The sequence below is a fragment of the Oryza sativa genome, chromosome 8 (genome assembly GCF_034140825.1).
Source record: "Oryza sativa Japonica Group chromosome 8, ASM3414082v1".
Classification (NCBI taxonomy): Eukaryota; Viridiplantae; Streptophyta; class Magnoliopsida; order Poales; family Poaceae; genus Oryza; species Oryza sativa.
This window is the reverse complement of record NC_089042.1, coordinates 25794841-25856340: the sequence shown is the minus strand read 5'-3', so window position 1 is coordinate 25856340 and position 61500 is coordinate 25794841. Positions and strand designations below refer to the sequence as shown.

At 44.0% G+C, this 61500-nt stretch overlaps 9 protein-coding genes across 22 annotated transcripts; 7 read left to right on the top strand and 2 right to left on the bottom strand.

The window, feature by feature from the left end:
* Positions 1-5721: 5721 nt before the first annotated feature.
* On the top strand, positions 5722-7470 carry LOC4346044 (small ribosomal subunit protein bS16m/bS16c). Its single transcript, XM_015793068.3, has 3 exons — positions 5722-5963; positions 6192-6237; positions 6989-7470. Exons 1-3 carry the CDS (start codon positions 5831-5833, stop codon positions 7221-7223), a joined length of 414 nt encoding a protein of 137 aa, XP_015648554.1. The 5' UTR covers positions 5722-5830; the 3' UTR covers positions 7224-7470.
* An 866-nt stretch (positions 7471-8336) lies between these two features.
* On the top strand, positions 8337-10129 carry LOC107278327 (pathogenesis-related thaumatin-like protein 3.5). The gene is made up of 3 exons (XM_015793067.3): positions 8337-9028; positions 9095-9365; positions 9625-10129. Exons 1-3 carry the CDS (start codon positions 8464-8466, stop codon positions 9938-9940), a joined length of 1152 nt encoding a protein of 383 aa, XP_015648553.1. The 5' UTR covers positions 8337-8463; the 3' UTR covers positions 9941-10129.
* Positions 10130-10505: 376 nt separating this feature from the next.
* On the bottom strand, positions 10506-15092 carry LOC4346042 (oxysterol-binding protein-related protein 4B). 2 transcript variants are annotated; one of them, XM_015792873.3, is made up of 6 exons: positions 14797-15092; positions 13179-13446; positions 11958-12203; positions 11717-11813; positions 11215-11612; positions 10506-10832 (listed from the first exon to the last, which is right to left on the bottom strand). In XM_015792873.3, the coding sequence occupies exons 2-6, from the start codon at positions 13356-13358 to the stop codon at positions 10578-10580; spliced, it is 1176 nt and encodes a 391-aa protein (XP_015648359.1). In that variant the 5' UTR covers positions 13359-13446; positions 14797-15092; the 3' UTR covers positions 10506-10577. The 2 variants fall into 2 exon arrangements, with proteins under 2 accessions (XP_015648359.1, XP_015648360.1); XM_015792874.3 differs by having other exon boundaries at positions 13179-13346.
* A 4364-nt stretch (positions 15093-19456) lies between these two features.
* Positions 19457-22363, top strand: LOC4346041 (uncharacterized). 6 transcript variants are annotated; one of them, XR_003243779.2, is made up of 9 exons: positions 19457-19744; positions 20956-21069; positions 21167-21235; positions 21334-21353; positions 21435-21487; positions 21565-21595; positions 21682-21760; positions 21956-22082; positions 22168-22363. XR_003243779.2 is itself a non-coding variant. In XM_026027462.2 (9 exons), exons 1-8 carry the CDS (start codon positions 19552-19554, stop codon positions 21988-21990), a joined length of 594 nt encoding a protein of 197 aa, XP_025883247.1. In that variant the 5' UTR covers positions 19457-19551; the 3' UTR covers positions 21991-22028; positions 22168-22363. The 6 variants fall into 6 exon arrangements, 5 of the variants coding, with proteins under 5 accessions (XP_025883247.1, XP_015650641.1, XP_015650640.1 ...); XM_026027462.2 differs by having other exon boundaries at positions 21956-22028; XM_015795155.3 differs by having other exon boundaries at positions 21952-22028.
* Positions 22364-23557: 1194 nt separating this feature from the next.
* LOC4346040 (uncharacterized) lies at positions 23558-26637 on the top strand. Its single transcript, XM_015795152.2, has 9 exons — positions 23558-23857; positions 24356-24571; positions 24664-24766; positions 24856-24935; positions 25017-25094; positions 25460-25551; positions 25711-25822; positions 25994-26119; positions 26221-26637. The coding sequence occupies exons 1-9, from the start codon at positions 23651-23653 to the stop codon at positions 26320-26322; spliced, it is 1116 nt and encodes a 371-aa protein (XP_015650638.1). The 5' UTR covers positions 23558-23650; the 3' UTR covers positions 26323-26637.
* Positions 26638-27735: 1098 nt separating this feature from the next.
* LOC4346039 (serrate RNA effector molecule) lies at positions 27736-33280 on the top strand. 2 transcript variants are annotated; one of them, XR_003243778.2, is made up of 13 exons: positions 27736-28086; positions 28829-28914; positions 29177-29231; positions 29533-29607; positions 29718-29792; positions 29891-29938; positions 30081-30149; positions 30233-31012; positions 31096-31144; positions 31234-31445; positions 31518-31721; positions 32693-33052; positions 33128-33280. XR_003243778.2 is itself a non-coding variant. In XM_015794314.3 (12 exons), exons 1-12 carry the CDS (start codon positions 27857-27859, stop codon positions 32751-32753), a joined length of 1944 nt encoding a protein of 647 aa, XP_015649800.1. In that variant the 5' UTR covers positions 27736-27856; the 3' UTR covers positions 32754-33280. The 2 variants fall into 2 exon arrangements, 1 of the variants encoding a protein (XP_015649800.1); XM_015794314.3 differs by having other exon boundaries at positions 32693-33280.
* Positions 33281-33869: 589 nt separating this feature from the next.
* Positions 33870-43363, top strand: LOC136351633 (uncharacterized). 5 transcript variants are annotated; one of them, XR_010734784.1, is made up of 7 exons: positions 33870-33967; positions 34088-34315; positions 35414-35525; positions 35630-35672; positions 41904-41967; positions 42183-42302; positions 42970-43363. XR_010734784.1 is itself a non-coding variant. In XM_066303852.1 (6 exons), the coding sequence occupies exons 2-6, from the start codon at positions 34139-34141 to the stop codon at positions 42998-43000; spliced, it is 504 nt and encodes a 167-aa protein (XP_066159949.1). In that variant the 5' UTR covers positions 33870-33967; positions 34088-34138; the 3' UTR covers positions 43001-43363. The 5 variants fall into 5 exon arrangements, 3 of the variants coding, with proteins under 3 accessions (XP_066159949.1, XP_066159948.1, XP_066159947.1); XM_066303852.1 differs by lacking the exon at positions 35630-35672; XM_066303851.1 differs by lacking the exon at positions 35630-35672 and having other exon boundaries at positions 34065-34315.
* A 2974-nt stretch (positions 43364-46337) lies between these two features.
* LOC9267724 (calcium-transporting ATPase 5, plasma membrane-type-like) lies at positions 46338-57220 on the top strand. 2 transcript variants are annotated; one of them, XM_015794313.3, is made up of 35 exons: positions 46338-46547; positions 46713-46948; positions 47660-47776; positions 47857-47899; positions 48028-48143; positions 48214-48345; positions 48442-48531; positions 48681-48750; positions 48883-48953; positions 49045-49128; positions 49211-49288; positions 49391-49462; positions 49635-49718; positions 49819-49901; positions 49965-50073; positions 50169-50224; positions 50335-50377; positions 50459-50542; positions 50851-50988; positions 51314-51379; positions 51530-51625; positions 52099-52209; positions 52286-52450; positions 52831-52890; positions 53235-53399; positions 53650-53766; positions 53882-53980; positions 54757-54894; positions 55093-55193; positions 55357-55402; positions 55499-55633; positions 55952-56059; positions 56145-56236; positions 56609-56706; positions 56791-57220. In XM_015794313.3, exons 2-35 carry the CDS (start codon positions 46799-46801, stop codon positions 56814-56816), a joined length of 3243 nt encoding a protein of 1080 aa, XP_015649799.1. In that variant the 5' UTR covers positions 46338-46547; positions 46713-46798; the 3' UTR covers positions 56817-57220. The 2 variants fall into 2 exon arrangements, with proteins under 2 accessions (XP_015649799.1, XP_066159944.1); XM_066303847.1 differs by having other exon boundaries at positions 46356-46547; positions 48068-48143.
* On the bottom strand, positions 57183-61267 carry LOC4346037 (LOB domain-containing protein 24). 2 transcript variants are annotated; one of them, XM_066303849.1, is made up of 3 exons: positions 61058-61267; positions 58629-58925; positions 57183-57769 (listed from the first exon to the last, which is right to left on the bottom strand). In XM_066303849.1, the coding sequence occupies exons 2-3, from the start codon at positions 58905-58907 to the stop codon at positions 57449-57451; spliced, it is 600 nt and encodes a 199-aa protein (XP_066159946.1). In that variant the 5' UTR covers positions 58908-58925; positions 61058-61267; the 3' UTR covers positions 57183-57448. The 2 variants fall into 2 exon arrangements, with proteins under 2 accessions (XP_066159946.1, XP_066159945.1); XM_066303848.1 differs by lacking the exon at positions 61058-61267 and having other exon boundaries at positions 58629-59582.
* Between the last annotated feature and the right edge of the window lie 233 nt (positions 61268-61500).

The following is a 61500-nucleotide window of genomic DNA, read 5'->3' as shown; positions in this document are numbered from 1 at the left end:
GGGCTGAACATTTGGCTCCATGTTGAGCTTTCTCCGAAAATGCCAGTGGCATTCAGTTTCAGCAAGGACAGATACAGACGCAGTACGTAGTTTTCTAAGCTCCAATTATTGATCGACTGAAAAATATGTCACATAAAAAGTGCAACTCCTTTTTCATATACTGACACCAACTCTTGTGAATTTCAGTGTTAAGAAGCATGATTAGAAACATTTTCCAAAATATTAGTTAATATCTTTTGCAACTTAATTTATGTATGGTACTATGGTTGATGGCTTGTGGATCAATGGTCCTTAGATAAATCGATCTGACCAAATTGTGGTGTAAGTACATCTGTCAAACAGTCAATAGGCATGGAATGTTTTTTCAGACAGTAGGAGTACTCTTTAGCACTCGTTTCACAGCAAGTAGTACTACTACTAGTCATGTGCACTGCACTACTATTTCTAGTGCAATTATTTGTTTATCTTATTGTGTTTGCATAGTTAGATCCAACACTCCAATATATAATTCTCGTCTTGTTGAATTATTTCCTCGTGATCCTCTCAATCAGAAAAAGAATTTGTGCCAGGTGCATATACTCCAAACTAAGTGGCATATCCTTAACCATATATGCATGTGCAACTCTCTCCAAATTGTTTCTTTAAACCCAAAAAACCACCATATATCTATTTTACAAAAAAAATTCGAAGTTGCACAATCTGTTACAAATCAATCCATCTCCCATTCACTGGTACAAAAGAGACATTTTTCGGCAATTTGGAGGTACTAGAGATACATCATCGCTATTTCTATGTAGCGACTAAATAAAGTATTTTTTTCCCGTTTGGCGGGGTTAAATTAACTATACGGCCGACTACATTATTTCACTCGACAAGTTTGGTTACTGATTAATCCATCTCCAATGATTGCTACAGAAGAGACATTTTTTTCGGCGATTGGAAGGTACTAGAGATACATCCATAATATATTTTATAATGAAATATGTATAAATCTTTTGCGTATTCCCTAACTGATGAAGTATAAAATTTAATATATTTTATGCTTGATTACCTAGCGGTCGGTGGTGGTTTATGCCCTGACGACAAGCTAGGCGGCCAAGCAAGCAGACAGGTTTGGTCAGAGTCCATTTTTGCTTGTGTTTCAAGCCAATGGCAGCCTCACATCACACCGGCACTTAGGACTTTTTAATCAGCGAGTGATGGTGCCAATAATTATTAGCAGCTTAGCTCCAAATACAGGCACAGTTTCATGGTCTCCAGTTTTGTCACTGGTCGCTTTCTGCTACCGACTAAGCAATGCTGTGTTGTGGCTAAATGAAAACCATGATGAATTAATTTGTGGTTAATTTTGGGTTTTCTGATCTGCTGGTAACACAGCTACAAAAAGGCAAAGCAAAGTTATATTGAGTGATGTAACTATCAGAACTTCTTGCCACGGCAAGTTAATTTGCAGCTTAGATTTCAGAAGATTTGGTGATGCAGAGACAGGCATGATTTCAGGTTTGCTTGCTTCAGTTGTATATATGGGCATTATGAGTAGTAGGTGTTACATTATGAGCAGGGAGAAAATGTAAAGAAGCCGACCAAAGTAGAAGAAATTGTCCCAATGTCACCAAGTTATGGCCATATTTCATTTTCGTTAAACGATAAAACAAAATTAAGCCAAATGTGGAACAAATTGAGTGGACCATTGCACTGTCCGTTCAATTCGAGAAAATTAACATTATGCCATCATTAAAAGTGGGTTTTGCCCAAATACCACCCTACAAAATGGATTCGATAAAATACCACTGTCAATACACGGTTACACGCTAAAATATTACCTCGGACCAAATCGCCCTCTTCTCCTCTTCTTCCTCCCTCCATCACTATCAGCTCTCGCCGGCGGCCACATTGCACCGTTGACGGCACAATCGATTGCGCAGGACAAGCAGATGGTATCGTGGGGGTGGGGGAGAGGCGGGGGATGTCACCTGGCCTTGGCAGCGGGTGGGGAGCGGCTCCGTGAAGGGGACGACGACGACGAGAAGGAGTAGGAGTGGGAGCGCAATCGGGACGAGCCGGAGCCCGAGGAGACGAAGCGGGACTGCGAGCGAGAGGAGGATCCCGAGGAGGAGCGCGAGGCGGAGCGGCCGCGGCGCGGCTACGACATCGTCTCCGGCTGCTACTGCCCGTGGCGCTCGCACTCCCGCTCGCGCCGTCGAGGTGGAGGCTGGCGTGGAGCCTGCCGGCGGCCGAGGCGCGAGAGGAGGCCTCGCGAATGTGGATATGGGGCTCGGGCTCGGGCCCAGGCGTGGGGTTTTGGCGCCGAACGCCGCGGCGGAGGAGGCAGAGGCAGATGTGGCCGTTGCCATCCTGCCCACGCCGCTGCCGATGGTGGCATTGTTGCCGCCGGCGAGAGCTAATGATGTTGGAGGGAGGAAGAAGAGGAGAGGAGGGTAATTTGGTCCTAGATAGTATTTTAGCGTGTAACCATGTGTTGATAGTGGCATTTGGGCGAAAACCACTTTTGACGATGGCACAATGTCAATTTTCTCGTTCAATTCACTATAGAGCTCCAGCCTAACAATTTCACAAAAATGGCTAGATATTTGCTCCACGCTTCGAAAAACCATTTTCCTTATATTTTCTTATTATATTGCTTAGACCACTTATTTTAAATCAATGGCAATAATATGTTTAATAATCTAAATCAAAACCGGGCCTTAAATTAAACAAAGCCAAAATGAAGTAACCTCATGGAATGGAGCCTCATCATTCAGAACAGAAAATTGCAGTAACTAATCACTAGTAACTTTGAAGCATCAAGGGTGACTGAAGATTTTTCTTACATTCACATAATCTGAATTTGGAAGATATAAAAAGGTGTGGCGGGAGTGCATGAAAGCAACAAGAATAAAATTCTCTGCAGGCAGAATTGCAAAAAATTGAAAGGATAAGCAAGAAGCATCCATCCACAGCAAGCAAGAAGCAACCATGCAGATGCTTACGTACCTCAACATTCATATCAGACTAATCACTTCTTTATCAGCTGAAACCTCACAAACTGACATAAATTTACAACCATAAAATCGCCTTCTTACAGCTTGCATTTTGAAATGGACATCGTCATCAAGAGAAGGAGACAACAATTAATCTCATTGTACTACTAGTAAAACTAGTTAGCAATTAAAGATGTAATTAGCGACAAATCAGCTTGGACGTCATCACATAAATACGTGTAAAGAATTATGCAACAGAAAAAGGAGTTTAATTAATTTGTGTACACAATGCAAAGGGAGGGAAACGTGTCACATGCATGAACATCAGTCTTAATGTATGTAGTAGTAGTATACATTATTGTATTTTGATGGCATATCATAATTATTCCAAACGACAAGATTTTTTTTTCTCTTTTCCTTTAAAAAACTAATAAAAGACAAGATTAAAGTGCCAGATTAAATGGATGTGGTGTAGGAGAACTAGTGATCTACTACTCCTAGGTCCAACTAACTAATATTCGAACATATCTATTTGAGATATTTAACCATTTGGCACATTTAGATGTGTCAATTAACTTTTTGCCACTGGACCCACATATTATAGACACATATGGACTCACATGTTATAAAGATAGGGGTGGCAAATAGTTATTTGCTAAATCTAAAAGTGGCAAATAGTTAAAAGCCCCTATCTATTTAGGCAGGCTTGAATATATTGCTCCATTAATTGGTACAACTCTACTGCATTTTTGTATGGCTCATATTATTTGTCTCTAAGTTGCAGTAGCAGATATAAATCTCGAATTATTCCCTGCCATGTGGGGGCATGTACCTAGCATCGTGCAGCTGAACAGCAGACACCAATTGGTGGATTATCTATTTAGTTATTCCTTAATTGCGACCTGCTACTCATTCCAAAAAAAAAAATGAATTGCTACTCAATAATACTACTAGCTGCATCTTGTTTTTTTGTATCTTGGTCTAGTGAGCAGCTGATAGAAGCAAAATTTTCAGAGGAAACAATGTGATCTCTCTCTCATGTAAATCGTAGAAATCAAATTCTGACAGACTGAAATTAGAGTGAACCAGGAAACTATACAAGAATCATCCATCTGCTGGCACTCCATGCTAACTATGCTAGGCTGTCTTTATATCCAAAGTTTGGATCCAAACTTCAGTTCTTTTCCATCACATCCACCTGTCATATACATACAACTTTTCAGTCACATCATCTCCAATTTCAACCAAAATTTAAACTTTGGATCCAACTAAACACAGCCCTAGTAGTAAAATAATCAGTTAATTTGAGCAGAGATTCTGTTGAGTTGTTTCTTGGCATCGATAATCTCTAAAATAGTAAATGTAAAATTAGCTGCAAATTATTCAGTGACACTGTCGCTGTGACATAAAGCTCCCGCGTTAACTGTTCAGTGCATGGTCGGTGGTGTGTGGCGTCAGGCGTGAGCAACAGTATGCAAACAGGGAGGGAGATGAGACAGATCATCAAATCTCTGATCGATCTCTGACGATGAGTGATTGAACTTCCAGAAGCAGCTCCCAGGATGGTCCATGGTGAAGTCAGGCCAAACCGCAAAAGCCAGAAAGGAAGCCAGCATGAGAATATGCGTATCAGCTTATTAGCCATCGTCGAAATTTAAATTTTGAAATTTAATTTGAAGCTGATTTTAGGGTCTTTTGTTGTAATTTATTTTTTGGTATTAGCTTCTAAATCATTAAGAACATATCAATAAAAAAATTACCCACAAATTACTTTTAAGTCGCTCATAAGCCATTTACTGCTTATACCAGCCCTAGCTTAAGGAAATTGCTAGGATATTAGAAGCACTCCAATATTTGGGATCCCCTAATATTTATATTAGAGCCAGTTAATTTTGTTCGCTTTTCTATCAAAATTTAGTAGGGCCAATATTTTAGTAAGAGGTTAATCCAAATACCCCGTGTAAACCAATACCAAAACTTGTACGCATGCATTTCTCTCGTATTCTAGTGACAAGTTTGGCAGCAAACACAACACCTACCATACCAAAGACATCCATACATAAAACAAGACATGGGGAAAAAAATAAAGCAGGAACTGCAACTGTAAAAAAAAAAGGAAAATAAAAAGAAAATGAAGAACAAAGTAGATGAACAAGTCCAACAATGAAAAGAGAACTGAATAAAAACCAGAGTATAAAGAGGTACTAGAAGGAAAAATAGGACTTGATCGGCAGGGATTGCTGTTGTAGCAATTGAACTGCTTCAGCCAGCATAGAGAATTTCTTCCATCCTCTTCTCTCTCACTCTTCTTCTCTCTGGGGCTCCGGGCAGGACGGCGCCGCCGGCCGATGGGTGGGGAGGAAGCCGGTGACGGGGAAGCAAGGCAACCTCCTCTCTGTGCTCGCCGACGAGGAGGAGCGGCGGGCGACCGCGGCGGCGGAGCTGGAGCCACACGCGCGGCAGGCGGAGGTCAGTGAGCTCCTTCCAAGTCCAAATACGGCGATGAGGCGGGAGGAACGCGGCGAGAATAGCTGGAGTGAGACCAACGAGGCCCATCTCTCTAAAAAAGCCCATTACGGCCCACACAACAAAAGTAACAAGCCCATTACCGACCATCTCGCTAAAAAGCCCAACAAGCCCTATCTTGCTAAGAGGCCCACCTCTCTAAAATCATGGACCAACTTGCTAAAAAAAGCCCAAAAAAGGCCCATATACCTGCCCTTTCGTCTACCTCCAGTTCCTCTCTCTCTCTCTCCTCTCCTAAAACCCTCGCCTTTTTCTGAGACTCAGAGCGGCGGCGAGCGCCGGCCGGTCGCCGGCGGAGGAGTTGGTGTGGAGAGGGCGGGGAGATGGTTGTCCGGATCAGGCTGGCGCGGTTCGGCTGCCGGAACAGGCCCTTCTACCGGCTCATGGCCGCCGACAGCCGCTCCCCGCGCGACGGCAAGCACCTCGAGGTCCTCGGCTACTACGACCCGCTCCCCGGTACGGCACCCTCTCCTCCTTTGGCCTTGATTCTCCTCTTGCCGTGATCTTCTCTTCCGGAATCCTCATCCAGCGTCGTGTCTTCTTGGGGGGGAGAGCCACCTGCCTTGGAAATGTTGGGATGTTTGTAGTTCAATAATTGATGGTGTCTTGGGATGAATAGGGAGTTTGAAGGGTGTAATGTTAATTTGATGATAAGTGTGGTGATTCTATTTGGCTGTTTTGCAGGGAAGGATGGTGGCAAGAGAATGGGGTTAAAATTCGACCGGGTGAAGTGAGTATACTTTCAGTGTTTATCCTTGTTACAGTAACCGATCATAAACGAACACCATGGTTCATAGTCATGTCAGAACAATCTGAAATTGGGTTATTGTCAGCTCGTAATTTTCTTTTTTGTTGGTTTTCAATGAAGCAACTATCCAGCTAGTCATCGGTGTTAATGCCTGTAATTTTGTTGACAGCTTGAAGCATAGAAAGATCAAAGTGCAACTAATTTACTCATCCTTTGTTGCTACTAAAAATCTCAAATCAAGATCTACCTAAATATTGCCTTAGCCCTTTAGGATGAACGCATAATCTTCAATATCTAGAGTATTACTAGCAATAATTATTTTGACATAATGTAATTACAGTAGTTTCTACCAGTCTAAAAAAAATTCCAGTAGTTTCTGGTAAATAACAGACAGTTTTTTTTTATGCATGTCTTGTTGATTCTAAAAAATGGGGGTTTCATTCTCTATTTAGATTTTCTCATAGATTTATGCAGAAAGAAGCTGTTTTGTTACTTTTGTATGATGCAATTCCTTATATTTGCAAATTAAGCAACTTGGCATTAGTCATAGCAATGAGTGTGAAGTTTTTATTATCATTTTTATCCTATTGATGTCTGATAGCCATAGGGCCTGAATTCGATCTTTTGTGTTGTCTAATTGCTTAATTGACGCATTACCATTCGAGTGCATCCTTCAGCATTCTTCATTGACACTGTCCAAAGTTCATCATCTGCCACTATTGCCCTGGATCAGGTATTGGCTATCAGTTGGAGCACAGCCATCGGATCCTGTGGAGCGCATCCTCTACCGTGCTGGAATTCTACCTCCACCTCCAATGCTAGCTATGGCCCACAAGGGTGGGCCTCGCGACAGACGTCCTATTGATCCCATGACTGGGCGCCCCTTAGACCTTGAGGGTGTCACAGTTGTTGATGATTCTCATACTCCCAAGAGTGGTGATGGAGCACCTAACGAGGAGACAGCATAGATGAGGCATGATGATATATCTGTTTTAGCATATTGTGTGGTTTTGCAAGATTAAAAAGTACTGTTTGTGGCCTTTCTGATGGGTGTTTGAGCCTGTGACTAGTATGTTGTGACCTTTCTTGCTGACCGGCTTTATTGATCTATGCTCCTGTCATCTATTCTCAGGAACACGAACCTGGAAACATGAGTTGTTCTTTTTGATAAAATTTGTATGTTGTGTTCCAATGAATTTTACAAACTTGCATGCATTATATTTCTCTCGGTCTTTATTCACTTGTTGGCTTCTTCAAGGGACAAGGGTAGAGTAAGGCACAGGAAGAAGTTAGCAAGGGTTGTGCTGGGTATGTGCTAATATCTTAGGAGATCATTTTGTGTGTGATAGATCCTATAGTAGCAGAGTAGTTGCACGTATTTTCTCTGAAGCATAAAGTTCATTGTCCCTGGATGGTTATTCTTTATTTGTGATACCCAACTGGAAGCTATCCTTTATCCAATCTGTTAGGAAAGATGGTATGTTTATTTTCTGGATCTACAGCGGTAGAATTAGGCATATTTTTTGGATACCTAGTCTGTAGTTTTATACTGATGAATTTTTTTAGATTTGTATGCAGTATAATTAGATGTGAGAAATTGATACCTTTCTTGTAGTTCTTGCTTCTTACTAATGCATAGCCAAAATTGTCCCCTTGGAAGCACTGTTCAGGGATAATCATAGGATATTCTCACAAATAGGAGTGTGAGACTGGTACATAAATATTAAATTGCACTAGTTGATCTAATTTGAATGCCCTAACTTATTTCACACTGCATTGTATCATTTATCATTTATGTATACTTCACATAAAACATAGTATTTTAGGCTGTATAAATGGTATTTATATGGACAATGAGAATTGGTTAAGGCTGATGAAACAAAGCATATGTAGTCAACAGCTGAAGGTATACACACTCACCAAGTACAATAAAACTGTTAGTCATCTCCTAATTTCATTTTCACCTTTATCCCTTCCATTGTTACATAAGGTATATCTTCTCAATGAGGCCACCTCATACATGCAAAATGCAAAATGCTAAATCAATCTCACCAAGAAACCCTTTCTTTCACATCTCAAACAAACTCCAATCAGTTTAAAGTCTCCATCCATGTCTCAAATCTCTCAAATCATTTCCCTCCAAAACCAAGAACAGTGGCAAGTCTCTCTCATCTAGAGACTTTAGCTTAGCTAGCTAGGCTACACGCCATGGAAGCACCAAGAAGTTGGAGAGCTCCAGCGTGTGTGATCTTTGTGCTCGCACTAGTGGCGCAGTGGTGGAGCTCGTCAATGGCGGCGAGCTGTAGCTTCACGATATCCAACCACTGCGCCCAGACGATATGGCCGGCGACGCTGGCCGGCGCCGGCACGCCGCAGCTGGCCACGACGGGGTTCAGGCTCGACCCGGGGCAGAGCGTGCAGGTCCCGGCGCCGGCGGGGTGGTCCGGCCGGATATGGGCGCGCACCGGGTGCGACTTCTCCGGCGCCGGCGGCGCCGCCGCCGCCGCTGCCGCTGGCGCCGCCGCGTGCCAGACCGGCGACTGCGGCGGCCGCTTGGAGTGCGGCGGCACGGGCGCCACGCCGCCGGCGACGCTGTTCGAGGTCACGCTGGGGAAGGTCGGCGGCGGCGCCGGCGCCGGTGACCTGGACTACTACGACGTGAGCCTCGTCGACGGCTACAACCTCCCCGTCGTCGCCGTCCCGCAGGCCGGCGGCGCCACCGGCGGCGGCGGCGGCTGCGCCACCACCGGCTGCACGGCCGACCTCAACCGCTGTACGTGTCGCGCATCCATGCACGCGTGTCGTACGTGTTTGCGCTGACGTGAGCATATATCTGCAGCGTGTCCGAAGGAGTTGCAGGTGGACGGCGTCGACGGCGGCGGCGGCAGCGGGACGGTGGCGTGCCGGAGCGCGTGCGAGGCGTTCGGGGAGGAGGAGTACTGCTGCAGCGGCGCGTACGCGACGCCGGCGACGTGCCGGCCGACGGCGTACTCGGCCATCTTCAAGACGGCGTGCCCGCGCGCCTACAGCTACGCCTACGACGACGGCACGAGCACCTTCACCTGCAGCGCCGCCGCCTACACCATCGCCTTCTGCCTCCCTCCCACCGGGTAACCAACCCCAATTCATCAACCATTTATTTCTCTCTTTTCAACTACTTCCTCCGTTTCATATTATGAGACTTTATATGATTGCCCACATTCATGATTCATATATATGTTAATGAATCTAGACATATATATGTATCTAGATTTATTAACATTTATATGAATATGGACAATTCGAAAAAGTCTTATAATATAAAACGAAGGGAGTAGCTCGCATCTCAACACTCACATTCCGACGATCTTTTGCCCATGGTCTGCACAGGTCGAACACCTCCGGTGTCACTCCGCTGATTAGCTCGCCGTCGCCGGCCAATGGCCAGAACGGCGCCGGAGGCAGCACACCTCCTCCGGCTGGCAACAATGGCGCCGGGATAATCAGCTACCAGCCGCCTCCGACGGAGGACATCAATGGTGCCGGGAGCGCCGATCAGCCGGCGTGGATGACGATGCCGTCGTCGGCGAGCAAGCGGATGATGCCGTCATCGTCGGCGGCGAGCACGCGGCACAACCAGCTGTGGTCTCTGCTGCTGCTGCTACCTGCATTGCTCTTGTTCCATTTCAAGCAAGAGTTATTGTAGGATTTTCTGACACTGACAATAGTAATCAGAAGTTCAGAACTCCTCGTGTATGTATAGCAGTTGTAAAACTTGCTTACAAATTACTCCTAGATGTTTCTCCCACTGCTAACTTAATTAACAAGTGGGGAAGAAATTATGTAGATAGATTACAAGAAATGAAAAATATAGCACATATTTGTGAAAAAAAAATTGCTCCCTAACTGTTTCAGCGGAGATCGATGATTTGCCACTGTGTATGCTCTCATCGTCGCAGCTAATTTTTTTTATTTTTTAAACTTGTTTTTAAAGCTGATCTTGTGATTTTTCATCATAGTCTATTTTCCGAATTTAGTGTAATCTACCATTGTATTTTAGACCGTTCATAATATAAATATAAAAGTTTTCCCTATAAATTACTATGATCGTTTTTTTCATATTTCTACCGCTTACCGGTTGTAGCTCAACCAATCTTAGGCTATGTCATGCGGCCCGATCTTATGAGTAGCTACTGTTTGAGATAATTCTGTTATTGAAGAAAACTATAAAAACGCAAAGAATCGGCCATACTTCACTTGACAAGTTAAAAAAAATCAAATCATCAGCTATGTTATAGATTTATATAGTATATATAGGATCATCTGTTACATGTAATCTACAGTCATGAGGGGACAATGATCGGAGCTGGAGGCACAGATTTCTCCAGCGGCGAGCATTCCCAGCTGCCGTTCTTGTCCTGAGACAGCGAGAAATGCTTGGGAATCCAGACCTCTCCCTTGTCGTTCCTCTCTCTGTCTAGCCTCCTCGCCGTGTCCTCCACTCGTCGCTTCGCCTGACTAGATCTCTCCCAGTCTTTCTTCAGGATGGCATCGCTCACCTCGCCCCAAACCACCACAGATTCTGAAGGTGACACGCCCTGAAACACAATCATGACAAATTCAGTATTGGTCACTGATTTTCTGCTTAGTTTGTAGGTTAAAGTTTTGTTGAACGACTGAAAATGAAATCAGTTAGACTGAATTTTATCTACATGGCCAAAGTTCAGAGTTCTTGTGAACATAATTGGTAGGGTAACAATGGTCAGTGAGGTTTTCATAAGTTAGTACATCTTTGGTTCCTAATTCAGTGATATTTTTTTCTTTTTTCCTGCTTAGTTTGTACGTTGCAGTTGTTGAATTGAATCATATGTGGACTTAGTCTGAATTTTATCTCTGGGATACTGCCATCTGAACTTGCAGCATGAAAAAATGCACAAAGTTCAGATTTCTTGTGAGCACAAATTGTCAGAAAGAAGTTACCTCTTGGTTTCTGACCACAGGTGTCTTGAGGTCAGCAATGGCGGATTCAGCATCGTACAGAACCGACACCTTCCCGGTCTTCGCATCCTTCGCCGACACGATCCGATCCCAATGTCCATCAATCTCGCAGATGATCTCTCCTGATCTTGAGCTGAATATCTTACCCTTAACACATCTTGGATCGCCACCTAGTCCCAGGAAAGCGTTGCTCCTGTAGTAGATCAACTCTGCTTCGAGCTCGGACTCCTTGCAGACGATCCTGACTGTCCCAGACCACTCCGCTGATGGAGCAGGCAGCAACCTGATGAGCAGGTTTGGGCAGTCGATCTCGTAATTCTCGCTGAATTTCAGAAGCTTGACGTGCCTCATGCCTTTCACTGTCGCTTCCACGCTTGTGCCTTCAGAAATGAGCAGGAAATGGAGTAGAATTTCAGACTCTGAAACTTGGAAATTGATGGGCAGGAAATGGAGTAGAATTTCATTCTGAATCTGGCCTACGTACCGTGGAATTTCGGGATTGGGTTTTGGCACCAGACGAGCTCGATCTCACCGTCATCGTCAGTGGCATGCAGTGCAGAGACCGGAGGACGATGAGACACCTGAAAAAGACCACAATTTTCTGTCAGAGATTCAGAAACAAATCATCTGTAAATTTCACAAAACTACAGATACATGGCTACATATTTTAACACCAAATTTATCGCGAAACTACAAATTTAACGCATGACATTGTGATGAATCACCTGCTCGAGAAGAACATGGAGTGATCCGCTGGAGACATGGTGGGTCTCTCCAAGAACGGGGTTGTACGGCGCGAAGCCGAAGATGGGAGGCCTCGTCGTCGAGATGCTCCAGCCGACGACCGCCGCGAACCGCTCGACGGCGTCGCTCCCCTTCGCGCACCGCCGCAGGTAGTCTTTTCCGACGCAGTACACTCCCTCGCCGTATAACTGGAGCTGCGACTTCGGCAGGTTGAACGTAGCAGGCAGCTGATGATGACAAAAATTCAGACAAATTCAGATGAAAAAATTCAGTCAAATTAACGTCATTTTGACTGCGAAATTACTGCTAGACAGTGACTGATTAGATGATAGTAATTGATTAGGCTAGGTGCCAGGAAACTGAAAGTGTTGACCACATTAGTTAACATTTATCCCCTACTGAGAAACCGAAAGCTGTCAAACTAAGCAATCACGAATCCACATCCGAAATTTGAGTTCCTTTTGTTGAAAAACAGGCGTGCCCCCATGGACTATGCCGTTCATCATGCTTACATATGCAACTACGCAAGTAGCAATACTATTCAACTCTTGAAGCTTGTGTTGATTTTATTTTTTGAAAAGTCAGCTTGTTTTTTTGTTCGCTCAACACCTACTACTCCTCATTTCCCACAAACAAAGACTAATCCACATGATTAATTAGTAGAGCAGTATTATGTGAAAGCTCCTGATTTGAAATACAAATATATAGGCACAACTTTTATGCACCAAATATAGTTGTATTATTACTAACCGTCGTTAGCCAAAATATTCAAAGTTCATTTGACTTTCTCGAAATCAAAATACTCCTTATAAAAGTGAGCAAGGAAGTGTTGTTCAACTATTGAAGCTTGTTTTGTTTTCTCTTAAAAGTATTGAAGCTTGTTCTCTTGGTTTACTCAACACCTACTACTACTCCTCATATCCCACAAGCAAAAACTAATCCTCATGATTAATTAGTGGAGTAGAGTACACTACTCCACTAGCTAGTCACTCCCTCCCCAAAATCATTGCTGATTTCAGGGTGATATAATGCTCCTGACCTGAAGTGATTAGATTAACTAGTAGTAAATCCAAATTTAAACACTCTCGAGATTGGAGTTTCAAATGCATGCACACAATTAATCACACAATGCTATGCCTAGCTAGGATCAAGAATGGCTAGCAGCTGAGCTGGGGATCAGTTTCAGTTTGATGATTTGGTACCTGAAAGTGAGAGAGATCGGAGCCGGGTCGGACGTTGCGGAAGAGGCTGAGCACGCGCTGCACGAGGTTCGCCGGCCGGAGCTCCGCCGCGAGGCCGCCCTCCAGGGACAGCGGCGCCGTCAGCACCGCCGCCGCCGTCGCCGCCGCCGCCTCGCTCCCCGACTCAACCTGCATCAGCATCGATTGGCGAGAGCTGGACGGTGAGGTTTTTGTTCGTCTCGTCGTCAGTCACGGGCTCAGAAAATGACCAAGCAACCCCAGTTGCATGCTTCGATGCAAAATATGATATTAATACAAAAGAGTAATTAATCTACAGTAGTAATTTTGTCAGACAGAGACGAGTAAAACTATGGGAGAGTTTCAGATCGATCGAAGCAAACAGAGGAAAACGAAAGGCTGGCACAAGAGAACAACAGCAACAGAGAACCAGAAAAATGCAAGGAGACGAATTAAATCACACAAGTGAAAAAAAAATATGCTGCTACTACTACCTTAATTATTATTGTACGTAGTGTCGCAGTCAGATAACCAATTAAGAACAAGAACAAGCGATGCTGCGTGTGAAACTTCCAATTTCCAAATCGGCAACGCGAAGAAATGAGCTAAATTACAACGAACGGGAGGTAGTGGGAGGGGAGAAAAGGACGCGAAACGTCTGACCAACTGACCAAGATCGAATTTTTCTGTACAACACGACGTAGTATAATATTCCCATTATTATTAGCAGTAGGTGACAGAATATGTTTATCTGAACTTTTTAATTGTTTTTTTTCTTTCGGTACTATATATGTAGACGTGTGATTTTAGAAAACGATGAGAGGAAAGGAATCTAAGAGGTAGCTGAAGGTGTCGCCGGCCAATTGGCGAGAACGACGACTCGATTATAAATCAAATTATCAACAAGGGTGGAGAAGAGGTCAGCGATGCAATGGCCGGCCAATCGGGCCAAGAAAAACAAGGAGGGGAAAAAGAAATATATTCCGTTTTGGAGTGTGGATCGAGGCCGACATGTATGTATGCGTAGTTGCGTACGCCTGGTTTCTTTTCTGCAACGAAAAGCAAATTAACCGATGCCTCTTTTTTCTTCTTCTTCTTTCAGAATGGATATATTCGTGTAAGCTTTCGATCTGTAGCCGTCATGTGCTATCTTGTGTGGTTGACGGTGAGAAAAATGGAGAGCTTGCAGTAAGAGAGGTCGGTCGATTCGAATGCAATTTTTTAACGTGGGTCGCTGACATATGGACCTGATGAGTTATGAAGTTTGAGAATATGTTTTTTTTCAATGCATTTGCATGTCAAGAGATTTGAAAGTAACGAAGGCCAAAAGCGAGAACGGAAAGGGAGACGGAAGAGAGAGGGCATGCAAATTGCAAAAAGCAGGGAGAAAGAAAAGAAAGAATCGATAGATGGAGCTAGCTAGTGCCAAGTGGCGTGGCAGGCATATGCATGTCGATCGGCGTCGCCGTCGTCGAAAGAACCATCGATCGGAATCTCATCGAAGGCCGCCGCCGCGCGACCACGGCGGCGCGTGGCCGGACGGCGGCGAATTCATCGCCGAAAGATAGATAGAGCATATATATATATATATATATATGCGCATTTGGATGAACACACGTACCATTGGATATGTCGGATCGGCGACGCCGATCGATCGATCTCTCGCCGGCAGGGCTATCGGCGGTCGCCTCCGACTCCGACCAGCTCGGCGGCGGCCGGAACAGCGCGCGCGGGAGCTAGCGGGCGGAAGGGTCTCGCCGGGATGAAATAATTCCCGGCAGCTAATCTGGTTGGTTTAGCGGCGAGGAGGGCAACGTAATCCTCCTCCTCCCCCTTCCTTAATTAATTTTGGCTGATTGCTAAACTGCTATATTTTGTCGCGCGCGTGTCGTCGCTCGCCTCCGCTCCTTTCCTTTCCTTCCGTCTCGGGGTGGTGCCTCATTTTTATACGCGCGTACGCCCGCTTTCCCTGCCACGCCGACGCCCATGCCCGCGTCACGCCTAGTGGATCTTGCTGCTGCGGGCTGCTTTGCCAATTGCCCACACGCCCCGCGCGTTTCGTGTGCGCCGCGCGCCGCCGCGCGTGAGCGCCTGTACACACACCACCACCGCGTGCATAGGATTCAGGAGGGCTATAATCTTTCGTCCTCTATCTCGATCAGAGCAGGTTTAGGCCTTTGTCCGGAATACGTGATTGGAAAAATGAAGGAATGAGAAAAACAAAGGAATTTGATAGGAACGCGTAGATAAAACAGAGGATCTGATGATATAGGAATTTTGTGGGACGGTCTTGGCAGTTGCGGGAGGAGCGAAACGCTAGGGTTTTCGACTCTGAGCTCTCTTCTATCTCAGTGGTTCTGGAGTTGATCCACTCGGAGGTCTGTCTATGATCGTTAGCTGGCGTTGCCGCTTTTGGGGACTTGTTGGGAGTATAGCGTGGCTCAGTCCCTTCCCGATGTTTAGAGTTTTGTTTTAGCCGCCATAGTTTTTTCTAAGCTTCAGTTTTTTTTTCTTTTTTTTTGCTTTTCCTCCTTTCCCCTGGCATAGGCCGGTCTTGTTGATTACGTGGTGTAACTATAACTCTTTTCTTTTAATATATTGACGTGCAATTCTTTTGCGCATTCGAAAAAAAATTGTGGGATGGGCGTTTGGATGGTTGAAAAAACATAAGAATGGTTTTTGAAGGAATGCAACATAAATAACCGACAAACAAATTTAAAACCAGCTGACAACTGGGCCCTAGCACTGTCACATGGTCAGTGAGCAAAGAAAGAAGATTGATCTCGTCGGTGGTGTGGTGCATAGAATTTTTCACATGAGATTTGGGCAGATTTTTTTTCCCTTGGTTGTCCTCCAGGGACAGTGAGTCAGTGACAAATGAAATATTCCTTCATTTTTTTTAGATAATGCCCAAAACTTCCTTCATTTATCTTATGACCGTTTTGAGCCACCAAATGGGAGGAAAGGAAAAGTTTTCTGTCAACAGTCTCTCATGAGAATCCTTTCAAAACCCCTCAATCTGAATGAGCCCTTAATAGTGGAGCTAACTCCTAACTAGGAATTTTTTAAAGTACACATGTGAATGTTAGCCGTTCATAAGATAGGATAATAAGGAGGAGATTGATTTCTACTAAGGGGGTAACGAGTGTACTAGGTGTAGTAGAGGGGCAACTCTGAAAAAAAAAAGGAATTCATGATACTATTGTAATTTTACAGTTAACAGAGGGTGTAATCCACAATTTATTCATTCCGGGGGCAATAACCCTAGCAGCCTAGCCCAAACGGTTCAAGGCGGCTGTAGAGGTTTATGTCGATGCGTCACCGAGATGTGGAGGCAGAGATCACTCCCTGTCCCTGGTCGTTACCGCCCTCTTCATCGAGCAGAGCCCAAGACATAGAAATTAATCACTGTTTTTCAATCCACAGCGCTGCCTGCCCCTGCCTTTGTCCAGCCTAGCTCGCTCGTCTCCTCCCCACCACCAAAAAAATTCCAGCAAAATTATAGGCCTGTCTCCAACACAGACGCGACGTCTACGAGTTTGTGGGCGGCGCTATGGCTGCATCAACAAAGCTGGTCGTGTAGAACTATTGGGGAGGGGCACAGGCACAACGGACGTCATCCGGAACCGCAACACCCTACCCCAGGAGCAAAAATGTATGGTTAAATAATTTTGGAACAATTTGATTTGGTTGTATTAAAAGGTTGAAGAGTTTGTCGTAGAGCTGCCGACTGTGGTGGTGTATCGAGAAGAGATTAAAATTTGAGTTGATTGCATGTTGCACTTTTTTCTTCTCATGTGTGTCATGAAAATAGTAGAATTAGCTATAAGATTAGAGCAAGTTTAATAGTATAGCCCACTACTAGCTCCAATTCATTTATAGCTAATTCATATAATAGTTACTTACTATACGATCCCACCTGTCATACACACATTGCGTCTTGGAGTCCGCGCTGCAGCTGGCTACAGATCTGTAGTCCGCTGCTCTTCTCTCTCTTCCTTTATCTCTTTAAAATATGTTTATAGCTGGCTTATAGTATACTATTGTACCTGCTCTTATTGTCTGTGATTTTCTTTTCCTCTTTCTTTCTCTCATGTAATTAATGCATGTATCTATCTAGTAGCATGTGTAGAGCATATAATTTTTCAATCACTCAAAGTCTCCCTCTGAGATCAATGCCAGGGATCGACAAAATTCCACAAGATCGCGTCTCTTTGATATTGCCCATCCCTTTTTGACTGTCCTTGCTAATCTAAAGCTTAGATTAGATAGACACCTAAATTTTGTGCTACGCCACAAGAGATCAGCCCAAGTTGGATTAAATTAAGCATACTACTACCTTACACCATATGCTTTTATTATTCGTTGAATTAAGTACACGCTCTTGGACTCATTCGGCACGAGCCACACGACGCTGATCACAAAAAAGTGTCCATTTGATTTTAGGCTGGATTTAATATATTCCATTGTCCAACTATTTTTGCTAGATATTTATCAATAAATTTTCTTCTAAAATTGAACAGATATAAAATACAGTACAATGACAATGTAATTATATTATGACTCATATGCAACTGCAGTGTAATTTATATATTATTACTACAATGTAATTTTGAGCCGTTCGCTTTGCTTTAAAATATACCGCTATAAGTGTAATTTGATTTGGAGAGTGTTGTTCATGGTTCAGCTCAATCGCATTGCCAAATTTGCGTGCTCTCTCTTTTCAGCGTCAGCGTGTACGTGTTGTACAGATCCCCTGCAAAAGGCGCGTCTTTTGTCCTGTCACTGCTAGAGCTAAAGCTAGCTGCTGCGTAATTGCCGGCGTTAATTGTCGCCGGCGACGGAAGCGAAACATATCCTCCAGTTTTGCAATGCACGGCACGTCGCCTCCGTTGGAAGCAACGGTTGCTCACCACTCACCTGGGATGATGCGAGGACGCCAAGGAGAAGAAGCAAAGCACCAAATTTGAGAGTTTGGCCCTTCAAAAAAAAACTTATTTAAATAATAGGCCAATGCCTAAACTTAAAATGAAAAACTACCCACAGCCTCACCCCTGATAGTGCTAATATCCAATATCTCAACGCCGGGTGTTTTGGCGCCGACCTACCACCGCCGTGACGCTATATGCAGGCTTTTTTAAACTAATCAGGTAGAAAAAGTACAAATTATATATGTCAATAAGAAAAAGTAAAAACCAAGATAGTTATGAGAAAAAATGAGAACACCTAGCTTCTTCACGAGGAAAACTCACCAAACACCTCAAACAATAACCAAACTTACAGCATTAGCTCGCGGGGATCCGATGCCGCGCTGAAAGAAGGGGATAGAGAGAGAAAATAGATAAGAGAGTTAACATATGGGTCTAAGGGCATTTCTGACATTTCACGTGGTTTATCTCTTCTTCAACCAGAAATTGTTATTTTAATGGGTGAGGTGTCCAGCAGTAAATATCCAACTTTGAGAGTGTATTCCCTTAAAAGTCACTTAGTACAGTGTCCTATAACTAAAACGCAAAGTCACAATACCCTGCAGCAAAATTTGTCTTACTGTAAATCTATAATTTGTGATACAATATTTTAAATCTATAGTTTCGTAATAAATTTTGCACTAAATATGTAGTTTTATGATACACATTCTTAAATATGTAGTTTTCTGATAGTTTGGTAAAAGTAGTGAAATTTACCTTTTTTTTATAGAGGAAAACTAGTTGTTTCCATTAACCCATAGTTTCAACAGAATCGCCGATAACCAAGACCTCCACACCCGGAGGTGAACCGTCCCAACTGAGAACAGAGTTTTGGGGACTGTTACAGCCAAACGATGCTATAGCATCTGCCAATTTATTATATTCACGGGGACAAATAGCTAACTCGAAAAGAAATAAAAGTCGAAGCTATAATCTTCTTCGCTCCCAGGACAAGACCCCCATCGCTGCAAATTGTAGATTACCTTCCTTCAGAGCTTGAACCAGCATCAGTGAGTCGGACTCCAGCTAGATGTGCACCATACGCCTGTGAGCTGCCGCTTCTACTCCCTTCAACGCGGCCAAAACTTCAGCGTGCAAGTTTACGTTTTATTTCAAAATAAGTTGGGAACAAGTTTTTTTTTTTTTCAAAAAAGAGATGATCGTCAAAATTTGGGAAGCCGAAAGTCCATGGCGGCCCACCTCGAACCACTCCGGAGCTGGGCCCAAACCCCCGGCGTCCTCCGGCCCATCTCAGCCTCTCGCCGCCCCCCGGCGAGGCGATCCTTATCCACCACCGTTTCGCGTCGCGTCGGCACCAGCGAAGAAGGGGACACGCGACGCGACCCCGCGGCCACCGATCCGGCGGAGGCGGGGCATTCCCGGCGGCCAGATCCGCGGCGGCGCCGAGGATGACGGGAGGGGGAGGGGGTGGAGGAGGCACGGCGGCGCAGGCGTACGGGGAGGCGTGGTACTGGGACGAGCGGTACAGGAAGGAGGCCGGCCCGTTCGACTGGTACCAGAAGTACCCCGCCCTCGCGCCGCTGCTCGCCGTCTACGTCCGCCGCCACCACCGCCTCCTCCTCGCCGGCTGCGGCAACTCCGGTTAGTGCACTGCCACACTACTCCCCTGAGCCCCTCTGATTATATCATACATCCCCCTCCCCTCCGCCGCTACTAGATCGAGGGCTCTTTGATTGGTGTCTCGTCCATTTCCTGGGATTTCCGCGCGGGATTGCTGGTGGGATGAAATCAGACTCAGGTTTCGTGTGATTTCGACATGGGTTGGGATTCCTGAAAGGATTACTGTTTGGATCAGGCCCGGGCGAAAATTGTTGTTTGAATCAGCGCCATAGTGCAACGCAGGCCGCCGTTTTCTTGTTTGGATCAGCGCGGAGTGTAATGCAGCTAGACATTTTCTATGGATCCTTGGAATTTCTTGGTTTGTTCAATGCTGCTCCTAGAAATTAAGGCTATGATTAAACTGCATCCGTTCGACATTAGGGTTCATATGCTTGAAGAAATGCATTACAATCGAAGAACTTGCCATTTTGGCACATCGTGACAACATGGGTGCGATCGATGGGTTTAGAGTGGCATGGCCTGTCAATTTGTCGAAATACCTGCTGAATTTGATCGGTCTGTCTAGAACCATGTGCGGAATGCGGTGCATTATGGTCCCCTGTCCTTTGTCAACATTGCATTGTCCAGCTAAAAATGCACATAGCACAAAATGATGGACAGCACTGTGTATAGGCTCTGGTTAGTGCCACAGCATATGAAAATGCACTTGCAGCAAGACAGGTCCACCTTGTACTATAAAGTGACAAAGAAAGCTAGCAATTTGAATCAACAAACCTTCATTACTGTCAATATGGAAAACTTTTTTGAGTGGCAATAGGGAAATTCATGTACTACATTCCTTCATAAGCAAAACTGTGATAGTATTTTGATCATAATATTGGTCTTTTATACAGAAAAGACCCCCTGTTTGATTTATACTATTATCTGACTTAAATAACATATGACAATGGTTTGAGGTGGAGTTTAAATAACAGATGAAAATCGAGGAATGCCATCGATGATCTTCAACATCTTGAACTACATGACCATCTAAATTCTCTATTTTAAGTTATTAATTGTATTGCTGATAGTTGGGGACTGAGATATTTCTCAATTTCAGTCATTAATCTCAAAAAACAATTATGTATAGAACTCCAAAGTTCTGTATATTACTCTGCATTCCTGCCTAGTGGATTTTTCTATTTTAAGTTGGCATTTCTTGTTTAAATAATCTGCCTTTAAACACTGAACAGTTTTTGGTGAAAACATGGTTGATGATGGTTATCAAGACATCGTCAACATAGATATATCATCAGTGGTGATTGATCAAATGAAGAAGAAATATCGTGACAAGCCTCACCTTAAATGTATACTCTTCGTCCCCAGCCTTTTTTTGCTGAATCCCTTAGTGAGTGTAATAGTTTATCTTGTCATGTGGTACTATTTATTTCCTACCTTACACAGACATGAAGATGGATGTAAGGAACATGGCTGAATTCGAGTCAGGTTCATTCGATGCTGTTATTGACAAAGGTACCATAGTAAATATAGTGGTTACAGTCTTACCAGGAGCATTTGCTATGTGCATATGCAACATGTCATTGGGTTCTAACCCCATCTGTTGTTTGCAGGAACGCTAGATTCTATAATGGTGAGCCCATTTTTGCCAGTGTACAACATACTCAAATTTTCTTCCTTCATGGTACTCAGATTTGCATTTCTTGTATTGCAGTGTGGCCAAAATTCACAAGAGAATGCGTCTCAGATGCTAGAGGAGGTCAATAGGTAAATCACGCACTTTATTTGTTTGTGAAATCTCCGTTTAACTTACTATAGCTTCTATTTCTTTCTTCTATCTACAGAATTCTCAAGGACAAGGGAGTTTATATTCTGGTAAAGGAACTATATTATTTGTTTACACAAGCATGCTGTTCTTTTATAGTGTCTAGAACTTAACTTTGGATCCCACAATGTTGCAGATCACTTATGGCGACCCAAGTTATCGATTGCGTCTCCTTAAAGACCTGCAGCTTTGGACAGTAAAGCTTCATGTCATAGGTTAGTAAGTTTTTTTCCGTGAGATCAGCTAAACCATTTGTCCATTCATTGGTACTTCAAAATTGTCAAGCTATAAAGGGCAATTGGTATCGCCATTAGTGTGCGGAGTAAACATTTTACCTGCCACTCATTATAGTTGTGCTAAAACACATTTAATTTACACTCTTGAATTGACACTCTCGACATCCCAGATAGATGGGAAAGGAGTCGGGAGCCTTCATGGGAACTGACGAAGCCACTGCCTTTAGATGGTGATAGCACATCAATTGTTAGTCTTCTTGGCCCAAAACCTGATGTTCACTATATTTATGTCTGTATAAAGGTTAGCCATCTACTTTCTTACCAGAATCATCTCAACTTCTTTGTTGAACTCTTCTTTATTCCGTTTAATGGACGAATCATTGCAGGGCAGCGACGACGGGAAGTCGCATTTGGATTCGAGGGCTGAAGTCAATGGAGAAGCATAGTGATTTCACCTCATAACCCTTTTGGATCATCTTGTATAACCAGTGTAGGAATAATGTAGTGCAGATACTGTATAATTATGCTGTTGCTTGATGAATCACTTGGTTTTATTGGCAGTAGTTAATTTGATTTTTCACATATGCCTTATCATGTTTCATGTGCTCCCTAGTAGAAAATGCGACATATTGAGTCCATACAGCTGATCCCATCAAAATTATGGTTTGAAACTGATTTTGTTTGAATTTGCCTTTGCCTTTTGGATTAGCGGGACAGAAACCTTTTGAGGAAAATAGTAGAGATATAGACAAGGTTGTGGTCTCTGGCACGGAAAACAAGGTAAGTCATCCGCGCATGATTAATTACCTCCGTTCTAAAATATAAGAGATTTTGGATGAATGATATACATTATAGTTCTAAGAATGTACACAAAAGTCTACCTAGTTTCTTAGTACTAGGATGTATCCTATCTATCTATAATCGCTTATATTTTGAGATGAAGGGAGTGATAGCTTAAAAACTTAAAAATGGACAAATATGATTTTTTTAAAGCAATTTTTGTATAGTTTTTTTTTTTTGCAAAATATACATCGTCGAGTATTTCAGGGGTGAGCGCACGAAAAATAAGGTAGTAGAAGTTGGGAAAACATAGTGTCGAATTTTAGTCTATGGAAGCTTCATATTCTGAGAATAAGCTAGGTAGCTAGGCCCCGTTCTTTTCTCACGAAGATAAAGATTTTATCTTGGTTTCCATTAGCACGCTTTTCAAAGTACAAAATGACGTGTTTTGTGTAAAACCTTTCTATATGAAAGTTGTTTTAAAATATCAAATATATTCAATTTTCTAGTTTGTACAATAATTAAAACTTAATTAATTGGCTTTCTCGTTTTGTGTGCCCCGCTTTTAATATTCATCTTCAAAAGATTCGAACGGGGCCTAGTGGCCGTTTGGGGAGAATCAACTTCTAGCTACTGGATTCTGCGGTAAAAATTCTCACATTCTCAAATTCTGTGGTAAAACTTCTCAGGTTCTCAAGATTTTAGCAGAAACGGTAGCTGGGTGAGATCTCCAAACATGGCTCAAATCACCCGTAAACGACAACCTTAATTACTTCTCAAATTTTATCATGTTAATAGCAAGAAGAAGAGAAAAAAAGAAACGAACAAATGACCTAAACAGCCACCTTTTCCACCCCCAAGTAATAGTAACAAGAAGAAAGCATGATACCCATCCAGATCAAATCCGACGGCCCAGGATACGCCACGTCACCCCCGGGCCCACCCCCCGCACACACCCTCGCACAAAAATCCTAGACCAAAGCCCCTTTCTCCTCCACCCTCCGTAGCCGCCTTCCGCCGCGACTTTCTCTCTCCTCCTCCTCACCGTCGTCCGGCGGCGCCGCCTCTCCTCTCCGCCCCTCCCGTCCAATGGAGGCTCTCGCCGGCACCGCCGCCGCCTCCCTGCCGGCCTTGCCTTCCCACCAGCCGCGGTCCCGCCTGGCCCCGCGGTCACTCGCCCTTCCCGGCGGCCGCTCGTGCTGCGGGCCCCTCCGCGCCGCCGCAGCCGGTGGCGGAGGCGGCGCCAAGGACGACGCGCAGGCTGGCGTCACGCCCAACGGGTCTCCCGTTATCAAGGTAACGCCGGCCGCCTCGCGTGCGGTGGAGCGAGGAGAGATAAAGGCGAAGGGTTTTATGGTTGGGTATTAGTGTGCTGTGTGAGACTGTGAGTTGATGGGGGTGGTAATACGGATTGGTTGAATCCGGAAAGAGGTTGGCTGTATTAATTGTGTGTAGGGAGTTCAGTTCGATGCTGGATTGGATGCGAGGTGTGTGTGTGGGCGTGCTTGGATAGTTCTATGTTGTCCTTACCGAGGTGTAAATTTCGGTGCTTGATGCGTTTGAAATAGGCTGAGCTGGTTTACCAGATGGTGTGAAAAGATGATTCTTTTGTAGCAAGCATTTTGGAAGCTACCAAATGATAAAGTTAGTTAGGAATCGTGTGTCTGGGTTAGTGTTGATAGTATTTATCGTCATGTTGTTAAGAGAACAAAACTGATGGAGTTAACTCATTTTAGTTACACAAATCTGCATTGTGATCTGATATTTACATGACTGATTCCTACTACGCAACAGCCGAAGAGTGACTCGGCTCTTTCGAGTCAGAATGGAGTTCTTGGATCAACCAAAACTGACAAGCCACACACGACCTTATCAACGCATACTACCACTGACTCGAGTGGATCCAGAGCTGGCTTGTTTAGAACACCTATATCTGGTGGTGTGCAGAGTGCGACTTTTGCCCATGGTCTACCTCCGCCGGCATTGGCTGTTCGCAACTTGATGGAACAGGTAGCTCCTGTTAGTTAGCCCCTTGAGATTCTTTTGAGTCTACTGAATGTGGTCTCCAATTCTCGCCTCATTTGTATGACTGTACTTGGCAGGCGCGGTTTGCTCATCTGTGCACTGTCATGTCTGGCATGCATCATCGGCGTACTGGATACCCATTTGGTTCGCTTGTTGATTTTTCTAATGACTCGATGGGCCGTAAGTTAGCTAATTGATTATTTTTTGGACAAAAGCAATGCAGTCCATTAGGTCCCCATAAGTAATTATTTGGTTGATGCATTGTACAGATCCAATATTTTCACTATCACCGTTAGCAATACACACAAGGAACTTGCTCTCTGACCCAAGATGCACACTTGTTGTCCAGGTATGGAGCTACCTGATATGTTTTACTGGGGCAGCATAGAGGTTCCTTATTGTTATAATAGCATGTGATCCTTCTCCACAGGTACCTGGATGGAGTGGACTGTCAAATGCACGTGTCACAATATTTGGTGATGTATATCCTTTGCCAGAAGATCAACAGGTTTATATAGAGCTGCCCTTTGTTGTTTATATTACAGTCAGCTAGGAAATTACTTTTCTGTTTGTCACTGCCCAATTAGAATTAAAGCGCTAGGTCGTACGGTGATGCTACTATTGTGTGAAAGCCATATGTGTACTGAGATATCACGATAAAATTTTCCAAGCTAACAACTTTTCTGAAGTTAGCCTGCACTACTGTCATGGCATGGGCTTAAATAAAATAGTTTCTTTCTCATTGCTGTTACAGAAAAAAAAATTGGAATGTATGGCCTGTCTTTAATAGTGAATTCAGAGAAAAAAAACTTATTCTTTTTTTAGTGATTTTAAATATTTCATAAACTGACCTGAATTACATGCATTCCTCAGGAGTGGGCACATAAGCAGTATGTTGCAAAACATCAACAATGGGCATCTCAACAGTGGGGAAATTTTTACTATTACAGGATGCAGAACATAAGGTCTGGACTTATTAATCTTGTATTTCATTTTGCCTAATCTATTTACGATTTGAAATTTTACCCTTGAACATCTACAATTTTTTTGCTGGAAAGCATTATTGCTTGACATAGATGCCTGTGAAATTATGATTTGTGACAATCTATCTTCAATAAGTACAGCGACATATACTTCATTGGAGGCTTTGGCACTGTTGCATGGGTAGATGTCAAGGAGTATGAAGCTATTCAACCCGACAAGATAGCAGTTGATGGTGGTGAACAAAGCTTAAAGGTTTAGATATTCAATCTGGCAACCATATGCATTATAAATATCCTGTTTATGTATGATATTATCAGCAGATCAACAAGGTCGTTAGGTTATGTGCAAATGCGTACAGATGCGTGATTCAGTAATGCCTTAAAATCTAGCTGCTTCTGATTGTGATTAATGCTCTACATATAGGAGCTGAATGCAATTTTCTCGAAGCCACTTAGAGAGTTCTTGTCATCAGAAGGGGAGGTTGATGATGCTGCACTTATATCAGTAGACAGCAAAGGGATAGATATAAGGGTTCGCCAGGGTGCACAGGTAAAATACAAAAAGTCTACAGTCACTATCAAGGCTATTTTCTTTGAGGCAGGAAATTTCTTTTTCTAGATCCTCCATTTACAATTTTTTTTTCTCTGCAGTTCAACATTCAGAGGCTGGCATTTGATGTACCTCACAAGGTGGAGACACTAGAGGAAGCCAAGAGAGCACTCCACAAGATAATCAAGACAACCAGCAAATAAAGTCTTCAAAAGAAAAGTGAGATTGCAAATGCTGGCAATTTCCACTCTCCTGCAACTGTTTTGTGACCCGATAAAAAGTATTTTAAGCATCATGTAATGTAGCAATAAGTGATGTTTATCAGTTTAATAATGACTTACTTGAGAATTAACATCCTGTGGTTAGAATTCTAGGTGTTTGCAAGAATGTGTATGCTCTCATGCTGCTAGAGCAGCAATGGCCTTGAGGCTTTTTTGTGGAAGCTAGATGCTTTGTATCGGTGGACCTAATGGTTGATGCCCTCATATTGGGATGCAATTTTGACCGTTAAGCATCAACATGGCTCATTTTTCTGTATCCATGCTGTTACATAACAGTGTTGATTCATTGACATGTGGGCCCACTTTTAATATGGCTCATAAGTCAGTTGGACAACTGTAAACAGCACAAAGTTAAGAGTCTCATCCCAGGGGGGCATGATTGAGATGAGAAGAATCCATTACTTGTGTGTGAATCAAACCACACGAATGAAGTAGCCACATGCTGTGTGATAGTACAATACAACCCTATCATTCAGCTATGCACCCAACTTAACATGCCACACAGTAGGCATCGTACATCTCTTTTGGTCATGTGTTTGGTACTGCTTGTCGCACTTTCTTAACACCTTGTCTATATGTCGCAGAGTTAATCGGTTTCTCAACTTGAATACTTGAGAAAATACTACAATTTGTTGGCCACAAAAAATATGGCAAGTCACCAAACAATCCCACATTCTCAGCCCTTTAAAGAAATATTTCTAATTATTTTAGCATCAAAATTGTATAGTTAGATTTATAATCAGAAGTAGGGCTGAATGTCAAGCTCAGCTCGGTTTGTTAGGATAACAGCTAGCTCGGTTCAGCTCGCTTGCCGACTCGAGTTGTCTCATTAAACTCGTGAGAGAAACCAACATTAGTTTAAGTTTATGAATGGTGTATACAGTCTAAGTATCAAACATATAGGCAAATCAATAAGGAAATCATTTTCATACTTACATATAACTAAATAAAATGTAAAAATACCACTGGAGTGTCGAGACAGCTGCCTGCACGCCACTGGTAGGATGATACATGAACTATGGCTGGTGTTTTAGGCTAGGGATGTCCTTTTCGCTTACCCGTTGCTTGCCTTTGGCTTGTGAGTCGAGCTGAGCGAGTTAGCGAGTCATGACCTTTTTTTTTTCCCTCCAGCCCTAATCAGAAATAGTTACCACTATCTTGCATTTAAATTCACAGCGAAAACAAAAGAAAAAGAATATATCACTTCTATTCGGTTTGAAGTTATTTTTAAATCAAAATCTTAAAAAGGTCGAACACCGGCATGTGGGTCCCACCGACCAGCCTCCGAGGAGCCACACGACGAGTCAAAAACACAGGGCCCTTCCCCTTCTCGCCGTCTCTCCTCTTCGCATCGTCTTCCTCCGCCTTCCCCGAATCCCCCGCTCCCCGACACCACACCGCGAGATCCTCCTCTTCCAGATCAAGCACCCACCCTACCTAGGGTTTCCACCCCGCCATGGCCGAGGTCGCCCGCGCCTCGGCTTCCCCACCTCCCGCCTCCGCCTCCACCGGCGGCGACCGCAAGCGTGGCCGCTCCTCCCCGTCGCTCCCGCCGCCGCCGCCCGGGCCCCCTCCGCAGGTCCCGCATGGGAGCAAGAGGCACCGCAGGGACGAGGGGGGCGGGGGCGGGTTCGATCGGCGCCGCCTCGGGCCGGGAGTAGGGTACGACAACCCGGACGATAGGAGGTGAGAGGGTTTGTGATGCTTTGGTGGTGTGGAGTTGGGAGGGTTTGAGTTGAGTTTGATAGCTGGAGAGAAATAGAAGCTTCCGACTCATTTTTTTTTTGTTTGGACTGTTAGTTTATATGGTCGATTGATGTGCGAAAACCGTGGTCGTTAGATTGGTTTAGCCATGAAAAAAAATGTTGAGTGCGCAATGAGCAGTTCGAATGCGTCCCATTTTTTTCATTCGGAAACAGTAGGTTTTGGACTAGGAAATTAATGACTGAAGAGATTTATGTTTGTTGCAGTTTTCCACAATTTAGGATTTTGGCCAGAAGACGTTTTTCATCTGCCACATGGGTAGTCTGTGAATGTCTTGTAGTAGCTCGATGTTTAGCTCCTGGTTGAATCCCAGTAAGACCATAAGAGCCTGAGCTATTGAAGGCACTGGCTGTGCTTATTAGTCAACTGAAAGTGTTAGTAATTTGGGTAGGATACCAAAAAGGATCCTGAATTTGACTCTTATATATGAAGTAAACATATATGGTGAAGTGCTACATCTCATTTTCTTGTGGATTTATGGTACCTCTTCGCCTTTTCGTATGGTATTTATGTGCTATTTTGAGTTGGGAGCTGCTCTATGTGTTATAACATTTAGCAGGAATTAAGGAAATTAATGGTTCTGGTTCCTTGTGATATTTCTTTCTGTGATTATACACTATTTTGAGCATCACTGCAGCTTTTAATTTGTTTGGTTATCTCCTAGGTATGGAAATGATCATGGTGGTGCAGGAGGAAGAGGTGGATATGGGGATGAGAGAGGTCAGGGTAGAAACTTCAATCGTGCACCAGGTACACATTAGTTTATGCAAGATGTCTTGTATCCACTAGTTGTCTGGTTTAAGTCCTACATGAGTTGGAATATTTTAGATTTAGTTCATTTTCCTTGCTTATATAATACTATCGTTCCTGTCTTTATTCGGAGTATAAATTATGTCCTGTCCACTTGAAATATGTAGATAAAATCATAACATACTGTGTACAAAAAATATTTCATGTCTACTTGAGTTACTTGTAGATTGAAGTGTCTGTCAATGACATATATTTTGTGTAGATTGGACTGATTCTGGACGTGGTGGATGGAATGATGGCCCGGCTAACTCTCGTAGGTATGTATGCAATTCTGGATTGCCTTAATCCTGTATTTTGATTTTTTTTCTAATTTTTTCAATCACGAATTGTACCTACTGAGATGAGACATTTATGAGACTGGCACATGCTGCGATGCCTATACTATAAAAATTACAAAACTTCTAGTTGGTGCACTGTCAAATTTATGAGTAACTGAACTAGTCATACATTCAAGTGGTGTTCTTTGAGTATACGCATACATTGGATTCTTGTGTAAGCATCACAATGCAAAATTTTTGCATGTGGAAAGCAAGCAAAATGACTACTGGTACTCTACAGGGAAGGCCTCATGTCTTACAAGCAGTTCATGCAGGAGCTTGAAGATGATGTTTCGCCTGATGAAGCTCAACACAGGTATGCTATGTTTGAGATGATGAATTTTATTCCGTCCTACAGTGTACCTTCAAATATGGTGGCTCACACAATATGTAATTGCCATTGCTGCTGTTTGTGCTAATCATTAGATATGAGGAGTACAAGTCAGAGTACATAACAACTCAGAAGAAAGCGTACTTTGACCTTCATAAGAACGACGACTGGTAATACCTTTTTCTTTTACATCCTTTCCATGAATAATCTAATGACTGATTTTTTTTTCACCAAGTTTTACTCTTTGCACTTCTTGCTTTTGTTGCAGGCTGAAAAACAAGTACCATCCGACTAACCTTGAAATTGTCATGGAAAGGTTAGCTGTTTATTTAGTATTTAGTGAATTTTCAAGATTATGGTGGACTATCTTCTCATATTCATTGTGTCTCCAATGTCCATATCATCTCCACTTTCTTGTACGTTTATATGATAACTACATTATCTTTTGTTTGAAGCAGAAGGAATGAACTTGCACGAACTGCTGCAAATCAATTCCTCCAAGATTTGCAGAATGGGAGTTTAGACATGTGAGATGCTCCTCCCCCCCCTCTCCTTCTCTCTCTCTATCTCCCTCTCTATTTTACTTAATTTTATTGGCCACTCTGTGCAGTGGTCCAGGATTAACAAGTTCTGCAACAAACAAATCTGGGAATAGCGTAGATGATACGGATGCTAATGGAAAAAAGGGGAAACTTGGAAAGAGCCAAGATGATTTATATTATGCTGCTCCTAAGGCTCATCCAGTTAGCTCTGAGCCCCGTCGAATTAGAATTGACGTTGAGCTAGCTCAAGCTCTCATTTGTAAACTTGATTCAGAGAAGGGTATTGAGAATAATGTTCTGTCAGGTAGTGATCATGACAGAGCAGAGAAAGATAAGTCACATGGTTCAATGGGACCAATCGTAATAATACGGGGTTCATCTGCTGTAAAGGGTCTTGAGGGTGCTGAGTTGCTGGACACTCTTGTTACCTATTTGTGGCGTATCCATGGTGTGGATTACTATGGGATGTCTGAGACAAATGAGCCCAAAGGTCTAAGGCATGTGAAAGCAGATTCAAGGACGTTTAATGGGGCTAGCTCAAATGCAGCTGAATGGGAGAAGAAACTTGATTCCTTCTGGCAAGATAGGATTCAAGGCCAGGATCCAATGGAAATATTGAAAGCAAAGGATAAGATTGATGCAGCTGCTAGTGAAGTGCTGGATCCACATGTGAGAAAAATAAGGGATGAAAAGTATGGATGGAAATATGGCTGTGGAGCTAAGGGCTGCACAAAACTTTTCCATGCCCCTGAGTTTGTCCAGAAGCATCTCAAACTCAAACATGCGGATTTGGTTAGGGAACTGACTTCGAAAGTGAGAGAAAATATTTATTTTGATAACTATATGAGGTATGTTTTCTTCATTGTCATTCTTTTGGCTGAACTAATTTTTAACATTCCAAAGAAGATTATGCTGTACATATTGCATGCAGTGATCCCAAGGCACCTGGTGGGATGCCTATCATGCAGCAACCTGCTCCAGTAAGCCTCACTACCTAGTTTTTAGTCAGTTGCAAATTGGTGACTGTTTAAGTTCCTTACTGTCTTGTTTGTATTGGCCAATTTTTCAGAGGGAGAAAGTCAGACAGCGGCCACCAATAGAGAGTCGGCTGAGAGATGAGCGTGGCAATCGTAGGTTTGATAGAAATGATTCACCAACCCATGATGGATCCAGTGACAACCCTGATGATGCATATGATTCTTATGGTGATCCGGTTATGCATGGCGCCTTTCCTCCGGATATTCCTGCTCCTCCAGTGTTGATGCCTGTGCCTGGTGCTGGGTAAGTCTGCAACTTGTGCTTAGTTTTCACAATAATACACTTATTGTTGATTCGTTGTCATTTTCATCTCAGCCCACTAGGACCATTTATTCCTGCACCACCTGAAGTTGCTATGCGTATGATGAGAGATCAGGGTGGACCACCACCTTTTGAGCCAACTGGTGGTCCACGTCCTAGGAGACCAGGGAGGGGTGGTCTTCCAATGGGTGGCCCATCACCAATTCTTGCTGCTCCTTTACCACCCCCTCATATGCATGATCCACGCAAAATACGAAGGTTAGTACTTACATGTTTGTCTCCTTTCCCTTGTGTTCCCTATTCTGTCCTCACCATGCGACATAAGCAATTTATTTCAATATCCTGAAACATCGTTAACAAAATAAGTATGCTGATAGTGAAAAAACTGAACACTGATTATTTCTCTGGAGTTCTGCTGGACATCCTTTGTCGTAATTTACCGTGATATGCAAATATTTCTTTAGAGAAAAGGCTGCAATGACCTGGCTTGTATTGAAAGCCAAAAGGTTGTCTGCTGGGGATTCCAGCTTTACATGTGTATCACAGGAAACCTAAACTGATTACACCCTGATCAAGTAGGTATCGCCCAGAGCCAAGCAAAAACTGAGGTCTTAAACAACCAGACTACAGTACTAGGGATATAACAACTCCCAAAAACAGAATCCCAGACTACTGTAGCGAAGCTGGCACGGCATTTGACCATGATATGCAAATATCTCAAGTTCACTACGAAATTTGGATGATCCGCTTGCAAATTTGAGCTCATTAGCAGAACACGCGATTGATTTGGATTTCATATACCTGGAACAAACATGGCCATGTCACAATTCACAAAGGACCTTACATACAGTTTGAAGCATGGTAAAACATGCTCCTGGTATTGTTTGTAGAGTCTCTTGGCTAGGAAATTTTTAAAAAACTTATTAGGATAGGATGTCAAGTTGGTGTTTCCAATATAGTCTGATTTGTGCTTGCTAAAGCATTTGCAAGATGTACAATACGTTATCATGGAGATTGTTTGTCAGATTTAAGGTATTGCTGTTCCCTGCTGCATGTAGGTTTGCGAACTTTATGTTCTAACCAAAATTTGTCCCCTATACATGTCTACCAAGTTGTATTTGAAGTTAGCACTGGCACATCATATCTGAACTTCAGAATACTCATTTGCTGTTTATTTTAGATACTTATTTTTTGCTACAATTTTTCACATGTGTTAACCTTGCTTCCAGCTATCAAGACCTTGATGCTCCTGAAGATGAAGTGACTGTTATGGACTACCGAAGCTTGTAGAGGAATTGGAGACACGATCCTTTTTTGTATCTGGGAAACTGTAGGTAATATTACAGACCGCAACAAGACGGCATTCATTTCTAGATTTTTTTGTGAACGCAAACAGGTAGGACTTTGAGGTTCGGAGCTCTGTTACTGTCTGTAAAATGGATCACAGGAAAACCTGGGACAAGGAGCATATTCTCATTCACCAATCACCACTCACCTGAAAAGAAAACATTGTGAAGTTTGTTCTTTGCAAAAAAGTTCCTAGCACTGTCCATTCCAACCAAATGTCTACAAGCCTGCCATATCATCAGGTATTCGTACCGTATTTGTATATTCAGCTACTGGGTGTGAGTAGATTGGAACCTGATACATCGGCGTATGCACAGACTTTCTATGAAGCCCGTTATGAAGAACATTTGTTCCCCATCTGCTAAGTTTGAGTTCAACCTTGTCAGCTTGAAGAGTGTCCCAGTTCACCAGTCAGTATTGTATCAGTTCTTGCCATTTGATCAAGCTTAGTGTTGTCCCATTCCTTACCATTGATGAAGCTTCTGTCAAAATGGGAATATATACACCTCGGATGACTGAAGAATGACTAAAGTCACCTGCATATATTAGCAGAATAAAAGAAAAAACTATTGGCCAGGAAGATTGTTTTTTAAAAAATCACTGTTCGTTTGTTGATGTCGCAGCTAACCTTAGTTACACATGCTCTCCCTGATACGGTCTAATCTCATCGTGCTTACGTGGTTCACATCTAACCGTCCATCCCATCTATCCAACGGCTAGGGACGAAACCTTTCGGCGGAGGCTAAGTTCGTTTGTCCCAACTTAGACCTTAGTTTTTCGTATGCACGTTTTTTTAATTGTTAAATGGTATATTTTTTTTAAAAAAATCTAGCTTTAAAAATAATATTAATTTATTTTTTAAAAAATAAACTAGTACTTAATTAATCATTCTCAAATGAATCGTTTTGTTTTGCGTGCTGAAGGTTTTGTTCCAGCCTGGTCCGGTAGGCAACGGCCCACTCACGTTCGCGGCACTGGCCTATCTCCCCCCGACGGGCCGAGTTGGGCCCACGTGTCAGCGACAGGCTACAAGTTCCCCACCGCTCGCGAGCCCACGTCGAGACGCCGCAAACACGAAACCGACGCCGACGCCGACGCGAGGCGCAGCCGCCGGTGGAAACTTGGAGAAGAAGCTTTACGCGCGGCGGCGAGGCGAGGTGAGGAGACTGATCGATGATCCCCCCCCTCCCCCCCCCAAAAAAAAAAAAAACCTGGGCCCCGCCGCAGGATGCACGCGTTCTCATGCGCTGGCAGCGCTGCTGCGTGTGCAGGGGCAGCCGGCGAAGGTGACACTCACCCACCCACACTGGGGGAGGATTTGATCGGGCATGGCGCAAGGGAGGTTGTTGACGCTGCTTCCGCCGCCGCCGCCGGAGAGCCGCTCCACTGGACGGGATCGCTCGGAGGAGTCGGATGTGGAGGGGATGCTCGACGATCCGTTCGATGTAGTACCCCAGAAGAAGAAGAAGGAGGCTTCGTCTGTCGATCGCTTGCGGCGGTGGAGGGTACGGGATCCTCTTTTGCTAATTGCCCTCTCCTCCCTCTCTCTTCTCTTCTCCTATGATGATTTCCATGACGGCTTGCGGAATTGCGATTTTGCTAATGCTCCCTCGAAGAGTGTATAACTCTCTTGGTTCATATTATAAGTCGTGTGACCTTTTTCTAATCAAAATTTGTTAAGTTTGATCAAATTTATAAAAAAAAAGATTAACAACATCTAAAATACCAAACTAGTTTGATTAAGTTTAACATTGAATATAATTTCATAATATATTTGTTTTGTGTTAAAAATAATTCTACCTCCGTGTCAGGTTATAAGACTTTCTAACATTGTCCACATTCATATAGATGTTAATGAATCTAGGCACTCATATATATCTAGATTAATTAACATATATATATATAAATATGTGCAATGTTAGAAAGTCTTATAATATAAAACGGAGGAAGTACTATATTTTTCTATAAACTTGGTCGAACTTAAAAAATTTGATTAGAAAAAAAAATTAAATGACTTATACTACGAAACAGGTGGAGTATTTTACTTATGTGCTGAAGTTAACATGGTACCATTATGACCTCAGCGTGAGGGTACACGATACCTACATGTATTGGTCATGATGACGTCAGCAACATAAACCCGTGTGTTTATGTTGCTCGAAATATGCTTTGTTATTGGTCTGGATCACCATGAATTGGTGTCTATATGGAGAGTGGGGAATTTATACACGTGCCGGCTCGATCTTGCAGGGAAATTACCACACGACACTATAATGTGGTGAAATGCACAATCGTCAAGCAAATAGAGGTTTATTGTGCACCCATGGAACCATTGATGAAATAATGGTGGCTTCGTAGCTCCAATTTTGCAGCAGTTCATGTCTAGGGGAAAAAAAGATACAAACAAAGCGAGCATTAATAATGATACTTCCGCTAGTGGATTCCCACTATAGTTCTTAGTTTGTATTTTGGGGCCATGAAAACTTCTTGGGTGAAGAAGGCTTTGGGAGTTTGGGGTAGGGGAGTTTACAATGGACAGAGGAGAAATCCGTTCGCCTATTATGTTCTTGAGTTCTAACAAATACAATCTCTCTCAATTTCAGCAAGCTGCTCTCATGCTCAATACTTCACGTCATGTTATATGTAATCTTGACCTTAAAAAGGAGGAGGAGAAAATGCGCGAGATTTGCCGAAGAGCATCCACAAGTGATACGGGTAATTTGTCATCATTTCAGGCAGTGATACGGGTAATTTGTCATCATTTCAGCTGATATATCCTATCTGTTGGTTTGGTTGTATTCTAAATTTGGGTTCTCCAGGCAGCATTTCGTATCAAACAAGTTGAGTGAAAAGATCTCAGAGGTACAATCGCATATCATAACCTCTGTTTCACGCACGTGCAGCTAGATGTTCTGACCTGCTAGGGTTCGGACAAAGCCATTTTCTTGTCTATTCATTGCTTGAGTCGTAATGGAGGTACATTAGTCCATTTTATTGGGATTACTTGGGATTCTACAATACCAGTGTTCATGTGAATAGTGGCTTGATTCTCGAGAATTGAATCAGTAACTTCCTAGCAAACCATATATATCCTCTATTTTCCTAACTATACTGTTTCTTCCTAACTACTCCAGATTGATGGAATAAGCCTTGTGGTCTTTGGTCCTTGTGGTCCTTCTCTTGCTTTTAAGTTGTTTTTCCCCCTTTTAGGACAACATCCTTTCAGTTTTGCTTTTAGCATCTTTCGGTTTTGCTTTTAGCATCCCTAGGACAGCATCTAGCATCTCCTTTATGCTTTATTCAGTTTGGATGCTCTCTAGGACAGCATTGCGTTCAAATTTTAGACTAGTGTGGGCAGCAATTAGCTAGCAGCCATCCAGCCAGCTATGGCTATATATATGTATCCAACCTCCCTCGGGAAGGTATGGCTTTTGTGTTTTGTGAATGAAGAAAACCAGAAAATTGCCCCATCTCGAGTGCCATCCTCTTCTCAATGAGAGTAACCATTGAAATTCTAACATCTGGTATCAGAGCCGACTCTAGTGGGCCCGGCCTGGGGGAGGCGGGACGTTACAAAATGGTATCAGAGCCACACTTTCCTGTAGGCTAAACATCTCTTGTTCCACCCCTTCCCAAGCTCGGTTGAGCTCTCAGCCAGCAGCAGCAGCAGCACCGGTTGCTCCTCCTTCCCCTTTCCCTTCCCCTTCTCCACGCAGCAGCCCCCCGGAGGTGAGCCATGTCCGACGCTCGGTCTCGGCGTTTGGTCGCCTCGAGCACTCGGCGTCAGCAGGACGCCGAGCTCGCCGCAGCAGAAGAGCGCAGGCAAGCAACGGCTCAGACCGCTGCAGCAGCAGCGAGGGTGGCCAGACTGGCGGCAGCGGAGTTGGCAGCAGCCAGGGCGGAGGCGGAGGCGGAGGCGGCGGAAGATGCGGCACGTGCGGCGGAGGTAGAGGTTGAGACCTTGCGCAGCAGCATCAACGGCTCCATTGCCGGTGACATCACCGCCGACAGGGAGCTTGAGGAGCTGGCAAGAGAAAGGGCACGGGAGCGAGCAGAGCGGTGGGCAGCAGCCCACCTCCACGGCGGCGGCGGCGGCCCAAGGGACCGCGCGCCCGCCGACGGGAACCCAGACGGGCGCAGGCGTGCCGGCGGCAGCCCGGAGCTCTCACGCGGCCCTCGCAGGCAGCACGGCTCTCTCTCCCCTGACCGGCGCCATGGTCACCACGGTGTCCAGACGGTGGTTAGGGACTTTGGTCCCGGCGGTGGGTGGCCTACCCTCACCAAAACCAACTACATCGAGTGGGCCGCGGTGATGAGGGTGAGGCTCCAGGTGCGGCACATGTGGGAGGCAGTCCGGTACGGTGACGTCGACTACGACGAGGATCGGCGGGCACTGGATGCCCTCATCGCTGCAGTCCCGCCCGAGATGCAGTTCTCGCTTTCCCAGAAGCGGACTGCCAAGGAGGCCTGGGACGCCATCGCTGCGGCACGCATCGGCAGCGACCGCGCCCGCAAGTCCACACTGCAGGCACTCCGCAAGGAGTGGGAGAACCTGGCCTTCAAGCCAGGTGAGAATGTTGATGACTTTGCTCTCCGTCTCAACACTCTCTTGCAGAAAATGGTGCAGTACGGCGACGACACCTACGACGAGGAGAGAGCTGTCGAGAAGCTCTTCCGCTGCGTCCCTGAGAAGTACAGACAGATCGCTCGCTCGATCGAATCTCTGCTGGACCTCTCCACGATGTCGATCGAGGAGGCGTTAGGTCGCCTCAAGGTCGTCGATGGTGATGAGCCACAGCCTCTCTCGGGGCCCATCACCATCGGCGGGAAGCTCCATCTCACTAGGGAGCAGTGGGAGGCCTCTCAGGGTGACGGGAGGAAGGGGGAGTCATCTTCCCCGACAGGCGGCCGTAAGCCGCGCAAGGCGCGGGGAGGTGTCCAGCTACGGTGGGCGCGAAGACGTGCCGAGGGTGGCGCCCGCAGAGGCGCCCAGGGCGTTGCCACCGGCAACCACAAGCCGGCACGAGACGACGCCTGCCACAACTGTGGCAAGCTTGGCCATTGGGCCAAAGACTATCGACAGCCACGACGCGGCCAGGCCCACGTCGCACGGGTGGAGGAGAAAGAGCCGGCTCTGCTCCTGGCTCACGCAAGCATCGAGCTACCTCAAGCGGCACCGGCCGCAGCGGCTTTCCTCCACCTTGATGAGCCGAAGGTACTCGTCTCCCTCTGCAACGGCTCCAGCAACGACAAGGCTGATGGGTGGTACCTTGACACCGGCGCCACCCATCACATGACCGGCCGACGGGAGTTCTTCACCGAGTTCGACTCCAGCGTCCGAGGCTCCGTCAAGTTCGGGGACGCCTCCGGCGTGGAGATCAAGGGTGTTGGCTCCGTCACCTTCACCGCCAAGTCCGGTGAGCACAGGCTGCTCACCGGAGTCTACTACATCCCCGCGTTGAGGAATTCTATCATCAGCGTGGGACAGCTGGATGAGAACGGCTCACGCGTGTTGGTCGAGGACGGACTCATGAGGATTTGGGATCGCCGTCGTCGCCTTCTTGCCAAGATAACCAGAGGCACTAATCGACTCTACATCCTCAGCGCGCAGGTCGCACAACCAGTTTGCCTCGCCGCTCGTCGGGACGACGAGGCGTGGCAGTGGCACGAGCGCTTCGGGCACCTCCACTTCGAGGCCCTGAAGCAGCTCAGTGCCAAGGAGATGGTGCGAGGCATGCCGTGCCTTGACCACGTGGAGCAGCTCTGCGACGTCTGCGTGGTGACGAAGCAGCGGCGGCTCCCCTTTCCCCAGCAGACGAGCTTCCGAGCCAAGGAGCGGCTCGAGCTCGTGCACGGGGACTTGTGTGGCCCAGTGACACCGGCCACACCAGGAGGACGACGTTACTTCCTGCTGCTCGTCGACGACCTCTCCCGCTACATGTGGGTGATGGTCCTCGGCAGCAAGGGAGGCTGCGGACGCCATCAGGCATGCGCAGGCTGCTGCAGAGGCGGAGTGCGGCCGCAAGCTGCGCGTGCTGCGCACTGACAACGGCGGCGAATTCACGGCGGCTGAATTCGCGTCGTACTGCGCTGATGAGGGCATTCAGCGCCACTACACCGCGCCGTATAGCCCACAGCAGAACGGCGTCGTCGAGCGGCGCAACCAGACGGTTGTGGGGATGGCTCGGGCTCTTCTCAAGCAAAGGGGGATGCCGGCCATCTTCTGGGGGGAGGCGGTGGTGACAGCCGTCTACATCCTCAATCGCTCGCCTACCAAGGCCCTCGATGGCAGGACACCGTACGAGGCTTGGCATGGGCACAAGCCGGCGGTCTCCCACCTACGGGTCTTCGGCTGCCTCGCGTTCGCCAAGGAGCTTGGCCACATCGGTAAGCTCGACGACAGGAGCACCCCAGGGGTGTTCATCGGCTACGCGGAGGGCTCGAAGGCCTACCGCATCCTCGACCCGGAGACACAGCGTGTGCGCACAGTGCGCGACGTAGTGTTCGACGAAGGGCGAGGGTGGGTATGGGACAAGGCGGTGGATGATGGTTCGACTCCGACGTACGACGACTTCACCATCGAGTACGTCCACTTCGAGGGAGCTGGGGGAGTAGGCAGCTCTTCTTCACCAAGCGTGTCTACCCCAATCCCCGAGCCTCCACCGACTCCAACACCAACACACCCTCGGGCCACGACTTCGACTACGACGAGCTCTTCGTCGACACCACCCCAGCCGGTGTCCCCACGCGCTCCAGCACCAATAGCCACTCCTCCGGGCACGTCTACTCCGACGCCAGCTCGTGTTGAGCGCAGCCCGGTGGAGTTCGCTACTCCGCTCTCCCACGACGGGGAGCGCATCGACGCGTATCACGACGGCGAGCAGCTACGGTACCGTACGATGGAGGATCTTCTCGGCGACCAGCCGGTGCCGGGACTGGTGCCTCGCGACCTAGAGGCGCAGTTGCACCTTGCGTGCGACGACGGTGAGCCTCGGTTTTTTGCAGAGGCCGAGAAACACGCGGCATGGCGTGCTGCGATGCAGTCGGAGATGGACGCGGTTCAGGAGAACCGCACCTGGGAGCTTGCTGACCTCCCTCGTGGTCACCGCGCAATCACCCTTAAGTGGGTGTTCAAGCTGAAGAGGGATGAAGCCGGAGCCATCGTCAAGCACAAGACTCGCTTGGTGGCACGCGGTTTCGTGCAGCAGGAGGGGATCGACTACGACGATGCCTTCGCTCCCGTGGCACGGATGGAGTCCGTGCGACTCCTTCTTGCGCTGGCTGCTCAGGAAGGCTGGGGCGTCCATCACATGGACGTCAAGTCGGCGTTTCTAAACGGCGACTTGAAGGAGGAGGTCTACGTGCACCAGCCGCCGGGATTTGTGATCCCCGGCAAGGAGGGCAAGGTGCTACGCCTGCACAAGGCCCTCTACGGCTTGCGGCAGGCACCGAGGGCGTGGAATGCCAAGTTGGATTCCACGCTCAAGGGGATGGGCTTCGAGCAAAGCCCGCACGAGGCGGCCATCTACCGGCGGGGCAATGGAGGAAATGCCTTGCTGGTGGGTGTCTACGTCGACGACTTGGTGATCACCGGCACCAAGGATGCGGAGGTCGCGGCGTTCAAGGAGGAGATGAAGGCCACCTTCCAGATGAGTGATCTGGGGCCTCTCTCCTTCTACCTGGGGATCGAAGTGCACCAGGACAACTCCGGGATCACGCTTCGACAGACCGCCTACGCCAAGCGCGTCGTTGAGCTGGCTGGGCTCACCGATTGCAACCCAGCTCACTCCGATGGAGGAGAGACTGAAGCTGAGCCGCGACAGCACGACGGAGGAGGTGGATGCTACACAGTACCGACGTCTTGTGGGGAGCCTTCGCTACCTCACCCACACACGGCCGGACTTGGCCTTCTCCGTCGGCTACGTCAGTCGGTTCATGCAGCGACCGACGACGGAGCACCAGCAGGCTGTGAAGAGGATCATCCGCTACGTTGCGGGGACTCTCGACCACGGTCTCTACTACCCGAGGTGTCCTGGCAAGGCACACTTCGTCGGGTACAGCGACAGCGACCACGCCGGCGACATCGACACCAGCAAGAGCACGAGCGGGATTCTCTTCTTCCTCGGCGAGTGCCTCGTTAGCTGGCAGTCGGTCAAGCAGCAGGTGGTGGCCCTGTCCAGCTGCGAGGCCGAGTACATGGCGGCATCCGCCGCTTCGACCCAGGCGCTCTGGCTTGCTCGACTGCTTGGTGATCTCCTCGGCAGAGACACTGGAGCAGTAGAGCTCAGGGTGGACAGCAAGTCCGCTCTGGCCCTGGCAAAGAACCCCGTTTTTCACGAACGGAGCAAGCACATCTGGGTGAGGTACCACTTCATTCAAAGCTACTTGGAGGAAGGGAGCATCAAGGCGAGCTACATCAACACCAAGGACCAGCTTGCGGACTTGCTCACCAAGCCTCTTGGGAGGATCAAGTTCCTCGAGCTCTGCTCCAGGATCGGGATGGCCCAACTTTCCCACAAGACGACGCACAAGACTTAGGGGGAGAATGATGGAATAAGCCTTGTGGTCTTTGGTCCTTGTGGTCCTTCTCTTGCTTTTAGGTTGTTTTTCCCCCTTTTAGGACAGCATCCTTTCAGTTTTGCTTTTAGCATCTTTCGGTTTTGTTTTTAGCATCCCTAGGACAGCATCTAGCATCTCCTTTATGCTTTATTCAGTTTGGATGCTCTCTAGGACAGCATTGCGTTCAAATTTTAGACTAGTGTGGGCAGCAATTAGCTAGCAGCCATCCAGCCAGCTATGGCTATATATATGTATCCAACCTCCCTCGGGAAGGTATGGCTTTTGTGTTTTGTGAATGAAGAAAACCAGAAAATTGCCCCATCTCGAGTGCCATCCTCTTCTCAATGAGAGTAACCATTGAAATTCTAACACAGATAGGGTACCAAATAATTAATCGGTATGTTAGAAACTAATTAATTATTTAGGCAATAGAAATACTTTGAAATTAAAGGTTTGACAGAATTTATTCACCAACCTGTGATGGATCCAGTGACAACCCTGATGATCCACTCTTTTGTTCTTTTGGTTATCCAGTTACACATGGTGCCTTTCCTCCAGATGTTTCTGTTCCAGCGCTGATGCTTGAGCCTTGTGCTGGGTGAGTCTGAAACTTCTGCTTACGCCGTGTTTAGTTCCAAAGTTTTTTTTCAAACTTTCAATTTTTCCATCACATCAAAACTTTTCTACATACACAAACTTCCAACTTTTTCATCACATCGTTCAAATTTCAACTAAACTTTCAATTTTGGTGTGAACTAAACACAGCCTTAGTTTGCACAATGATGTACTGACCGTTGATTTATTGTCACACAGGCAAAAACTAGGACTATTTGTTTCTGCGCCTGAAGTTGCTATCCGTATGTTGAGGGATCAGGGCAGGCCATCACCTTTTGAGCCGAATTTCGGTCGTCCAGAACCACGCAAGATACGAAGGTTAGTACTTACATTTTTATCTCCTTGCACTAGTGTTCCCTAATCTATCCTCATGGCCAACAAAATAAGTATGCTGACAGTGAAGAAGAATGAACGCTGACTATTTCTGTTGGATTTCCTCAAATATCTCAGGCTCAGTATAAGATTTAGGTGCTTATTAGCTGATTCGAGCTGTTTAGAAGTGGAATTTGTTTATTTATTTGATCAATTTGGGTTTCATACACCTTGAACAAATATGACCAAGGTTACAAAGGGTTACACTAACTTACATGCTGTCTGAAGTTTGAGCATGGTAAAGGCATGCTCTTGGTACAGTTTGTGGAGTCTTGCTTGGTTAGAAATTTCTGATTATGATGCCAATCTTGTGTTTCCCTTATGGATTTGTGTCTGCTAGAGTAGTTGTGATATATGCATTACATTGATCATAGATATATATTTTTTTACTGTTAATTTTATATTATTATTGTTCCTACTGCATGTTAGGTACTTGGCTGTGCAAAATTTATGTTTCTAACCAAACACTGGACGTTATATTACCGTGTACCAATTTTGTATATAATGTTATCAGTGGCGCTTCATATCTGAAATTCTGAATATCATTGCTGTTTATTTGCTTGCTTTTGGTACACATTTTCATGTGTGAGTGTCACACCCGATGGTATGACAGGGGACGTGCGTACAGGAGATGGGGATTCTGAATATGTCCTGGAAATGGAGGAAGCGGATTCGTCAGGTATTCAGAGTGTGGAAGGTGGAATTATCCTTTAGGTGTAGGTGAGCTTTGCAGGAGACTTGTAAGATAAATCTTTTTGAAAATATAGATAGAAACAGTACTCTCTTCTCTCTCAAATTCCTCAATTCCTCTGTGATTTCCTCATGCTAGCCCTAGTCACTGAGGCGAATTGCTAGAGGTGACTGGGGTGGTAATGGGCTAAGATCCACGGGTTTTTTCACAACCCTACCTAGTTTTTGTATATCTTTAGATAAAAAATGTATAAAAATTCAGCACACTATTTTAGACACCGCCTTCATATTTTCTAGGCTAAAAATTAGACCCTTTATTGTCCCTAGGTGTAAATTAACCTTGCTTGCAGCTATATCAAGATCTTGATGCTCCTAAAGATATGGCCGTGTTCTCCTCAATGAGTTGGGAACTCATCTCCCACGTACATAAAATTAGCACATAACTAATTAAATATTAACTTTTTTTTTGAAAAAAATGGTTTAATGTGATTTTTAAAGTAACTTTTTTATATAATTTTTTTTAAAAAATAAGTTTAACAGCTTAGAAAGCGTGCGTGCAAAAAACAAGTGGGATGAAGTTGGGCACACAGCCAAAGTAAAGCTTGTAAAGGCATTAGCCACGATCCATATGTATCCGGCAAAAATATTACTACACTGCAATAAGACGAAGCTCATCTCCAGATTTTTGTGAAGGAAAACATCGTGTGTTCTTTGCAACAAAGTTACTAGTCCAGTTCATTCTCACCAAATTTCTACAGGCCTTTGCCATATATGCCCATATACTTTCTCGAGTATTATACTCTCCACTGTGTATTCACAACTTATAATATTCAGCTAGTGGCTGTGAGTACATTGGAACCTGATTCATCGGCATATGCATGCCTGCCTGAACTCTGAATACATTGGAAGCTGATAAGCCTGAAAAAAATTCTCTGGACCTTTGCTGCTGGTCAGTCTCTTGGTCAGCTACACCGAAGCTGGCAAAGCATGTTTCCAGGAAATTCCCGTTATATTCTCTGAATCCTGATCGGTTATACTATATATATATTCTCTTTGAATCCTGATCCGTTACAGCCTGTTCGTTTTTGACCCGATCTGGCTGCAGGCCATGTGCAGTGCAGCCATGCATGCGTCCTAGCTAGTGCCCGCTGCATCAGCATGACTCGGTTGCTCTTTTCATCTCACCTCGCCTCGTCGTCGCCGGCGATCGCCGCCGGTGAGGTTGGCATGCCGAAGTGGCTGTCACAGTCAGAGACTTCTCATCTCCTTTGGACGTTGCAAGCAAGCAAGCAAGCAACACGTGAGGGTGTGAAAACGGTCACGGAAATCCGTGACTGTACCAAGTACCACAGTTCTGATTCTAGCTTATATATAAAATTTAATTTTTTTTATTTCTATCAGCATCGTATTAAAGTCGTCACAAAATAGTTAAATTGATAAATATAAAAAAAACATGATCATGCTAAGACTGTTTTCAACAAATGATATCGTTTCCGACGGTTTTCGTCCCACCAGAGACCTCAGAGTTGGACTGGTCAGAAAGGGCGAGCTGAGTATACAGTGATGTGGCTGTAAATAGATCGAGAGATTATGGGCAGATTCAGGCAGTGCTGGTCAGTGTGGACTCGATCGAGCATGTGCCAATAATTCCACTGGTCTTGTCGGCATCCGAGCTTTCTTGACTCTGCAAGATCCGGATGGATTGGTGACAATTGGCAAAGCAAATCCATGTTTCAGCCCAGTTTACTTCGCGAAAAGAAAATTTTTAGGTGTTACATCGGATGTCAGAAGAGGTTTTCGGACACGATTGAAAAAACTAATTTCATAACTCGTCTGAAAACCACGAGACTAATTTATTAAACCTAATTAATCTGTCATTAGCACATGTGAGTTACTGTAGCATTTATGGCTAATCATGAGCTAATTAGGCTCAAAAGGATTCGTCTCATAATTTTCATGCAAACTATGCAATTAGTTTTTCCTTTTATCTATGTTTAATGCTTCATGCATGTTTCTAAATATTGGATGTAACGTTTTAGGAAAAAAAAAGGAAGTAAACATGTTGAAGTTTTTGCTTGTTGAAGATGGCAGGCAGTCCGTGACTTCAGCTGCCAATTTGTTAGGACTTCAAAGCGTGCGTCCAAGTGGACAGTGGCCAGCAAGCAACACCTAGTGTTGCAATTGGGAGTTAGTTATTACATTACTTATATCTAGTGGTGGAGCTAAAACCTTATAAACTTCGGTGAAGGAGAAAAACAACTTTTTCTCACAAAATCATGGAGCCTATACACTTGCACTTCACGAGTGTGAGTTCCCTAACACTTATGTCGAATGGTTATAAGTTGTAGCCCGTGAGGGCAAGTATGGTACTACGATATTACCATTACACATTTCTTTTACAATGGATATAAATTAGACTATAATATCCATTATTCACGAGTATATGTACACGATCAAAGTTTACAACAAAATTACATGAATACTTAGATTTTAAATCTCATAATTGATAAAGAAGATTAAGCTTCAAACTTTTGCTGTCGGACGAGTTTCTGCCCCACCAAAAAAATTCATCTACATTCCACGCACCTCTTACCGGCTCCTTCATCATGTTGTCTTTGCGACCAGCTATATCCACTCGATCCAAATTCGACGGTCCCTAGTACCTTGAAAGTAGAGAAAAATCTCTCCAACGCAACTTGCCGCTACTTGAACGAATTCACAATATATTGAAAAGGATAATTATGAAAAAAAAAAGCTAATTCAAGAGTGAAAAAACCCTTTTGTACGGGTTAGGTTGAGGTTCCTTTGAAATCGAGTTTGTCAAGGAAAACTAAGGATTCGATTTCCGCTGGTTATAATTTCTTACCAACCCTCGCCTAAATATGTACTACTCCGGTAGGTTTTCATCCTCCCAATATCGTCACATAAACCTTTTGAGGTTAAACTGTCCAACCAAACGATAGCGAAAGCGAAACAACATCCACAGCACACGCAAAATTCCCAAAAGCTTACGTGGTTCACACCTAACCGTCCATCTCGCCGATCCAACGGCTCGAGATGAACCTCCCTCACTTCCCATTTCAAACGTGACAGCCTGCCTCCCCCGCCAAACAAACCTAACCATCCCCAATCCCCATTACCTCCCGAGACCGACAGGTGGGCCACCCCAACGTTCGCCGCGCTGGGACCCATGGTTATTCCCCTTTTTGCCCCGCGGTGGGGCCCACGTGGCAGCGCGCCAGAAGCTTCGTGGAAGCTTCACACCACTCTCGAGCACAGAGGGCTGAGAACGACGAACGAGTCATCGCCACCGCAAAGCGCGGACACGACAACACGAAGCTTCACGGAGAGAGAGGGAGGAGGCCAGTGGCGACGCCGCAGGGGCCAGGGGGGGGTTAGCTGCGAGTCCGCGACGCGAGAGGGCGCAAGCCGCTGCTGGTGGAACCTTCCAGAAGGTTCGCGCGCGGGGGTGGGGGCGACGGCGAAGTGCGCCGAGGCGAGGTGAGATTGATCGATCCCGTCTCTATCCGTGGCGCTGCTGCTGTTGTTGTTGCTGCAGGAGGGGAGGCGGTGTCGATCGATGGCGGCGGCGGCGGCGGCGTGCGTGTGTGGTGGTTGGGTATTGGGTGCTGAGTGTTGTATGGTGTGGTGATTTTGCGTGTGCAGGGGGTGGTCGGTGTCATCTCTCCTGTCCTGCGGTTGAGGGGGCGAAGGTGGATTGGTGGGGGATTTGATTGATTGATTGATCGGGCATGGCGCTCGGGAGGTCGTCGCCGCCGGCGCCGGAGATCCGGTCGCCGGAACTGGACGGCGCGGAGGATACGGATGTCGAGGAGAAGTTCGACGACGCGTTCGATATTCCACATAAGAACGCCTCCCACGATCGCTTGCGGCGATGGAGGGTATGTGATCTCTCTCTCTCTCTCTCTCTCTCTCTCTCTTTCTCTCTCTCTCTCTCTCTCTCTTGTGTCCTGTGATTTTGTGATCGATGACGCCGGTTCATTCGAATCAGGTCGGTAATGCCCGGGGGATAGGGGTTTGATCACTGATCAGTGTGTTTGGCGAATGCTCAAAATATGGCAATTCCGGAATGGCGAGTCTGGATCACCCATTTTAGTGTGTACATAGAGCATTGGCAATTTATGCAGTGTCAGTCCCTTGCATGGAGATTATCCACTCTGAAATGTTGTGAAATGGATGCACTACTGATTACAGTTGTTCAGTCACCCTCATTTCTTGTTCTGATGATTGGCATATTACATGCATCTTGTGCCTAGTCCTGGGAACAATTTGATCCTTTGCAGCAGCATTCATTTTGCATTATTACATGCATTACCTGACATTCCCACAGCCGAGATAGATGTTTATCTGTAGCTAAAGTTTACCCAGTCCATATATCGGGGTAAAAACGAAGAGAGCATTACCAATTTAACCTTCTTACTTGAGCTAGTGAGATACTAATTATACTTAGTTGTTGTATGTTGGGGCCATGAGAAACTTGTTGTGTTAGTAGGTGAAAAGCCTTTGGGGGAAGACAGGTTTCAATGGACACTGGAGAAATGCTCTTCCATCTATTCTTGAGTTCTGACAAATCCGGTTACTCTCCATTTCAGCAAGCTGCTCTTGTGCTTAATGCCTCACGCCGCTTCAGATATACTCTAGACCTTAAAAAGGAGGAAGAGAAAGAGATGATAAGAAGAAAAATCCGAGCACATGCACAAGTGATACGGGTAATGTGCCATTTTTTTCAGCAGATATATCCTATCGGCTGGCTGTATTTGTTTGTCGATTCTAAAATTGGGTTCTTCAGGCAGCATTTCTTTTCAAAGAAGCTGGGGAAAAAGATCTCAGAGGTACAATCTCAGAGTTACTGCTACCTTTTCAGTTTATGTCTATATTAAAAAATCTACCCTTTCCTATCGCTCTTTTCACACATATAATTTATATCCTTGTGTATTTTTAATGTCCTTTATCTGAACAGAAGCTTATACTGGTATAAAACTTGAAACGGCCTCTCGCAGTTTTCCAATTGAACTGGAAAAGCTTACAGCATTGAATAGGGATCATGATAGTGTTTTGCTTCAGGAAGTCGGAGGAGTAAGTTCATACTGAGCTAGATTTATATTCTCATTTACAGTCGCTTGTCTCAACTACTCTTTTTGTTCAGGTTAAGGGGCTGTCAGATTTATTGAAGAGTAATTTAGAGAAGGGAATTTCTCTAAATGCGGATGACTTGTTGCAAAGGAGGGGTATTTTTGGAGCAAACACATATCCACGCAAGAAAAGGAAAAGCATACTGGTATATGCTTTTACATCATTTTTAAATGAACCCAAAAGTTCTATGTGCTTAACATTTTAGTTGCAAAATTTAATAATATTAATGTCTGATATGCAGCGTTTCATATTTGAAGCATGCAAAGATTTAACTCTTATCATTTTAATGGTGGCTGCTGCCATATCACTTACATTGGGCATGACCACAGAGGTATTTTGGTTACCTCTTCTAATTATTTCATACATGGTGTTCTTACTTTTTGTCATGCTCCTTGGTTGTGGTAGATTTGAACTAAAACGGATTTTCATGCTGTAAGTACAGATATGATCAAGATTTTTCTTTAATTTCTTTTATTTTAGGGCGCAGATGAAGGATGGTATGATGGTGGAAGTATTTTCTTAGCTGTTTTTCTTGTGATACTTGTTACAGGTAATGGAGTCATGTTTGTAAATTACTTGATCTTTTAGCTACCTTTAAGTATTTCAGTCTAATAATTCAGCTCTATTTATTATTTTTTGGCAATAAGTCAGGTTCTAATTTGTCTCCTTATGATATATTTAGCTATCAGTGATTACAGACAGTCTCTTCAGTTTCGACATCTAAATGAGGAGAAACAGAACATACAAGTGGAGGTTGGTGTGGTTATGTGTGACCATTTTCCACTATAGTAGCATTAAGTGTCACTCTTTGGCTGTATTCTGATTTACTTTCTCTTTTTATTAGGTTGTTAGAGGTGGTAAAAGATGTGGAACTTCAATATTTGACCTTGTTGTTGGTGATGTGGTTCCTCTTAAAATTGGTGACCAAGTAAGATGGTATATCATTTATCGACTCCATGTTTGTTTTTTCCATTGGAACAATTTACTTACATTTATTCTTGTACCATCAGGTTCCTGCCGATGGTGTCCTGATATCTGGCCATTCTCTTGCAATTGATGAATCAAGTATGACTGGGGAATCAAAAACTGTGAGTTTCTATGGCAAATCTCTTGGTTGCTCAGTTTCTATGGCAAATCTCTTGGTTGTTTCATACTTACCTTTGCTGATGATTCATGGATATTACTTTTAGGTTCACAAGGATAAAAAGGAACCCTTCTTGATGTCTGGCTGCAAAGTTGCAGATGGCTATGGTTCTATGTTGGTGAGTGTGCTATCTTGAGTGGTTTTACAACATATGGAGTTGAGCATTGCTGTTTTTCTGTCACCGTTCAGAACATTGTTTTCATTATTTATTCTGTCTACCATTTGTCCTTCTTTTCATGTTTAAAATGACCTGACTTCATACTTATGTATTTCACCTTTCAAATACAAAGGTAACAGGTGTAGGCACCAATACTGAATGGGGTCAGTTGATGGCTAACCTTTCCGAAGATAATGGTGAAGAAACCCCGTTGCAGGTTAACTTTTGTTCATGATTGTGTTTATTCTTAGATGAATGGAATTCTGACATCTTGATTTATTTTTATGGCTGTCGCCCTTCCTACAACTATGGAGTAGGTGCGCTTGAATGGCGTTGCAACTTTTATTGGTATGGTGGGTTTGACAGTGGCTGGTGCTGTACTTGTAGTCCTTTGGATAAGGTAAGTAAACTTGATAATTTAGCGAGCACAAATGTACTCTTTATAACCATTTTTCATCTACAGATATTTTACTGGACATACCAAGGATCCGGATGGCACTACTCAATTTGTGGCTGGAACTACTCGGGCAAAAAAAGGATTTATGGGGGCAATCAGAATTTTGACAATTGCTGTATGTAATTCTAATCTACATATAGTATGACTAATATTAATATCATGATTGTATCTCTTTTGTTATCACTGATTCTATCTCTTATTTATCCGTAGGTTACTATTGTGGTTGTTGCTGTGCCTGAGGGACTCCCATTAGCAGTAACATTAACGTACGAGTCACCTACTTATTAAACAAATTCATCATAAATTTTAGTTACATGACTATTCATATCCCTTGGAATTCTCGGTCACATAACTGTTGGCACTATTTTGGTTTCAGACTTGCATACTCAATGAGAAAGATGATGCGAGACAAGGCACTGGTAAAAGAAAATTCTATTCTTATGCAATTCTAGAAAGATGATGCATGTTCTGAAAATTGACATTGCTCCATTTCTGTCTAGGTGAGACGTCTCTCATCCTGCGAAACAATGGGATCTGCAACTACAATATGCAGTGATAAAACAGGGACACTTACCTTGAATAAGGTTTGTGAAGTTAATTGCTGGTGCACTTCATGAAAATTGCTATTTGAAGTTGTATCCTGATAAATTCCCAATATATTGCCCTGGCGGCTGCATGCTAGTAGTCTCTGTTTGATCAAAATCTTGGAACATACACCCTCCGATTGGAAACACTTGACATGGCGGTTGCACGATGTCAAGTATTCCTGACTGGAGGGAGTACCGATTTTCTTTTCTATCAATTACAACGATCAATGTTTCAATATTTGCAATTCTTCGAAATTTCCGGCATCGTACCTTGTTTGCTGACCAGTGTGTCATTGATCTTCTAGATGACAGTTGTTCAAGCATATTTTGGTGGAACAATGTTGGATCCTTGTGATGATATTAGGGCAGTGTCATGTGGGGCAACAGAACTTCTTATTGAAGGAATAGCACAAAACACAACTGGAACTATTTTTGTGCCAGAGGTATAGAAGGCTTTTAATTCTATATGATGTATTGATACTCATACGGTTACATTCTGCACACATTATCCCTTGTCTGGGTAAAAGCTACGCCCTACTGGTTACAAACAGTTAATTAAATGGATCGGCAACTTTTTAGTTTTTAGGGTTATAAATTCCCACTTATCCTTAAAAGGAAAACTATAATTATTTATTATCTGATGGAAAAGGAGGAATTGGATGCAGTCTACGTCTCTAGGGAGAATATTGATAGTCCTCCATGAAATTTGGATACATTAGTTGTTATATTCTCTAGTCACAATTATAACCATTATTTTTCTATCTCTAGGATGGGGGAGATGCTGAACTTTCAGGATCGCCAACTGAAAAGGCTATTCTTTCTTGGGGCCTTAAGGTATTAACCCTTTATCTGGCTTCCATACTCAAGTGGTTCCTTCAATGGTTGTGTACATCCGTTTTGGATGTAGAGGCCATGTTTTAATCTATTTTCTAAAAAAGTTACTCCAGTGGTTCCTTCAATGACTAGTTCTTCCACTTTGAACAGATAGGAATGGATTTCAATGATGCACGGTCAAAATCTCAAATTCTTCATGTCTTTCCATTTAATTCGGAGAAGAAGCGTGGTGGGGTTGCAGTACAGGTATTGAGCACAATTTATGTGTTTGCATTCTTAATGAAATGAGCTTGGCGTCCAACTATCTGTGAAGAGTTTAACTACCCTTATCCTGTTAAAAAAAATCAGGACATGAGAAGTGATGCTATCATGTACTCTGAACTCTTATATTGACTTTTTAGAAACAGAAACTAGCTAGTATTTACATGGTTGCCAGTAGAAACAAGTCTGGGTGATTTTGCATTTTAATTTAGAATTTTCATATAATTTTAAATTGGATGGGTTTTGACACCATTCTCCATCCAGGATGACTGGTTTCTGTTCAGTTCTCTCCAGGATCTAAAGAATCAGATGGCACTGACCATTTATTCTAATCTTAATTATATGGGCACTGTTTCTTGGCCATTTCTGTCTTAACATGCTAAGATCTATGATCTGTGTATGATTTGTCCCTGGTTGCTTCATGTTATCTCAGTGCTGTTTGATTGCTACAATTGCAGTCAGATGCTGGTGTTCATGTCCATTGGAAAGGTGCAGCTGAGCTTGTGTTATCATCTTGCAAAAGCTGGCTTGCCCTGGATGGTTCAGTTCAGCCCATGAGTGCTGAGAAGGTACGTGTGATTCCTAATTTACTGACTGCATACTTTTTATTGTTAATTATTTTCTTAATTGTTAAAATTTTTGCAGTATAATGAATGCAAGAAATCAATTGAAGACATGGCAACGAGTTCATTACGATGCGTTGCTTTTGCATATTGTCCTTGTGAAATTGAAAGAATCCCAAAGGAAGACATAGCTGATTGGAAGTTACCTGAGGATGACCTGACTCTGCTTTGTATTGTGGGTATAAAGGTATGTGGTGGTTATTTCGGACTAGCTGTGTGTTTGAGGGAATTCGATGTATTAATTTGGCAGAAATAATCAGTATCCCTTCAGATGCTTCTCTGTAGAAGAGCATCATGCATATTGCCCTGTTCTTTTCTATCTCCCTCTTGCTTATGAAGAATGTATTTTTGCTTTTTAAACAAGATATAGGATAACTTTGATGAATTGATTCGCAGAGTACATGGTTAGGCTTTGACAAAAACATCTGATATATATTACAATTGGTTTTCAAATGTCGTCTTCTATTTATATTGGGTGCCATAAGCTTCTTTTTAATCATGCTATGCATTTTATTGATGATAACATTCAGGTATTACTTGTGCTGTAAAGAATTTCTTCTTTTGCAGGATCCTTGTCGCCCAGGAGTGAAGAGTGCTGTACAATTATGCACCAATGCTGGTGTAAAGGTACATCTTACTCATATCTTTTTATGTTAGTCTTATTTTCCCGCTGGGAAACTTTTTGTCCTATACATCTGAAGTGATAGAAACTGGCAATGTATATGCAATCCTTTACTATTCTTCAGTTTTCATGTTGTCAACTAGGTGCATTGTCCTTTATTAGTCTGATAGTTCTGGTCCTTCATTGGGACAATTCGTAATACACCACTAAAAAGATCACCTCATCCTATACATACAACTGATGTGTCACCAACATGTCAGGCCTTCATGTCATGCATATTGTTTTCCTTCTTCCTTATAAATGATATTATTTCTTACATTATCCGTGATAATTCTTTGTGTACATGTAGGTGCGCATGGTCACTGGAGATAACATTGAAACAGCTAAAGCCATAGCTTTGGAGTGTGGAATATTAGATGCAAATGGAGCTTTTGTGGAGCCATTTGTAATAGAGGGAAAAGTGTTTCGCGAGATGTCTGAAGCTGCTAGAGGAGATATTGTTGACAAAATAACAGTAACTCTCTCATCCTCTATGTTCCTTTTATCTCGATGTATATATATTCGACACTACTTAGTAGTGATATATATTGCTGTTAAACTGAACCATTCTTGTGATTAATGTGGGGGTCAGTTTTGTGTGTAGCTTTGCCTGCACATTTTTCTTTGGCACTGTTAGGTTCTAACTTTGACATCTGTCTCAACTGAATCTTTTTTTAGCATTGTAGGCATTCTTCTGACACTGACAAAACTAATTAATTTTGCAGGTGATGGGAAGATCATCTCCAAATGACAAACTTTTGCTTGTCCAAGCTTTGAAAAGAAAGGGTCATGTTGTGGCTGTTACTGGTGATGGCACAAATGATGCTCCTGCATTGCATGAGGTCTCAACTCTCAAGTGCATATCTCTCATGATATTGATGAACTCTCCCTTTGTTCTCTTTTATCACAGAGATTATCATCTTGTTCTTATTCCTTGTCATTCCATTTCTTGTGTAGGCCGATATAGGTCTCTCAATGGGCATTTCAGGGACAGAAGTTGCCAAAGAAAGTTCTGACATTATAATCTTGGATGACAACTTCACATCAGTTGTGAAGGTTTGTTTTTCCCCGAACAAACTATTCTGGAATACCTTCTAATGAAGGATAATGTCACTAAGCAAACACCATGGAATTCCTCATACCCTCACACTAAATTATCTCACATGGCCACATGCAACAGCATGGTGCTTAGATATGTGAAAAGACAGCCAGATATCACGGCTCAAGGGGAGTCTCTATAACAAGGGGAAAAAATCTCAGCCAAAACACTTTTTTTTTGTTGAATATTTTTGAACTTTGAATTCTAAGGCCAAGAATAAAGTTCAATGGTGTGCTTTACAACAAATACCTGTTCTGGTGCTAAGCAGCTGGATTGGAACCTAGGTGCATGAGTGTTTGATACCTGCAGTCAGTAATGGTTGTTTTTTCAAATAATATTACTGAAATCCCAAAGTTCAAATGAAAATTTCCAAAATTCCCAGCAAATGGAAATCTTGGGGAGCAAAAATAGAAGCCTCTCCTGTAGCACTTTCTGTGTGTATCACTTTCTGTGTGGCCTATGCACAGAACAGTAAGTCTGTCATCACATGAATTTCTATAATTACTGGTGCAAGGTTCATAAATTGTGATGGATTACACAGTATATTGCCTCATGCTGATACTTGGATGCTTGCATATTAGGACTTGAAATTAATTTTGAAAAGTCATTGGTGGACAGCTCACTTCTTGGGCACTATTTTTGGTTACAGAAACCCCTTCTAATTTTTTGGTTACATAAACTCCTTCTAATTGAGATTCAAAGCATGGATTTAACAAGTTTCTGTTCTTTTTAGGTTGTTCGCTGGGGAAGGTCTGTCTATGCAAATATTCAGAAATTCATCCAGTTTCAGCTTACTGTTAATGTTGCCGCACTCGTGATTAATGTTGTTGCAGCTGTGTCCTCTGGTGACGTGCCTCTAAATGCTGTTGAGGTTGGAGCAATTTTCTTTTATTCAATTGCTATGTAATTGCTATTTTGTTTGCCATTGCGAAGCTACCTATTGCCTATTCCATTGAGACACTTTGTTGTGATATTGTATGTGGATATGCTGAAATTCTTAATTCTAAGCTCGACGGGCTTGTATGCTCAGTTCAACTCTAATGCTGCTCTGTTCCTTTACACATTTCAGCTTCTCTGGGTAAATCTAATCATGGATACACTGGGAGCTCTGGCTTTAGCAACTGAACCACCGACGGATAACCTTATGAAGAGACAGCCTGTTGGTCGAAGGCATGTAAATTTTCCCTGACCATTGCTATTGTATTTACATGTTACTGAGTATGATGGACGCTGAACTTTTTGAGTGGTGTCCCAAGCTGTGCCATTCTGGAGAGATATAATTTGAACTGTTCTTGAGATAACTCACAATACTAACCATCTTTCGCTATTTCAGGGAACCTCTTGTGACTAATATTATGTGGCGAAACTTGTTTGTCCAGGTTAGAATTTAAGCAACTCAACTGTATGTCTTCAGCAGATAATTGAGTAATGTTGGATCTTCTTTTGTTATTCTGATATATTTTAATCTTTTGCAGGCCATTTACCAAATAGCGATCCTTCTTATCTTTGATTTTTCTGGAAGAAGCATACTGCGGTTACAGAATGATAGTCGGGAGGATGCTGAGAAAACACAAAACACCTTTATCTTCAACACCTTTGTCTTTTGCCAGGTGGGTTGGCTATTTTCTTATTCAAGAGATTTAACAGAATACACCACAGCCAAAATATAAACTCTCTTACTGATAAATATTGGCACTGGATTGTTCTAGAAAATTATCCGATGCTTTGTGCGCTTAGATAAAAATAACTAGATAGATAAATATAGGCATCAAATTATGCTCAAAAAGTTCTCTATGTTTTATTATAATAAAAAAAGAGAAAAAAAAAACTTGATGTTGGCTCACTATATAGTTCTGTAGTCCCACTTATATAAAGTCTTGAGGAACAAAGTTTTATTTTTGTTACACTTGATATGCATTGCATGCCAGATCTTCAACGAGTTCAATGCACGCAAGCCCGAGGAGAGGAATGTCTTCAAAGGAATAACGAAAAACCATCTCTTCATGGGAATAATTGCTATAACTACTGTATTTCAGGTAACAACTGATAGTGTTCTTTCGCTGAATGCCCTATCATCCTTACCACATGAATTGCTGATAAAGTTGCTGTCCTGTTCGGCAGATACTAATTATTGAGTTCCTGGGAAAGTTCTTCAAAACTGTGAGACTTAATTGGAGATTATGGTTGGTCTCAGTTGCTATTGGCATTATAAGGTATGCACTTGATTTTATTCATTCTGCAACCACTTTTGTGCTAGAATCTCTAGTTTATAACTCAGTTTGATGTTCATGTGCTTTTGTGTGGTGTAGAATTTTGTAAAGGAATCCAGATCAATAATTTATTATATCATTGGTTCTCTTGCGATTTATATTAGTCTGCATTGGGACATTCCAAGACTGTAGTAACCTATGGTCTTGAATTCTTGATATGCCCTTATCGACATATGCACAAAAAATGCCAGATCCACCTTTTACTTTCTTGTCATGATGTTGATGTCGGTGGCATATGTAACGAATACACGTTTTGAGCTCAAATCCCCTTTGCAGAAATTTGACATGTTTTCTTCCTTTTTGTGATGTTACCAGTTGGCCTCTGGCATATCTGGGGAAATTCATTCCTGTGCCTGTAAGACCTCTCCAGGATTATTTCAAGCCTACTTGTTGGAGAAGAGCTTCACGGCGAGGTAAGTCGCCACTCTCTAGTAACTAGTCACACCTTTGTTTATTTTTATCCAAAAATCTTACCCTGCATGCACTGCATAATGCAGATGAAGAGGAGAGTGGACAGAGCTAAGACCGGCAAATATTCAGTGTAAATATCCAAGGGTCAAAGAAAAGGACAAGATATTGTTTTTGCAGGCAACTCCTGTAGTGGAAGCTTTGCATGCAGCGCCGGGTCAAGTGACACCCTAATCGTTGATATTTGGCTTCACTTGATCGGAGTTAATATAAATCAAATTCTAACTCGGGGAAGCAATCTTTAACCTCGTGTTATTTAAAGGGGTTCATAAAACTGTACATGTTTGTAAGTACGAAATTGTCGTATTCTTTTGTTTGTTTTTTGTTGCTAACTAGGATAAAGTATATACATTAGGACTGGAGTTTTAGCTTAATTTAATTTCCTTCTATCTTGTTTTGATGGATTGAATGACGGAGCAAGCAAATAAAGGGATATTTATAAGTGTTTAGTTGAAACTACACTCTTGTGCACTTGCAGTAATATATAGTAGCTGAACTGAACCTGTATCTATGAGTCTACAAGTTTGCTCTAGGTAATGACAACCATTTTTGTAATTTGTCATTTGGAAGAAACACCTAAATTTTGTCACTGTTGTTCAATGCGGCATGATTTCTATTGAAAAAATAATCAGTTTAAGATCCAATTATTAGTTCAGCTGTAGGATTTGAGGCTCACGTACTCGAAGCTCAAAGTCCATCGAGGTTGAGGAACTCGTCGGCCGGATCCAGCAACGGCGGCGGCGACTGCTCCTCCTGCTGCTGCGGCGGCGGCGGCGGCGGCGGCGACGGCAATGGTGGCGGAGGAGGTGGAGGTGGAGGTTGCTGGGAGGAAGCGACGGCGATGGCGAGGTGAGCCTGCGTCCTGGCCAGCTCGCACTGGACGGCTCGGATCTCCTCCTGCAGGCGGTTGATGATCCCGGTGCAGCCGTACACCGGGTCCTGCACCCTCCAGTACGCCTCCATCGCCATCGTGTTCGCCGCGTTGCCCCTCTCCGCCATCGGCAAGCTCTAGTACGTACAAAAAAAAAGTTCACGAAGATAAATCAGTCATCAATAAAAAGTTAGTTAATATGCTTGAAAATATGTTATGGGTAAACATAACATGAATCCCTTTAGGTTACTGCATATCCATATAGTCACAGCAAGCTAGTGACATGTGAGTATGAGTTCATATGTTAGTGACTATCCGATATGGATCAGACGTTACCCACTTTCATCACGACAACTATCTATTCCGAAATAAGATTAAGGCTGTGTTTGAGGGAGAGGGGATTGAGAAAATTGGGAAGATACGCAAAACGAGGTGAGCCATTAGTGCATGATTAATTGAGTATTAACTATTTTAAACTTTAAAATGGATTAATATGATTTTTTAAAGCAACTTTCATATAGAAAATTTTACAAAAAACACACCGTTTGGTAGTTTGGGAAGCGTGCACGCGGTAAACGAAACAAACAATCTCCCTATGTTCTCCAAACGAACGCAGCCTAACTACAGATGCAACATATTTTCTTGATAGCGAAGATTAATCCAGCCTATGCACATTTCTATTTTTTTTAAAAAAAAGAAAAAAAAAACCCTCACAGAACATACACTAATACAGAAATGATTTTTGCAGACGAGCACTCTCTAGCCTTCATATAGGAATGTCATCCTGCTTGCGAAAACAGATTTTGACCGTTTAAGAAAGCGTTTCTTTAGTAGAGAAATGCACGCTGGCCCTTCACTACAAAATGCGTAAGCGTAACTAATGTAATGCACTTACACTCTGGAAAATTTACTACAAGTAGTAGCACTAATTTTCATCAGGTAATTAATTAAGTGAGCAAGTAGCAGATGGCAATAGCACAGTGGTGGCTAGTGAACCTGGAGCAGCCTCGCGACGTTGCTGGCGCCGAAGACCCTGTGCACGCAGGCGTAGCGGTGTGGGCGGGAGGCCGGGAAGAAGGGCGCGAGCACGCAGTCGTCGGCGCATCTCCGCCGCAGGTACCGACACGCGGCGCACCTCCTGGCCGCCGGATGCTGCTGCTGCTGATCGTCGTCCTCCTCCTCCGGATCCTGCATGGTACGTGATATCTTGGGTGCTGGATCTCCAAAGATCTTTGCAGGATTTGGAGACGATACGGCCGAATCTTTCGACCTCATATACCATGTCCACCATAGCTGCATGCAAAGGATTTCATGCATGGCAACTCTGGCCAACGGCTATACGTAGATCGAGTGTGTATGTATGCTTGTGTATCGTATACTAGGCAAGTATAGGCAGCAGCCATGGATGAATACGTACTCCTGGTTGGAAAGTGTGTAACGGCTATACGTACGCGTTGTTCTGCTGTCTAAGCTAACGGCTATAGGAGGTCGTCTTCCCCACGCCATCGCTCCGCTGCTCCCCCGGCCCGCGGCCATGGCGCCGCGCGCCCGGTCTCTTGTTGCCCTTACCTGCAGCTATGGCGCTGGTGCCCCCTGACTAAAGAAAACCATTTTTCGTGACACCATTCTTTTTTATTTTTACTAATGGGTTTGGCGAACATACATTTGTAAGAATGCATTGGAGGGATTCTAGTAATGAACCGATTTTCGTTGGCGGTCATCTAAGAGGTTCGTATATAAAAATATGGTTCTTTTTCTAAACGGACTTCATAAGTGATAGCTAGTGAAACTCAATTTTTTTACTCTTAGCTGGTAAAGAGCACTGTCTAAAAAATTCGCGATATTAAATTGCGGGACTCCCAAGTCCCAAGCACACGAGCCAGAGTCCATCTTCTCCCCCATCCTGTCCTCTCGCTTACCTCTCCTTCTCCACTTCCTTGCCTCTGATCCCTCCCTCCCCCTCCCAACTCCCTCCAGCCTCCCTACCTCCGCCGAGGCACTCTCGACGACGATAACAGCAACTACGATAGTGACGGGCGTGGATCCGGCGGCTGGGCAAATCTTGCACGAAGCTCTGGTACAACTATGGACGGGCGGTAGGGCTCGGGAGATGGCAAGGTGGGGGTGGGGGTGTTGAGAAGGTGCTTGAGGACTCCACATCCAGCTCCGCTCCCGTCCTCCCTCTCTTCCCCTTCTGTTGGCATTTGATGATGGATTTTTTTTTGTGCCCATATCTGTCTCATCTCTTTATGTGATGAATTCATTATTTGTGAATAGATTATGAGAGGTTTATGAATGAATTTGTTGAGTGGAATACGAGGTATGTGATCTGTCAGACTTTTCTTTTTGCGCATTGAAAATATTTCTATGGCGGGTGTCTTAAGTGTTCCGCTTGTGAAGATTGATTTTCATAGACGGTGCCCTTTAGATACCCATCAATGAAAATATATTTTCTAAAGCGGCTGATGCCCCGCTTATAAAAATATTCTATTTTACTTTTTTTGAGGGAAATTTTTACTGACCTTCGGTCGCTAGTCGGACCATATGCCAATGGAAATATGATTTGGCCATCAACGATTACCTTTTTTGCATTAGTGCCTTTTTCTTTTGTGTTATGGCCTTATAGGCATGGCTTTAGGGTATCTACAATGTGTAGTAAAATGGTCTTATGACCTCATAGAATGGTCTTCATTCCTTTTTCTTTTTGTTACCACATTTGATAGGAGGTGCTTAAAGGGTCTAGAACACCCCATGATTTGGTGTGCCTTTTTTTTTACTCTTTTCTATCTTACAAAACAATCCTCAAACACCATTTGAAACAAAAGATTCAATCCTATCATTTTCTTTGAAATTTTTATGAAATGGATAATTCTATAGAGATTTTGAAGAAAAGTTAGCAAGAACTCCAACCTCTTAAAAAATTTCTTATGAGTATCTCTCATTTGATTCATGTGTTTTTTCCAACGACCTTATCAAACGACTATTCCTATGTTTTGCAATCTTTTATTTTGCACTTGCGTTCCTACCAAAATCCTGTATTTTTTTCTACTTCAATTTTTTTCCCAATCATGTGTTTCAAATGAGTTGTCAGTGTCCTAAATATGGGATACCCTATACATGTGTACTTAGCTCAACAGATCCACCGTATACTAAGTTCTATACGGACATAAGCCTCGTGCATATGGCAAAAATCCTAAGTAACTAAAGAATGAGTCCTTGATAAGAAAAGAGACAAAATTCTATTTAGGCCCGACCATAACTACCCAGATTATATTCATATTTGTTTTCCTAGTTCTACTTGGACAATAGGGTAACCGAGGGTATAAACACAAGACTCCCAAGAGAAGAAGACTCCCAAGAGAAGAGAAGAACAAGCCAACACAAGCGTAATAAAAGCCAACATACTAATGAGAAATACACAGTACCTCCAATCTCGTCTTCTTACTTCTAGAGGAAGCTGACAACAGCTAGCGATCAATCACTGCTTGAGCTTTACGCCGATATCCCGACAGACTAGATTAGTTTTTCCTTTCCATTGTACTCATGAGAGATTGATATATATGATGCCAACACCAACCTCCGATTAACAGGAGTAGGACTATTACCTATCATCGGAGGGTCGAACCTAAATCCTTATTATCTTCCTTGCTATCTTGACAGCTTCATTTGAGTACTTATCAACTGATTACGTCCTCCAAACAAGCCGTATACTCCCTCCGTCCTAAAAAAACCCCCAGCCTAGGAGAGGTGGGGATATGATCTCTCTTAGGACAATGAATCTGGATATGGGTTATCCGGATTCGTTGTACTAGGAGGAGTCAAATCCTCTCCTAGGTTGGTCTTTTTGGGACGACGGGAGTAGGTGTTT

Excerpts from the sequence above, each read along its gene's own strand:
- LOC9267724 (XM_015794313.3), top strand. The coding sequence starts at position 46,799 with ATGGCGCTCGGGAGGTCGTCGCCGCCGGCGCCGGAGATCCGGTCGCCG. Across the intron at positions 48,954-49,044 it reads AACAGAACATACAAGTGGAG|GTTGTTAGAGGTGGTAAAAG; the intron begins GTTGGTGTGGTT and ends TCTTTTTATTAG. Across the intron at positions 49,129-49,210 it reads CTCTTAAAATTGGTGACCAA|GTTCCTGCCGATGGTGTCCT; the intron begins GTAAGATGGTAT and ends TTGTACCATCAG.
- LOC4346041 (XM_015795154.3), top strand. The coding sequence starts at position 19,552 with ATGACGGGAGGGGGAGGGGGTGGAGGAGGCACGGCGGCGCAGGCGTAC. Across the intron at positions 21,354-21,434 it reads GAACGCTAGATTCTATAATG|TGTGGCCAAAATTCACAAGA; the intron begins GTGAGCCCATTT and ends CTTGTATTGCAG. Across the intron at positions 21,596-21,681 it reads ACAAGGGAGTTTATATTCTG|ATCACTTATGGCGACCCAAG; the intron begins GTAAAGGAACTA and ends ACAATGTTGCAG.
- LOC4346044 (XM_015793068.3), top strand. The coding sequence starts at position 5,831 with ATGGTTGTCCGGATCAGGCTGGCGCGGTTCGGCTGCCGGAACAGGCCC. Across the intron at positions 5,964-6,191 it reads CTACTACGACCCGCTCCCCG|GGAAGGATGGTGGCAAGAGA; the intron begins GTACGGCACCCT and ends GCTGTTTTGCAG. Across the intron at positions 6,238-6,988 it reads TTAAAATTCGACCGGGTGAA|GTATTGGCTATCAGTTGGAG; the intron begins GTGAGTATACTT and ends GCCCTGGATCAG.
- LOC4346042 (XM_015792873.3), bottom strand. The coding sequence starts at position 13,358 with ATGCTGATGCAGGTTGAGTCGGGGAGCGAGGCGGCGGCGGCGACGGCG. Across the intron at positions 11,814-11,957 it reads TCCATGTTCTTCTCGAGCAG|GTGTCTCATCGTCCTCCGGT; the intron begins GTGATTCATCAC and ends GGTCTTTTTCAG. Across the intron at positions 10,833-11,214 it reads CTGTGGTCAGAAACCAAGAG|GGCGTGTCACCTTCAGAATC; the intron begins GTAACTTCTTTC and ends ATTGTGTTTCAG.
- LOC107278327 (XM_015793067.3), top strand. The coding sequence starts at position 8,464 with ATGGAAGCACCAAGAAGTTGGAGAGCTCCAGCGTGTGTGATCTTTGTG. Across the intron at positions 9,029-9,094 it reads CACGGCCGACCTCAACCGCT|CGTGTCCGAAGGAGTTGCAG; the intron begins GTACGTGTCGCG and ends ATATATCTGCAG. Across the intron at positions 9,366-9,624 it reads TTCTGCCTCCCTCCCACCGG|GTCGAACACCTCCGGTGTCA; the intron begins GTAACCAACCCC and ends TGGTCTGCACAG.
- LOC136351633 (XM_066303852.1), top strand. The coding sequence starts at position 34,139 with ATGGCGCAAGGGAGGTTGTTGACGCTGCTTCCGCCGCCGCCGCCGGAG. Across the intron at positions 34,316-35,413 it reads ATCGCTTGCGGCGGTGGAGG|CAAGCTGCTCTCATGCTCAA; the intron begins GTACGGGATCCT and ends TCTCAATTTCAG. Across the intron at positions 42,303-42,969 it reads GAACCACGCAAGATACGAAG|GGGACGTGCGTACAGGAGAT; the intron begins GTTAGTACTTAC and ends ATGGTATGACAG.
- LOC4346037 (XM_066303848.1), bottom strand. The coding sequence starts at position 58,949 with ATGCATGAAATCCTTTGCATGCAGCTATGGTGGACATGGTATATGAGG. Across the intron at positions 57,770-58,628 it reads ACGTCGCGAGGCTGCTCCAG|AGCTTGCCGATGGCGGAGAG; the intron begins GTTCACTAGCCA and ends TGTACGTACTAG.
- LOC4346040 (XM_015795152.2), top strand. The coding sequence starts at position 23,651 with ATGGAGGCTCTCGCCGGCACCGCCGCCGCCTCCCTGCCGGCCTTGCCT. Across the intron at positions 25,552-25,710 it reads TACAGGATGCAGAACATAAG|CGACATATACTTCATTGGAG; the intron begins GTCTGGACTTAT and ends CAATAAGTACAG. Across the intron at positions 25,823-25,993 it reads GTGGTGAACAAAGCTTAAAG|GAGCTGAATGCAATTTTCTC; the intron begins GTTTAGATATTC and ends CTCTACATATAG.
- LOC4346039 (XM_015794314.3), top strand. The coding sequence starts at position 27,857 with ATGGCCGAGGTCGCCCGCGCCTCGGCTTCCCCACCTCCCGCCTCCGCC. Across the intron at positions 29,232-29,532 it reads GGCCCGGCTAACTCTCGTAG|GGAAGGCCTCATGTCTTACA; the intron begins GTATGTATGCAA and ends GGTACTCTACAG. Across the intron at positions 29,939-30,080 it reads CTTGAAATTGTCATGGAAAG|AAGGAATGAACTTGCACGAA; the intron begins GTTAGCTGTTTA and ends TGTTTGAAGCAG.